General features: G+C 31.6%; 4 protein-coding genes and 1 long non-coding RNA gene across 6 annotated transcripts; all 5 read left to right on the top strand.

The window, feature by feature from the left end:
* Positions 1 to 3,751: 3,751 nt before the first annotated feature.
* LOC134270675 (uncharacterized) lies at positions 3,752 to 6,696 on the top strand. The gene is made up of 4 exons (XM_062752920.1): positions 3,752 to 4,351; positions 4,922 to 4,957; positions 5,469 to 5,498; positions 6,098 to 6,696. The coding sequence occupies exons 1-4, from the start codon at positions 3,787 to 3,789 to the stop codon at positions 6,694 to 6,696; spliced, it is 1,230 nt and encodes a 409-aa protein (XP_062608904.1). The 5' UTR covers positions 3,752 to 3,786.
* Positions 6,697 to 13,828: 7,132 nt separating this feature from the next.
* On the top strand, positions 13,829 to 57,330 carry LOC134270679 (uncharacterized). Its single transcript, XM_062752924.1, has 4 exons — positions 13,829 to 13,938; positions 14,418 to 14,456; positions 55,914 to 55,943; positions 56,946 to 57,330. The coding sequence occupies exons 1-4, from the start codon at positions 13,869 to 13,871 to the stop codon at positions 57,221 to 57,223; spliced, it is 417 nt and encodes a 138-aa protein (XP_062608908.1). The 5' UTR covers positions 13,829 to 13,868; the 3' UTR covers positions 57,224 to 57,330.
* LOC134270680 (uncharacterized) lies at positions 18,798 to 28,217 on the top strand. The gene is made up of 8 exons (XM_062752925.1): positions 18,798 to 18,894; positions 19,017 to 19,086; positions 19,251 to 19,335; positions 19,535 to 19,717; positions 26,761 to 26,832; positions 26,932 to 27,018; positions 27,603 to 27,677; positions 28,105 to 28,217. The coding sequence occupies exons 4-8, from the start codon at positions 19,645 to 19,647 to the stop codon at positions 28,215 to 28,217; spliced, it is 420 nt and encodes a 139-aa protein (XP_062608909.1). The 5' UTR covers positions 18,798 to 18,894; positions 19,017 to 19,086; positions 19,251 to 19,335; positions 19,535 to 19,644.
* On the top strand, positions 29,583 to 35,448 carry LOC134270677 (uncharacterized). 2 transcript variants are annotated; one of them, XM_062752922.1, is made up of 11 exons: positions 29,583 to 29,731; positions 29,826 to 29,895; positions 30,058 to 30,143; positions 30,343 to 30,525; positions 32,114 to 32,185; positions 32,285 to 32,371; positions 32,970 to 33,043; positions 33,472 to 33,588; positions 33,754 to 33,838; positions 34,859 to 34,946; positions 35,035 to 35,448. In XM_062752922.1, the coding sequence occupies exons 1-8, from the start codon at positions 29,689 to 29,691 to the stop codon at positions 33,499 to 33,501; spliced, it is 645 nt and encodes a 214-aa protein (XP_062608906.1). In that variant the 5' UTR covers positions 29,583 to 29,688; the 3' UTR covers positions 33,502 to 33,588; positions 33,754 to 33,838; positions 34,859 to 34,946; positions 35,035 to 35,448. The 2 variants fall into 2 exon arrangements, with proteins under 2 accessions (XP_062608906.1, XP_062608905.1); XM_062752921.1 differs by having other exon boundaries at positions 34,859 to 35,448.
* On the top strand, positions 40,516 to 49,144 carry LOC134270678 (uncharacterized). The gene is made up of 3 exons (XR_009992864.1): positions 40,516 to 40,634; positions 46,166 to 46,255; positions 49,063 to 49,144. It is a non-coding gene; the product is annotated as an uncharacterized LOC134270678 (long non-coding RNA).
* Positions 57,331 to 72,089: the final 14,759 nt, after the last annotated feature.

Below are 72,089 nucleotides of genomic sequence, written 5' to 3' on the forward strand. Positions count from 1 at the left end.
TAATAAGTGAAATTGCCTACTTTACAGTCAACAATAAGTAAATAAACATATATCTTTATCATTTATAATATATGTGAAACTTACTCTGTAGTGGATCGAGCTTAACTATAAGAAAAATTGCTTGCAGTGTGCTGCACTTGCAGCCATGTGTGTTTACATTACTTTAGATTAACTCGTACATAAAATCATACACAGCGTTAGACAGTTCTTACATAAAATGGTTCCACTACAGACCGGTAATGGGTTCAACATACGGGGCCCAAGAAATGAGAGACACCTTGGTCCAATTACACCTCAAAATTTAATAGTTTTACACGTAACAGTAAACTTGTTCCAAAATACTAATACAACAAATATTAATCAAAAATAATAATAATAATCAATTCATAAACTTTTTCTGAACACCAAGTTCTTTTTTTTCACTACTTGATTTATATACTTATTGAAAAACTGTACACTTATCTAGAAACCTCAAGTCATTTCTCAACTGTTATTACTCCCATTACATGGTTATGATGTCATCTAAAGTAGGAACAATATTATTGTCAAGACCAGATCAGAAGACGAACTTGGGACCCAAACTACAGACAGATGATCTACTCCTTGGATGAATCTAATCATCAGACCAACATTTGACTGTGATACTATCACAAGGGTTGAAAATATAGAAGTATCACAACTTTAATGAGAAAAAAATTGCAAACTAAAGGATACATGATCAGGGACAAAGGGACATTTAATACTACGTCCCTGTTGTGACATATCTTTTTTCTTTTTATTTATTTCTTTTTATTTTACATTAATGGTATCTCATTAATTATAATTATTGTTTTATTTATTTTAATGAAAATTGTACATGTATATTTCATCTTTCAATTTTTTTTAAAATAAAAACAAATATGATTTAAATGGTTTTTAGAATTTTCTAAATCTAACATTATTGTATTGAAAAATTATATATCTGGGGGAAAAAATTCAAAATTAAAAGTTTTTTCTGTTATCCTTGTCATTAATAGTTAATTATATAATTTCAAAACCAACACTTGTGAATAACATAATAATAGCTAAGTGCACTTTCCTGCTTTAATTTAGACTTTATAATTATGTAATTGCAATTGTCAAAAAAAATCTATTTGAATTTTTTAAATGCATGTATATACATTGTATTAGATTTTCTTTTGATAGTGATCTTTATAAGAAACTGTAATTTTGTCATTTAAAAAAACTTTTTGGAATATTAAAAATATTTAATTTTAAAAAATCACAACAAAAATGAGATTCAGACTTCGATAGATCTAATAAAAAAGAATTATGTATCCACGTACAAGTAGATATAAAAATAAAAAATAAAAAATTTGGGTACCTTAAAAAAAGGAAAAGAAAAAAAAGAAATCCACACACTCTTACTGAGTCCCCTGTGAGACTTTTCACAGGGTGTTTTATTTTATCACTTTTAAAACATTTTGAACTGTTCAAAAAATTATATACTGTCAAAAAAATCCTATATTTCTAGCTTGGTATATATTGACAAGTATAATCCTGAAGACATTTATTATTGGCAAATTTTATTTGACAAATAAATAAGGATATTCATGTGAAAGGGGCCACAGTTAGATCCGCTCCTCCATAGTACAAACCAATTAATCTAAAGAATTTGAATAATCATTTTATTTTCTTTTTGAGTTGTTTGCTATTTTAGCCTTTACAGTTACCTAATTTCAGAATCAATAGACCATGAAAGCCAATTAAATTTGCAACATCAACATAATTTTTTTTCGGTCTGAGCACTTTTGGACGCCATCAATGAAGACGGTTAGGGAGAAATTTTTGAAATTGAACTTCCTGTCTTTCAAACTGAAAATCTTTTGTTTGTGAAATGGTTTTACTATTTAGTTAAGTACTACAAAATTCAGCATGTCTGCTTCTTCGCTGATGACAATAAAAAAATACGCATGCTTACTTTAATGTCATCATTCAATGCATTTTTTTGTTATTGTACACTGTAAATATTCGATGAAAGCATGCTAACCGCTTTTCAGTACTTTCAGTACTTTGATTATATTATTCAATAGACTAAGTAAACAACAGATATACCACTTTTCATGACTATTCAGAATTTTAAAAATCATGAAATATGGAGGTAACAATATTAATGAACGCAAAAGTTCAATAAACGTAAGTTTACGGGTAATGGATAAGTATTTATGTTTGTAAATTTGCGTGTATACCTGTCGGTTTAATTTTTTGAGACAGATTCAAAGTGATTTGTTAACTTGGGTGTGTTCATTGTATGAAAAAATGAACGTTTGAGTGTTTATGTTTTGATGTACTGAGTGCATTTTGTATGTTCTTTTGTATTTGCTTAATTTTATGAACCGTATAATTGCATGCATGTAGTTTTAGGGATACTTTGGTAGATATTCTGATTTTTTTCTATTACATGTTTGGATTGATGATCAGGATTTATTTGATCAATAAATTACAATTTCAACATAAATGGTGTTTATGTTGAGGCAAAAAATAATAAAAGTTTGCAGGATAGCAAACAGTCCTTCACGTAATCGATATCCTTATCGGCTTGAGAAAGAAGACTTCTGCAAGAAACATACTATGTAAACAAACGAAATGAACAAGTACACATTGATATCTAGAATTTTCTTAGCTGATATATGTCATGTTTCGTAATCTTATATTACCTGTGGACAATCTTTTACATTGTTATATTCTGTTCATTATTTGAAGAGAGTCGGTTTTCATTAGCGGTAAGTAAATTGAGTATTTTGTTCAACAACATAGACATTGAATAGAAAACTTTCAATTCTGCAAAAATAGGATACCGCAAAAGTAGAGACGTTAACTTAACAGTATTTCTGTGTTTCCTGTGTTTCCTTTACTGCATGTACAGACCATAGTGTCCCCATTTTTTAAAGGTACACTAGGCATTCAACTTTAACATAAGTGTTTTCTTTTATTCTTTCTCATTTCTATCATACAAAGAAACACATTTAAAAAGTTGACATAATTCAACTTTCAACTTTGTTGGTAACGTTCCTCTCAAGAAATTTTTCACTCGTATGGAAACACCACCAATTGCCGTTGGAGAGGTGCAAATTTTAATTTTGACCTATATTCAGAGCTCAAAGCTATATAGCGTTAAAGGATTTTTTTGTCCAAGCAACTCCTGCGACACAGGACATCGGTTTACTTGGTCTCTTGTCTCAATTATTTTATGCCCACTAGTGAGGTTCGAACCCGCGACGTGAGGATCAACTCTCCGCAACACATGAGCAGACGCTCTAACGCTGCAAATCGCAGTCGAAGAGAATTCAAGGGGAAAAAATTAAATTTCATTCTATTATTTATTTGTTTATTTAATTTATTTTGATTTATGTTTGGTATAATTTAAGCAGAAACCTCAAAATTTGAGATGTAAACGGATCTTTGTAATACTGTCTGGAAAAAAATAAATGTTTGTGTACCTTTGTTTTTCAAGGTCTCATCGATACACTGTACATGTTAAACATCCTAGTAGAAACATGTTACTGTTCTATAAAGTCAATTATTCAACCAGCATATTGACATGCAATACAAGATCTAGAATGCTTCGGACTACCAAAGTATATCCCTTCAGCATGGAGATTTTTTTTTCAAATATATGAAATTGATATATACATAAATGATTTAGCTAATCGATTACGCTGTTTAAATCATGTGCTTTTTTAGATTTTTTTTCCTACAGAATTACTGGCAATACCTTGATATATTCGTGGATGCATATCGCCCATTATGGATAAGCAGCCAAATTGTAACTTCGGGGTTGGAAGAGGTTTCGATTCTGCGGGGAGAGGGGCCTTTAACTCTGGGGAAAAGAAATTTTTTAACTTCGGAGGAGGAGGAAATTTTGACCCTGCGGAAAGATCAGGCTTTACTTTCGGGCAAAGTGGAGGTTTTGACTCAGCAGGAAGATCAGGCTTAACTTTCGGGCAAAGTGGAGGTTTTAACTCTGGGGAAAAGGGAGGTTTCAATTTCGGGGTAAAAGATGGATCTGACCCTGGGGAAAAAGTTGCGTTTAACTTTGGTAATAGAGAAGGTTCTTACTCAGGGGAGAATGAAAGTTTTGGCTTACATGTAGTTAGAAAAGAAGCTTCTGGCTTCGGGGAAAAAGGAAAATGGGGCTTTAGCTTTGGGGAAAAAGGAAGTTCTAGCTCTAAGGGGAAAGGCGTTTTTGGATTCGGTGCCAGAGGAAGTTCATATTCGGTGGAATCAAGAAGTTTTAACTTTGGGTTGACAGGGGGATCTGACACCGGAGAAAGACGAGTTTTTGATTTCGGGGCAAGAGAGGAGGAGGAAGGTAAAGTAGTTCATAATTAATTAGTAATTTTAAAATAACTTTATTTGTCATTAAATACTAGAATATATCTAGATATACTGTAATGTTAATTTAAATGATTAGAAGCTATTAATGTTTAGAAGACTCGGAAATGAAAGAAACGAAATTATCTTTTACAAATTTTATCTTTGTAATGTAAATATGAATGTAAAATTTCTGAAAATATTTTAAGCATGCAATTATTATATCTGCATGCGAGATTATTATGTTAACATAAAAATATTTTTGTCAACATGCATGAGAGATAACTTTGTTGACAAGCAAGATATTTATATATACATTCAGGATAAATATGCTGATGGGCGACATAAAAGTCAAATGTTATCAATGCCACTACTATGTTATCATTACGAAATATGTTTCATCTTGAATGTATAGTGTCAGATACCTGCAAACTAAGTAATTTTACACATATTAAAAATCAAAATCCCTAAAAAGATCAGTAACTTTCATGATAATTCATAATTTTCTTGCATGAAGACATAATAATCCTGCATGCTTTTTAAAATGAAAATAATATTTTTTTTACAGAGAGTGACGCAGATGATGATTCTGAAAGTGACCTTGGTAAATATTTCCAAAATTTCCTATTGTCTTTAACTTTTAACTGTCAAGTGTAAGGTAAATGCAATAATTTGTTTATTAGCTCTGTTGACTTTTTTGCTTGTTTGTTCTGATGCTTGCATGTGTGTTTGTGTTTTCTTCTTTTTGATTTAATCCTTGCAGCTGAGTTGAAGGAAAATATAGTAAGACGTTTTGTTCTTGTACAAAACGAAAGTGACTTCATTTTCATCGAGATGGATATCGAATGTATTGCTTCATAGATATGCTGTTTGTAAAGTGATGCTCCGCTTTGCAGTGCTCTTTTTTGAAATGTTCTTCTTTCCGTCTTATGATAAACAACAAGCTTTCTTCATTTATACTTATTAAACTCGAATCGTAAAAAAACTTTCAAAATAGTTTTACCGTTTGTAGGAGAAAGAGAGAGAGAAAGAGAGAGAGAAGGGGTAGAGAGGAGAAATAGAGAGATAAGATACAGGTAATACGAATAATGTTGTTTTCTGATGTTTCTTTTTAGATAACATAAGTGATGACGAACCCGAAGCAGGTAATTCATTACACAGTCGATTGTTTGAAATATGAAGCTCTTACGCAACATTTGTACATGTAATACTATATCAAACCTGCATCTATGAATATTTAAGTACCTGTGTCGAGTATATACGGTAAATAAAACCTACTATGAATATTTGAGTCATATTGCTTTTAATTTATCAATCAATACAAAGGGAATCTAGTTACTAGTTACAACAAACAAAAAAGATAAAACAACACCGGTATGTAAAAGAACTCATACGCATGTTGCAAAAAAGTTTTTTTCTTACTATTGAGTAATTACTAGCTCTTTGGTTACCTGAGTTCTAAAATTCACTAAATTATACTGAAAGCTATGCCCTTATTTAAGAATTGTTCCTTTATCAATGCTAATAAAACTTTTTCAGTTCCATTGTTTTACTAATTGGTTATAAAAATAAATCAATGCTTGATCTAAATGACATTGTCTTAAACGTGCTTAACTAGACACAGATTTGATGTCGAAATTTTCTACAATTTTCTGTGTGTGTAAGGATCTTTAAAAGAGAATAATGCTTTGCTACTGACACACATATAGTTCCCTTCAATATTGTTTTAGAACCACTTTTTCAGATGCAGAAGACGTCTTTAATCATATGTATAACACTGTCCTAAACCATCAATACAACTGGTCTTACGCCGGCACCACGCTGTTAGTTTACTGGGTCAGTGGCCAAGATCCAAAGGTCATAACCAGCGTCAACAGACATTCAGAGCAAACCTTGATTAAAAGACTCTCCGGGATGTACAAGAAAGAATTAATGAGAGTAAGAATTTACCTCAACAACTCACCCTGTGAATACTGCGCACGCAAGCTGATCGATTTCCTAACGAGAAAAAGACAAGTGCAGTTAACGATCTACACTGCTAGTCTTTATAAGATAAAACGCCGCTCATGCATAACGAAGGGGGAGCCACATGTCCACGGATTGAAAAAGAGGCAAAGCGATAAAAACACCAAAGGGTTGAAGAAACTCATGGATCACAGGCGATGTAAAGTAAAGGCTTTTAATGAGAAGACTTGGAAAGATTTGTTGGATGCTCTTGACATTAAATGGAAGAAGTTTGAAGAGGTTTACCAAACCAGAGAGGATGACGATGATAGAAGTAGAAAAGAAGAAGATCTTTATATCAAAGAGGACCTGAAGCACATCGACGAAGAAGAGGACTAGAAAATGTGCATGTGTATCTCAGTGATATACAATAATGAGGATTACTTTTTATAATAATGAATTCCTGCTTCCATCGTACATGCTAGCATTTCTAATTTTTATACAATGTTCAGATTGATTCATCATTCATTAATTTTATGCTTTTTCAAAGAAAAGTAATTGAATGATATATTTATATTTTATTTTGATTTTTAACTTGCTTCAAAAGACCATAAAGAGAGGAAAAGAAACCAAATTAAGACCTACTTTGGTGCTAATGCCTACAGCGAGATGCAAGCGTTTTATTTTAAGGCTCGAACAAACTTAAGGACAGAAAAAATATATGGCATATAAATTTTAGCCTAAAAGAAATAAAGAAAGAATATAAAAAACATATACATGTCATTTTTAATTTAGTTAACTTTAGACTTTAAGTACTCTCTTGTTTTGAATTTTTTCAGTAAAATTGGGACATCAGCAATTCCCGGCGAAGGATTGCAAATTTAGACATACTCGGGACTGACACATGACCTCGGTTTAAACTTGCGGATTAATATTAACCTCCACGACCCTATAATAAACCGTCTTACGCTATACTACTGCTCCACGTAGGCGTCTTGTGGACGAAAAAAAATGGTTTAAAATACTATATTTATATGGGTTTTTTATATTTTATTTGTTTGTTTTTTATTTTTCGGGGAGCATTTTCAGCACTTCCACTGAGCAGTCAGATCCTTGTCTGCCAGCATCTGTTGGGCCAATCTTCACGTCAATAGTGGACTTGATTCCACGACGTCAAGATCAACTCCTTACTACGCGACTAATAGAGCAGACTCTCCAATTACTGCGCCAAAAAGGCGACTGCTATATATATATATATATATATATATATATATATATATATATATATATATATATATATATATATATATATATATATATATAAATATATTATAACAGTAACTTGATCCGAAGGTTCGTATCACGTCGAGTTGACAGGCGCGGATCATCAGATGTAACGAGACGCGAAGCGTCGATTTGATCTGATGATCCGCCCCTGTCAACGAGACTTGATACGGCTCTTCCGATCAAGTTACTGTTACATGTATAATGATAAATTTATTATATACCCCCTCATAACTAGCAATATTTAGCAAAAGAAAACTTCAAAAATCGATTGCATGACATTTATCCACAAAACAAAGCATAATAACAAGGGACTTTTTAACGCGCAAGAGAAATAACGTCATATTTCTGCGTACTACGTCATCAGTTTCAGAGAGTGGTGATATGGATTCAGAAAACAACATGTTGGTGATCCGGAAAATCAGATCACGACGTCACGTGATAGCGTAAATTCAACAGTAAAATTGGGTGATACACATTAGGTGTATAATAAATCTAAATATCGAGTTCAAGGAAACAGCAAGTGTTTTATTCTTTTCACGCATAAGATTTTGCACAAATTTTGCTTCATATGAATGCAAAAATAGGTCTGCAAATAACGGGGCGCAATTGGTACCCATCTGTTTCCAAAACGTTGTTGGAGGACCTGGGGCTCGTAACATAAAGCTTGCTAAGTTTTTGACTTAAGTAGGGTCGTAAGTACGGTTTAGGCACAATCTTAGGACCTGTCTAAGCACTGCTTAAGTATGTCTTAAACCGTACGTAACATAAAGCTAACTAAGGTAGGTCCTAGCTAAGTCAGACTTATGTTAAAAATATTTCACATGCGTCAACGTATAGTTTTTGATTTTATATAGATATATTGCTAAATGTGATTCAGTTAGGGTTTTAATTAATTACATTTTCAAATTAACGTCCTTACCTATCGGTTTAAGTTATGTTAGAATAGATTTCGTATTAAAATTAAAATGATTTAATTAACTATTCGGAATGTTTGAAAACAAATACATGTACTGCACGGTCAGAAAGTGGCGAATTGTGGTTCATTGTAAATGTTCACGACAATTGTTTTATCACCTGGGGTGTTTTCAGTTTACCTCTTGTAACTCTTTTGTTTTGATAAATGTTCAATTACCCTGTTATTATCGCAGACAAGAAAAGATAATCGACCGCCTATTCACTTGAAATTGAAACTCTAAAAAATTCGATACATTTTGAATCCCCACTATGTATAATGCCATGTATGTCACATGTCAGAAGCAAGATGCAGAAGTTTAATGATATTTACCCCATTCCTATGATATCGGTGGTTCTACGGTACCGGGGTATTTCTATTTTCGTCTCTCGCGTGCAAAAAACGACACCTAGTGGCTGGCTATTTTTGGACATGAGTTATGATACCCTGCTGTCAAGCTCCGTATAATTTATTTGTTAAATGTTACGACGTTTGATAATTAAGTAATCAGCTATTTTCCACAAGAACCAAGAATCTCAAGCATCTTTTTGATGTCGATTTTAGAGTATTGTGTTTACAATCAGAATGTTTTTAGCAAAATAATTTTGAAAATGACCAATGTCAAGTTACTTAAAATTGACAAGTTCCAATTTTATTGAAAAAGCAGCTTTCAATGATGTCGAAAAGCTTGGACTTTAATGTATCGTGTAAGCTGCTCATTTTGGTAAAAATCTTGTGATTTCAAATTGTCTAAATGTTTCTTGTCCACTTTTGATAGGAAACAACTCCTAAAAGGATTACATAATTATATTAAAATATAGCATGAAACTGTAGATTTAACATTTTTATATTTTTGACTACAAGTAAAGAATTCAACATTAAACTTCTAGCTTCTACATATTTTCAACACACAAAGAAAAAAATAATGACTATCCTCCTTTATCTACAAGAGCAATTTGGATTCGTCATAATGTTGCATCTATATAGGTCATAGTTTAAAATACAATCGTGTCTTAATTTTGTGTGTAAAATGTTAAAATACTCATTTCCAAATGATAGATATCTGGGAGGCAAGTCATTATTTGTTTTTGCTATTCAGTTTTCTTTTGAAAATTCCTATTTTAATAGGTTATATCCCTGAATTTGTTACTCAGTGAAGAAAACTCGAATTGAATCAATGTTTTAAAGTTTATTACAAGTAAACAGATACATACAGTGTACATAACCACAATCTTCCACTCTGACGTCCATGCACGCATAACTCATGCCGCATACACACTGACGCATGACCCACACCGAAAACATAACTCTTGCACACAAACTCTAACACACATTCAGTTACATCCTTTAACATAATATCACTACACTCAGGTCATTCCATTTTCGAATAGTATTTGGAACAGATGACTTATTCAACAAGCATTCTAAGAGTAATGCATAAGCAATACATGTCCTCTACAAGTTCCACTTTTTCATCTGGATGTCATTTTATAATATGTAAAAGTTATGACCAAAGTAAAACTGCTTGATTTTGAGGTTGTGAATGCTAATAATAATACACAATTATGGACTGTTTAGAAGGGAGACATCACCAATTATCAGGACTGAGTAGGGTTGTCACCTGAGGGCGCTTGCGCCCGAGGGTGACAACCCTACTCAGACCTGATAACTGGTGATGTCGCCCTTCTAAACAGTCCATAATAGTTTTATTATCCTTAAGAATATTTAATTATCAATTAGATAGAGTAGAAAATAGTAATCAAACCTCTTGTTTTCTTCTACTCTGCTCCGATTCCATCCTTTCAAAATTAATATGTCAACAGACAACTTTGACGTCATCGTTAGAATTTATTGTTTACCGATCCCGCATATTTAGCCATTGTATTTATAAATAGGAGTTATCTCGCTTAAACCACTGTAGTCTTTATCAAAGGGCGACAACACAGTTGTAACCGTGCATGCTCGCTTATGCTATTTCATTGTCATCTGAAGGGAGATAACAGTTGTCACCCTGCGCGTGAGGGAGACATCACGAGTTGTCTCCCTGCACGTGACCTGCTCTAAACCAATCAGATTGACTGTATAATTCTGAAGGATAATAATGCTAATTAACCTAAAGAAATAATCTACATAAAAAGACGAAAATTCAACTCACTTTTTCAACGTCTTTTTTTCGCTTTCTCTCGTATTTACCATGTTGAACATCGGAATTTAGCGCAGAACGAATCCGATCTTATACCATTATATAAAATTTTAAAAAGCCATAATTCTGTCAAAAATCATTGAAGCAAAATGAAATTCAAACTTAATCTGTAACTCATCAAGATACACTTTCATACCAAATGTCAGCTCAATATCTGAAAGTGTTTGGGAAAAGTGGGGAAAACCAAGAAGGAAAGACTGAAAGACAGACGGGTACACCTATATGGACGTTTTCTACCTATAGTTTCACCGGTTGGGGACTAATAATTCAAATCTACATTTTGACAAGAAATAATTACTCGAGTTACGAGTATTACAATTTAAGATAGTGTTTCTAACTACTGGAGCAATATTTTTTTAGATAACCAGGAGCAAGGTTACTGCGGATTTTAAACATTGTTCAAAATTTAGCTTTATCTTTTTTATTATGAAAGGTTCCCACCCTGTTTCTACATATTGAAATATGTATCAGTTATCACCTTTCCTCACTTCACTTAGTACGGTTGCATCATTTAGCGGCAAATTTCCAGCTCATAAAATGCAACGCAATTTTACACACATTTGTTTAATGATTTTAAAATTAGATTATAGGAAATGACTCTAATTCTTATACAACTAATTCTTGTCTAACCTAGTTTGGGGCAGTTTACTCTTTTTTATAATCCGCTTCGGGGAATATTAAGCTGAAACCTACTAAACCAGATTATATACTCGAATATTTTGGCAAGAATTAGATTCCTTCCTAATGTAAGTAGTGTATAACTTATTTCTTTTTTAATTATATTTGCTCTTGCGTAGAGAAGGATGTGGATATAACAAACAGTATTCAATCTCAAAGTCCATAAAACAATACAAAATAGGCGCAGAGCAAACACTGACCTCGAAACATCAGAGATGGGATCAAGTGCCATGGAGGAGTGAGCATCCCATGCTGAACGGTCACACCCGCCGTGTGCTCCTTGTCATGATCAGAAAATAATGGGCAAAAATCCGTAGTCAATTCGGTGTATAAAAAATATACTACCAATTTGTATTAAAAAAAATTCAGTCAACATTTGCATCAATGATAAATTGTATTTGCTGACAAAGTCATTGTATCGACCATAGAACTTACAAAATGATGACTTTAAACAAGACTGCTGATATTCTTGTTTCATCAACTTGTTTGTCAATAATATACCTTGTTTTAGAATTTTTTTCATAGAGCATGCTCCTGCGTATCGAATCAAATGAGATATATATACTCCGTGTGCAGGTGATGAAGGTATATTGCTGCATAAATAGGGGAGGATAACGATAGAAAAGTTATTAAAATTCATCACGTTTATCATAAAGCTTGGTTGTAAGATTACCATAAGCGTCTTTTTCAAGTAAAATAACATAGTATGAAGCAGATGTGTCAGACTATGTGGCATCTTTTTTCTCAAGCTCACCAGGATATATCGTATTGACGTAGAAATGGAAATTGTTAATTAGCAATACATCGTCGATATATCTACATGTCGAGTTGAAGGCCACAGCAAGTGTTTTCTTCTTTTTACGCATAAGATTTTGCACAAATTCTGCTTCATATGAATATGAAAATAGGTCTGCTAATAACGGAGTGCAATTAGTACCCTCTGGAATTCCGATAGATTGTTGGAGGACCTGGTCTCCAAAAACAACATAGATATTGGCAATTAGAAATTCAAGTATCTCTTTGATGTCTACTTTAGAGTACTTGTGTATGCAATCAGAATGTGTTTTAACCAGATAAATTTGCAAATGACCAATGACCAGATATATAAATTTACGAGTTCCATTTTTATATATATAAAAAAAGCTGTCAATAGTCAAAAAAAAAGTGCGGACTTAATTATCGTGGGGAATCATTGTGTATAAAGTTTAAAAAAGTGGTAAGTATTTAAGCTGTTGATTTTGGTAAAATCTTGTGATTTCAAATTGTCCAAAAGTTCTTTTGAATTTTTGAGTATCCACATCTGATTCACATCACTTCTTGAATAAATTGTTGCACAGTACTCTTGAAGTTTTCCTTCAATACTGTCAATATCTTAGTGAGGAGTAACGAACGAAAGAGGCTTGGTTGAACACTTACTGGAACCCGCAATGTATCTTTGTTTGTAAGGATTTTTATGAAGTTTCGAAAACCCATAAATCTGATGTAGTTCAAATCCAGATGACCAAGTCACAAGAGGTTCCTTCACCCCTGTTACTGGGACTTGCAAATACATGTACGTTATTCTGATGTTGATCTATCATTTGCTCTAAACATAATCGATATCCATATCAGTTAGGTAAATAACGTAAGAAAACCTGCTACGTTCATAAAAGATCTGTACCTGCATAATTTAAAATTTAGAGTTTCTTTAGCTGATAAGTGGTTATTTATAGAGTGTAGTATAATCTTATTGTAATGCTACCTGTGGACTATGATTGTGTAAAGTAAGTTTTTCATATATCTTATGCATATTCTCTGTAAATTTTCAGATTTATAGAAAGATATTTAATTATGTAATATTTAGATATGAACAATTTACGTGGATATTGTATGCAAAGGAGATAACAATTTTACAACAAATTGTATCTGTTAAAATTCTGGGGGGTTTTTTGGTTCAATATAAAGAACATATGCTCTTATTATAAAAATTGGACATTGGTGTAGCTACTAAAAACTGATTGTACATGTATTAATTTGGGAATTCTCTAACTGGTTCTTTTTTGTACGCTATAAAACATATATTTTTTGTCCACCTGTATTTCTTCCTACATTGTTGGATCCTTGCCAACCGAAGAGATTAAAAGTATTCAATCACGTAATATATAAAACGGTACACCCTTTGTAGACTGATATCATAGTTGGATTACTGTCGCAGTGTGCATGTTAAAAAATCAATAGTTTATTACTGACTTTCGCAAATGTGGCTTATAAAATATAAATAGATAATGTCTTTTTCTAAGAACTGTTTTTCTGACTGTAACACTTATCGTGCTGTTGATATCTCTGTTCACATTTATAAAATTGTGCAGAGATTAATAATTATGTTCAGTTTAATATTTAACATTCATCTAATCTACAGAACATAGGAAAGTATTTTGATATTTTCCTGGATGTGAACGTGTATCTGTCTTTATGTATAAAAGAAAAAGATTTGACGCCGAGCTGCAAGGGAATTTTAACTTAAGGAGAAGAGATGATGCAGGTAATGCAGTTGTATGTTTTTATTTTAGATTAAGTAAATGGTCGATGATTTGATGTCCATTATTTAATTCTTCAATGTTATAAAAACTTAACGGAATTGTTATACTAATCAAAAGTCCAAAATATTGAAGTTAATATTCCTTAGATCTAATCCAATTATTGCAAGTCACAATTTGTTATAATTAAAATATCTTAAGAACAAGCATCGATTTTAAACAGTGGTGTTATAATGGAATTTATCGGTGTTTTAAAATTTTCAGTAATTTTCTTAATGATAAAAAAACCAAGAACGATTCTCAAAACAATATGTGGAAACATGCATCGTGAAAGGGTGATTTCAAGAATAAAAAAAAATCCAAAACAAATTTTTTTAAAAACATGTATTTATAAGAGATATCAAAGAAAAATTTACATGAAGCTATATATACAGCAAAATTAAGCTTCCATAACTTCAGAAGTTAATTTTCGTTTCTTTTACAGAGAGTGACTCCGATGACGATTCTGATGAAACTGACCTTGGTAAATATAAAAAAAAAATATTTAGCTGTCTTTTTTTATACCTTAGGAAAAACACAATATTACGGTTCATGCATGTATATATATATATATATATATATATATATATATATATATATATATATATATATATATATATATATATATATATATATATAGTAATGTTTTTGTTTATATATGTAAATATGCTACAGTTGTTAATAAAATTGGAATATCATTTTTGTTTATTTGATAAGCCCTAACCATGGTACCTGATTAGCACCCTTGTCTTGGAAGTCTAATTAGTGTCCTTATAAATATGGCGCTTATCAGATGCGAAATGTATCAAGTGTCTTGACACCTAACAATGGTGCAGAGGCCCTAATACTTGGAGCCGATTGCCCTAATAGGTGCCCTAATGATGGAGCCGATTGCCCTAACAGGGTGCCCTAATGATGGAGCCTAACGCCCTAACAGGTGCCCTAACGATGGAGCCTAACGCCCTAACTAGGTGCCCTAAATCACGTTAGGTGTCAGACAGGGTATATAAGGAGAGAGAGCTAGTGAGTTGATATACATTGCTTGTACTGGATTGTAAACTACGTTTGGATATTATTAATACACTTGTTGAAACAAACTTTGTCGTTGTTCTGATGTTAGATCTATAAAGATCTAAAGTTCCTATCTTCTACATGGGATCCACAATATTTTGTGACGTGGGTAACAGCAAACACCCCATAGAGAGAAAAACGTTACAATTGGTGGCAGCGGTGGGATCCAAAGAAGTTAATCTACGTGAAACACCGGAACGGAACAGCACTGAGTTTGAAATGGATACACCCATTGTAAGGAGGAGAATTACGCCTACAAAGGTAGGGCAGTTCTTTGACAGTCCTGCTCCTCTGAATGACTCTGGAATAGAGGTCAATTCTGGGTGTACAACAGATTTGCAGCCCACAAGTCGAGTAATGCCAGACAGTCCTAACTTTCAGGAGTTCGGGCAAAACTCGCAGGGTCTTTCTGTTTTCAACGAGTACAATCCAAGACCAAGCTTAAAGAGAATCCTATTTATTTGGGTAATCTTTGCTTTGATAGGATTTTCTCTGTTAATGATGTCCTGGACCTATTTTCCAGAAAGCAAGATCGTACAGAAATCGCATGAAAATGCAGTTATTTCTCTGGTATCTGTAACAAGTATGGTATTGCTTGTTATGGTAATCGGCGTAGCATGGAAGTACGGAGAATCAGGTCTGACAAATGCCAGTAAGGAAACGGGAATTTCTTTGACACCTACTGATACACCCTATATTGGTGGTAGTGCGCCTAACGCCCCTACAGGTACCTATCTGGAACCTAAGGTTTTTGGGCAATCTGGACGAGCTACTCCTTATTTGGGCAATCAGTCACCTCAGGGACTTGGGTGCAATTTTGAAATTCCTATGGCTGACGGGACACCTACAAACAGTCCTATGACATCAAATGCTAGTCAACGAACTAACGAGTACCCAGTAAGGAGGACCTTCTCAGGGGCCAGTGATGATGTTTGGGATGAGTTTCTACAATATTTTGAAAACATCTCAGAATTAAACTCATGGGGACCCGAGAAATCTCGGAGAGTTCTACTTAGCACCTTGCGAGGACAGGCCGAGAGCTATGCCTATGGAATGCCCCTTACTGTACAGAAAGACTATGAGCAACTTAAAGATAAGACAAACAAAAGATTCGGCCATTCTGCAATGAAAGAAAAATATATTGCGGATGTAAAATTAAGGAGAAGACTACCTGGTGAGTCCCTGCGAGACTTTGGACAGGCCATCGAAGATCTGTACCGAAGGGCCTATCCAGGAAATCCAGATTTAGTGGAAGAAAAAGCTATACAGTCCTTCTTAGATAAGTGTGGACAATCTGAAGATTTTCGACTTGCAGTGAAGAAGACCAGACCCAGGACACTTCAAGAAGCAGTTCTTGCTGCAATGCAAGAAGAGTGCTTGCGGATTAGGGAAAAAGAACTGCTAAAAGAGACAAAACCAGGCTATAGGCCTGTGTATGAGATTGAAGATGGGGAATGGAATAATGAAATAGCAGCTGCGGATACTACCAAACCTCCAAGCGCGGGTGACGGATTCAACAGTATCGATATAAATATGAGAACCCCAAGTACATGTAGTACAGGACCAGGGAGGAGGGGACGCCCTTACAACCCATGGGACCAGAGAGAAGGAGGAAGATTTCAACCAAGAGACAGTTCTCGAGACCATAATTGTGTTGAAAAGAGAACTGTAAGGAATTATATTAACTAAGATGACTGATGCCGCAGGTCAGGTGTCAGTCAACTTTATACGGCCTAAAACCTAAGGAAGAAAATCCTAAATGAGGAAAAAGGGAAGAGAAAATGTTGAACGTAAGCCAGGGAAAACCAAATGTGATGCTACCAGTGTGATAAACTTTTGATTTAGTCTAGAGACAATTTTTATTTGATATAATTTTGTTGTTTTACTTTTGTCTTTTTATTGATTGTTTGGCTTTTGTGTAATTTTATTTTATAATACATATGATTTATGTTCATGTTTTAAATATTAATGACAATGGAAGTCATGTTTCAAAAGGAGGGACCATTGTAATGTTTTTGTTTATATATGTAAATATGCTACAGTTGTTATTAAAATAGGAATATCATTTTTGTTTATTTGATAAGCCCTAACCATGGTACCTGATTAGCACCCTTGTCTTGGAAGTCTAATTAGTGTCCTTATAAATATGGCGCTTATCAGATGCGAAATGTATCAAGTGTCTTGACACCTAACAATGGTGCAGAGGCCCTAATACATGGAGCCGATTGCCCTAATAGGTGCCCTAATGATGGAGCCGATTGCCCTAACAGGGTGCCCTATTGATGGAGCCTAACGATGCCCTAACGATGGAGCCTAACGCCCTAACTAGGTGCCCTAAATCACGTTAGGTGTCAGACAGGGTATATAAGGAGAGAGAGATAGTGAGCAGATATACTTTGCTTGTACTGGATTGTAAACTACGTTTGGATATTATTAATACACTTGTTGAAACAAACTTTGTCGTTGTTCTGATGTTAGATCTATAAAGATCTAAAGTTCCTATCTTCTACATGGGATCCACAATATTTTGTGACGTGGGTAACAGCAAACACCGCATAGAGAGAAAAACGTTACATATATATATATATATATATATATATATATATATATATATATATATATATATATATATATATATATATATATATATATATATATATATATATATATTGAAAGTAACGAAGTTTAAAACTTTTAATCGTAAAATTTGATTTTAAGGTCGAAAAGGCCAAAAACCCGGTATTTTAATTTTTCGAGACCGCTCACGATAATTTGCCATTAGCATAACTTTTATGATTTGTATACCATTTCTTCACATAATAATCTAATAAAATTTTTTGACAAAATGGCTTAAATTTATATTTCCAATAACAAATAACTTAATTTTTAATATTCAGTAATTTTCTTGATTTCTGTATAAATGCAAACTATGAGTTCTTTCCATTCACAAAAAGCTTTTTACTACATTCACATGCATCTTTAAGTAAAGGAAATTCTATGGACAAATTTTCAAATTTCTACTTACTTTTAATTAACAACCTGACAATATCATAATGCAGAGGGAACCTTCCCAATTTAGACAATGCTGCAAAACTTGTGCTTTCATTATGAACGCCGAGGATATATTTACAGAATTTAATATTTACTGAAGTCGCCTTCAGCGACACTGAATTTTAGCGTGTTTCTCTGGGAACGAGTAAAGTAAACGTTCCCACGTACATAGAAATATATAGTATCTTTCGATATTTCGTCCTTTGTACACAAGGATCAAGATAACTATTACGTTTTTCATCGTCATCAAAGATCAAAATAACCATTACTGTTCAAGTTAATTAATTTCCCTAAAGAGATGGATTAAGATGTTTTTGTTTGTTGCGTTCTGATCCCGAACCCTCAATTTTTTAGCGCTAAGCGCGCATGCACAAGCGCTTATTCGGTGTACTTGTACATGTTATTTTCAAATACGTATAATTTATCATTTAATCTCAGTAAATACTTCCTCATGATGTCATAACAAATGCGATTTTTTAACAAACATATAAATTTTGATGATGTAATTTATCAGAATTTGACTGTACAGCTGTTTTCCCTGAAAACTTACAATGCAGTACGGACGTTTGACAATCCTATATCTGTATCTGTATCTCAATGTAAGTAAGTAGGTACATTTTCCTTAACCTTAAATTCCTGTTGATATGGAAACAAACACGTTTATACTTTTATAAATTGATGTGAAAACAAGGAAGATACCATGCTCACTCGGGAGAAATATTAAATGTGGACACGTTTTTCTTTGTAGAGGGATATCATGAAGTGTTTTAAACACAAGTTCTTGTTTGGATTACTTTTAAGTATGTAACAATGGAAAATTAAGGTTTGAAAAAGAAAAAAAAAAAAAAACAAAACAAAAAACAAAAAGCAAAAAAAATACTGAATATTTTCAGAATGTTTTAAAACCATTCTTAAATTGTAGATGTAGTGATACATTTGGAATCGGTTGATGTATCCCTAGACGCTGAAGACGAGAATTTAGGTCAGAGATTGTAAGTACGTTTTCCATTGTTTAAAAAATTGAAATTCTAAATGTAGTAAATTGTTTGAAATTAAGCTAACCCTACATAATAAAATCATCTATAAACTTAATGTATATATATTTGAATATATATTATTACTTTAAAGGAGAATATTCTAAATAGTTTTCTTACAGTCTGAGGAATTTAGAAAACACCTTAGGAAAACTGCGACAAAGATAGAGAACACCACATGTCGTCCATTGCCCCTCACTATAACAGGTTTACAACTCCACAAAAATAGTAAAGCAAATTAGATGCAGTATGATCCAGATCTAAATGTACATTTTCGAAATAAATCGAAAGAGATTGATGATAGATTGATATGAGACAATAAAAAGAATTTTTAAATAGTTCATTGGGATGCATTTTGTAAATGCCTAAGAACTGTGCCTTCATTTTAACTATTTACGACATTTAGATTGCAAAACATTGGACCTATATGGAAGTAGCCTCCAAGAAAACTGCCAAAAAGAAGATGCGCCCTGCTATTCTTGGAATATTGCATTCATTGCAGGAGGGAAGAAATTCATGGTCTTTATAGGATATAATGATGACAAGAAGAGAGATATCAAAGTCACTTGCAATGAATCAGAATCAATAGGTTTGATACATTTGAACAATACAATTTCACGTTAAAGTAGGACTCCGCTTGCCCGCGTGCCAGAAGGGTTTATGAAATCGTTAAAATAAACCCCTCCCCCCGTATAAGCAGAATTTTTTAGCGGGGATTTAATTTTGGCATTATTAGCGAGAGTTCTGAGATCGCTCAAATTAAATATCGCTAAAAAAAACTATGTTTAATTTGTATTAACTTCATTAGTGAGCATTTTAAAGTCGCTAAAATTGCTTCTCGCCTAAAATTAAATACCATGTTTTAAGGACAAATCGCTAAAATTGCATCTCGCGAAAATTTCCACTTATACCTTATAACAATTGAAATTGATCCGTCATTTTTTTTTCTTTTAACATTAAAGATAAGAACAATAAGTTAAAGCAATGCACACCGTCATATAATATCATTTATGTACAATTGACAATGCAAAATAAATCATTTTGATAAAATAATTAATCTGTGGATCTTCTCATTTCCTTAACATTTCCGTATACTGTCGTGACCCCAACTCACAGTAATTGCACTATCGCAGAATTTCTAGAAAAAGCCTTCACCCTCCATTTTCATATAAACAAGAGACTTAGGTATGTTGCTTTAACTATTCATTATCAGTATAAAAAATCCACAACAGAATTAGAAATAGTTATAAATACGATTAATATGTAAAAAGTGATTACATAATATGTGGCGTAATTGATTACATAATATATAACACCTTCTTGTGGTCTGAAACCGCCATGTACTTGATTAAATCTATACTTTAAATTTAATCTAATAAAGTTCAGACCCCATTCATTTATCTCATTATATGTTTCATTGATGTTAGAGCCACACCCCAACAATTTGTACAAGTGGCTTACTTAGCGGTGTTTAAGCATTATCAATATGGAATTCATAAGAGATAGTGGAGATATATTATATAGTGTATGGCACGCCAAATTCAAAACAATGAGCTAATCATGGTTTCACAATCAATAAACAATGTTTATCAGTTGTAAACTATAGTTTACGGACTGCAAATTACACTACTGGCTTTTAAAACCCCTGTCCGTATGAAAATCCACTGTCTTTCTCTGTATCCTACAGCATTTTCACAGTAATCTACGGTATATCTACAGTATGCTACGGTATGCTAGCTCTGTATATACAGTAAATCTCTGTATGCCACTGTATGTATCCCCAGCATGCCACAGTTACATACAGTAGGCCCCGATACGCCTACAGTATGCCACTGTATGGCTACTGTTTCCTACAGACAACTACGGTAAACCACAGTATATGCCCCAGTACGCCCCTGTATATGTTCAATGAAGCAAAAAGAAGAAGTTTACACACTTCCAGAGCACTGTACGGTTACCTAAGATGTGGGATTATCAATAAAGTACACAGAGTTACTTACCTAAGAAATTTTTGAACATTAATTTAAACACATGGTAGTATTTTTTTTTTAATTTTTTGGGAAACTTAATGTGTTCTTTTATTACTCTCAAATAACTATGAAAAATTAATAAACCAATGCTTCAAAGAAAATTTATCTATCAATTTCTTAAATTAATAATTTTTGGTTTGATTTGTTAGTTAATTAATTTATTTATTTATCTTGCAAACTTATTTAATCCATAAAATTGGAGTGACTTTGTAACTTTTGTGAAAAAAAAAAAACAAAAAACAAAAAACAAAAAAAACGTAGCCGGGGTAAATCTTGGGGTTTGTTTTTTAACTTATTGATGTTCTTAAAAACTTTAATCTAATCAATTGCATGAATCAATCTTTGCGTAAAAACTTTTTTTCAATTTCTAAATTGAATATACAAACAAAATTATTAATTGTATACCCGAAAGTTGGATTTATTTGGCTAATTTTATGTAAACAATTTTACGCTAAAATGTGTTTCAAAGTCTTTTTGAAGCATATTTAAATTATTTTTAATTATTTTACTACCGTGTTGGTAATCAAAATAATCGTCTAATTATGCACAATCTTAACCCGTCAATAGCTTTTTGAAACTTTTATTTTGCTTTGTATGAAAAAAATCGGTTCTCATACAAAGAGATAATGTTATTTAACGCAGCTGCAGAGTGGACACGGTCGCTCTCTGTCACAAAATAAACAAGGTATAGTGATCAGTGAAAAAGACAATAGGTGTCATTACTGTGTACCCCATGTCACTGGTAAACAATCAATGGCTTTGAAGTTCTTTCATAATCGTGTTACGGTTTTAAAAACATTTTTTTTTAATCAAATCAAAGTAAAAAAAAAATATGAGATTGCAATTGACAAATTAAAATTGTGCATCATCTGACGATTATTTTGATATCCATCATGGACGTAAAATAACTGAAATTCGCTTTAATATGCTAAAAAAATACTTTATAACATAGTTTAGGATAAAAATATTTATACATAAACCATAAAAATTTTCTTTTTGAGGGATATAAATAATTAATTATTTTGTTGTATTGTCAATTTTAAAAATATAATTAAAAAGTTTGAAATTTTTATTTTTATGGTGATAAATTAATTATTTATTTTATTTATTTACCATTTATTTATTTCTCTAACACCTATTTAATCCATAAATTACTTGGAATGGCTTTTTTGCACCTTTTAGAAAAAAAAAAATTACACAAAAACACACACCTTCACAACAAGAGTAATGCTGCATTTTAAAAAATTTTAGATTTTAAAATAAATTCAATAATTGATTTTTAAATGGTTAGAAATTAAATAAATAAAACTGATTTTAAGCACGTATTTTATCATTGTAAAATGAACAATATATTTATCTATTTATTTTTTAAATTGACGATACAAGCAAATTTATTAATTATAATCCCGAAAGTTGGATTTATTTGGCTTATTTAATGTAAACAAGTTTCCGCTAAAATGTCCCTCAAAGTCTTTTTGAAGCATATTGATACTACTTTTAATTATTTCACTTCCGTGTTGGATATCAAAATAATCGTCTCATAATGCACAATCTTAATCCGTCAATAGCTTTTTTGATACTTTTATTTTGTTTTGATTGAAAAAAAAAACCGGTTCTCTCACAAAGAGAAAATGTTATTTCAAACAGCCTCAGATAGGACACGGTCGCTCTCTGTCACAAAATAAACAAGGTATAGTGGTCAGTGAAAAAGACAATAGGTGTCATTACTGTGTACCCCATGTCCCTTGTAAACAATCAATGGCTTTGAAGTTCTTTCATAATTGTGTTAGGGTTTTGAATACCGATTTTTTTTAAATCAAAACAAAGTAAAAATATGAAATTGCAATTGACAAATTAAAATTGTGCATCATCTGACGATTATTTTGATATCCATCATGGACGTAAAATAACTGAAATTCGCTTTAGTATGCTAAAAAAATACTTTGTAACATAGTTTAGGATAAAAATATTTATACATAAACCATAAAAATTTTCTTTTTGAGGGATATAAATAATTAATTATTTTGTTGTATTGTCAATTTAAAAAATATAATTAAAAAGTTTGAAATTTTTATTTTTTTGGTGATAAATTAATTATTTATTTTATTTATTTACCATTTATTTATTTCTCTAACACCTATTTAATCCATAAATTACTTGGAATGGCTTTTTTGCACCTTTTAGAAAAAAAAATTACACAAAAACACACACCTTCACAACAAGAGTAATGCTGCATTTTAGAAAATTTTAGATTTTAAAATAAATTCAATAATTGATTTTTAAATGGTTAGAAATTAAATAAATAAAACTGATTTTAAGCACGTATTTTATCATTGTAAAATGAACAATATATTTATCTATTTATTTTTTAAATTGACGATACAAGCAAATTTATTAATTATAATCCCGAAAGTTGGATTTATTTGGCTTATTTAATGTAAACAAGTTTCCGCTAAAATGTCTCTCAAAGTCTTTTTTGAAGCATTTTTATACTACTTTGAATTATTTCACTTCCGTGTTGGATATCAAAATAATCGTCTCATAATGCACAATCTTAATCCGTCAATAGCTTTTTGATACTTTTATTTTGTTTTGATTGAAAAAAAACCGGTTCTCTCACAAAGAGAAAATGTTATTTCAAACAGCCTCAGATAGGACACGGTCGCTCTCTGTCACAAAATAAACAAGGTATAGTGGTCAGTGAAAAAGACAATAGGTGTCATTCCTGTGTACCCCATGTCCCTTGTAAACAATCAATGGCTTTGAAGTTCTTTCATAATTGTGTTAGGGTTTTGAATACCGATTTTTTTTAAATCAAAACAAAGTAAAAATATGAAATTGCAATTGACAAATTAAAATTGTGCATCATCTGACGATTATTTTGATATCCATCATGGACGTAAAATAACTGAAATTCGCTTTAATATGCTAAGAAAATACTTTGTAACACAGTTTAGGATAAAAATATTTATACATAAACCATAAAAATTTTCTTTTTGAGGGATATAAATAATTAATTATTTTGTTGTATTGTCAATTTAAAAAATATAATTAAAAAGTTTGAAATTTTTATTTTTTTGGTGATAAATTAATTATTTATTTTATTTATTTACCATTTATTTATTTCTCTAACACCTATTTAATCCATAAATTACTTGGAATGGCTTTTTTGCACCTTTTAGAAAAAAAATTACACAAAAACACACACCTTCACAACAAGAGTAATGCTGCATTTTAGAAAATTAGAGATTTTAAAATAAATTCAATAATTGATTTTTAAATGGTTAGAAATTAAATAAATAAAACTGATTTTAAGCACGTATTTTATCATTGTAAAATGAACAATATATTTATCTATTTATTTTTTAAACTGACGATACAAGCAAATTTATTAATTATAATCCCGAAAGTTGGATTTATTTGGCTTATTTAATGTAAACAAGTTTCCGCTAAAATGTCTCTCAAAGTCTTTTTGAAGCATTTTTATACTACTTTGAATTATTTCACTTCCGTGTTGGATATCAAAATAATCGTCTCATAATGCACAATCTTAATCCGTCAATAGCTTTTTTGATACTTTTATTTCGTTTTGTTTTGTTTGACAAAAAACGGTTTTGTCACAAAGAGAAAATGTTATTTCAAACAGCCGCAGATAGGACACGGTCGCTCTCTGTCACAAAATAAACAAGGTATAGTGGTCAGTGAAAAAGACAATAGGTGTCATTACTTTGTACCCCATGTCCCTTGTAAACAATCAATGGCTTTGAAGTTCTTTCATAATCGTGTTACGGTTTTAAAAACCGTTTTTTTTTTCAATTAAAACAAAGTAAAAATATGAAATTGCAATTGACAAATTAAAATTTTGCATAATCTGACGATTATTTTGATATCCATCATGAACGTAAAATTATTGGAATTTGTTTTCATATGCTTAAAAAATACTTTGTAGCATATTTTAGGAGAAATAATTTTCATATAAAAATAAAACTAAAAAAATCAATTGGGGTGTGTGTATATTTAATCACTTTGTTGTCTTGTCAATTACAAAATAAATAAATTATTTTTTATTTATTTTGTTTATCTATGTATTTGTAGATGAATTGATAAACAAATAAATAAATAAGATAAATAATTAGTTCATTTATTAATTTTGTATTTCTAAAGTCATTCATTTTATTTAATTTTCACCTAACCCTTCACCTTATTTATTTTGTGCCGAGTTTACTATGCAGCTCTGTATTTGTCAAGAAATAGATTGATTTGTTTTTAAAATGATTAATTTCATGCCGTTAATTAATCTTATTTATTTTTTCAAAGAAACTATATCAATTTTAAAAACTACAATTTTCCAAAATTCAGCATTACCCCGGCCGTGTTTTTTTTTAAAGTTCAAAGTTACTCCAAGTATTTTATGGATTAAATAGGTGTTTGCAAAATAAATAAATTAATAAATTAAATAATAAATCAAACCAAAGAATAATTAAATAATTAATTTTAAAAATTGATAGATAGATATTCTTTCAAACAACAATTTATTAATTTTTCATAGTTATATCAGAGTTATAAAAGAACACAATTAGTCTCTTAACACTTTAAAAAAAAATACTACCATGTGTTTAGATAAATGTTCAAAAATTTCTTAGGTAAGTAGCTCTGTGTACTAAATTGACAATCCCACATCTTAGGTAACCGTACAGTGCTCTGGGAGTGTGTAAACTTCTTCTTTTTGCTTCAATGAACATAATTATACAGGGGCGTACTGGGGCATATACTGTGGTTTACCGTAGTTGTCTGTAGGGAACAGTAGCCATACAGTGGCATACTGTAGGCGTATCGGGGCCTACTGTATGTAACTGTGGCATGCTGGGGATACATACAGTGGCATACAGAGATTTACTGTATATACAGAGCTAGCATACCGTAGCATACTGTAGATATACCGTAGATTACTGTGAAAAGGCTGTAGGATACAGAGAAAGACAGTGGATTTTCATACGGACAGGGGTTTTAAAAGCCAGTAGTGTTATAGTTAACATCGTTAATCTATATTTTACATCTGTAAACCATAGTTAACGCATCAATCTATGTTTAACAACCGTAAACTATACTTAACACCGAAAACTATCATTTGCGATTGCAAAACATAGATTATCTGATAAATACAGTTTGACGATTTGTAAACTATGGTTTACAACTCTTAACTATAGTTAACGATCATAAACTATAGTTTACAGACGTGAATCTATGTTTATCAACAAAATCTATTGTTAAGGTTTTATTACAGACAGATAAACTTAGATTAGCATTCGTAAACTATAGTTAACAACCGTTATATATAGTTTTACAGATGAAAACTATAGTTAACGAATTGTAAACTATAGTTCACAGTTTGTAAACTATAGTTTACAGTCGATAAACCTAATTTATCAATTGTTAAACTAGGTTTAGCTCATTTTTGTGAATTTGGCGTGCCATAATAGTGTGTCTGTAAATTTTAGCATTTTATCTCTAAAGAGCTCTTTTAAATATTTTCTTCAGTTAATCTTAAATGCCGTTGCATTTGTTTAAAATTACTTGTATGGCATTTTTGAATATGTTGTAGAAAAAATGAGGACAAATGGTACTACAGAAATGGATAACGAACAGGAGCATATGACGACGGTATCAATTTCTGGTATATGCCTTAGTCATCTCAGTAGCATAATTTATATTCGTATTCAGTATTATTAGAATAAGTTAGAAAAAACATGTCCTTTTACGGTAAATATTTCAGAAGGGGTATATAATCCATCAACAAGGAGAAAACAGCCCCCACCAACTGACAATTCTATTCTGGAAACTGACGATGGCAAGGATTCAGGTACAATAACAGCAAAAATGGGGCATTGAAATTTGACGATTTCACAAAATCACAAATCACAAAAATTTACCAATATCAACAATATAAAAACTAACTTTATATACAACCATTCCCAAAGACAAAGAGTCCAGAGGTAAATATCATTTACAGCTGCTTTTTCCAATGAAAACGGAACTCTTAAATTTACTAACCTTGTCATTAGTCTTTTGCAAAATTATTTTGTTCAGAAAATATTCTTATTGTACACACAAGCACTCTTAAGCAAGCCCATTTAAACAGTCAAGACTGATTAAAAGTAAAGGATGATAACTTTCAATATTCAATCAGTCAACTTGACTGAAAAAAGTAATGTCTTTCTTCATTCTTAAAATACATCTTTATAAATTGTACCAGAACTTATAAAATTTTCATTAAGAAAGAAAACGAAGTTTAATGTTTGGTATAACGTGGTTTTCCCTTTTTTATGTTTCTTTATATTTCAAATCCAATGAGAATGTCAATCATTACAATGTTTTAGAGCGATGCTAAAAATTATACTTTTTTAAATGATAAAACATTTTTAAGTTGTGAAGTTTTATTTACAGCATCGGTGATTGAAAATACTTCAGACGAAGAAATGGAGACTGGTGGTGATAAAATGGAAGAAGGTTTCGTGCAATGTAAGCATGTTCATATTCTAAATCGAAGTAAAATATTTTGAACATCTCTCAGTGATAGAATGGAAAATATTTTAGGTAATCATGAGCGATCAGAAAGGAATCCGGGTAATTTCTCCCCATCACACAAGAATGGAAATGTAAATAATTATATAAGACCAGATTCAAAATGGGGTGAAATGACCCAGGAAGGAGATAGAAATGACCTACCGTGAAATGACCTACCGTGAAATGGTAGGAGAGAGAAATAACCTGGGAGAGAAAAAAAATTAGAGAAAAATGACCTGACACCATAAGAAAGGGATAAACTTAGTTTTCAACTCTTTTTAGAAGTTATTTGCGCCACATATATTTGACCTGACGGAGAATCCTTTCAATATAAAAATATGATTTAAATGAAATTATAGTTAAACAATATCGTTTTCTTCAGGCTGGAAGGAATATACACGAAAAATATTAAAACGATGTAGGAAAAAGTTGGATCGCAATGATAATTGTGCACAAAGCATCTACAAAAGAAGACTATTTTATCAAACTCTTTAAACCCAAACTTAATTGCAAATGATACTGTATATTTTATATTTTGAAATTTCATTTGTATAATGTGTGAAAGTTAGTGCAAGATTTGTACATTAACAATTACACCAACTTAACGCTACCTACATCTATTATGACGTCACAATGAACTTGATGCTTTTGACGTTACCAGGTAACCTACCTGACATTTGTATAACTGCCTGAAGAGCCGAACATGGCGAAAGTGCTTGCAGTATATGTTTTGTGATATTTTTGGATTTTTACTTTTAAATATGCCAAAAACTGTACCGATTCTTCATTTTGTTTTGAAATTATATATATATATATATATATATATATATATATATATATATATATATATATATATATATATATATATATATAGAAAGTAACGAAGTTTAAAACTTTTAATCGTAGAATTTGATTTTAAGGTTAAAAAGGCCAAAAACCCGGTATTTTAATTTTTCGGGACCGCTCGCGATAATTTGCCATTAGCATAACTATTATGACTTGTATACCATTTCTTCACATAATAATCTAATAAAATTTTTTGACAAAATGACTTAAATTTATATTTCCCATAACAAATAACAAAGAATTTTTAATTTTCAGTAATTTTCTTGATTTCTGTATAAATGCAAACTATGAGTTCTTTCCATTCACAAAAAGCTTTTTACTACATTCACATGCATCTTTAAGTAAAGGAAATTCTATGGACAAATTTTCAAATCTCTACTTACTTTTAATTAACAACCTGACGATATCATGATGCAGAGGGAACCTTCCCAATTCAGACAATGCTGCAAAACTTGTGCTTTCATTATGAACGCCGAGGATATATTTACAGAATTTAATATTTACTGAAGTCGCCTTCAGCGACACTGAATTTTAGCGTGTTTCTCTGGGAACGAGTAAAGTAAACGTTCCCACGTACATAGAAATATATAGTATCTTTCGATATTTCGTCCTTTGTACACAAGGATCAAGATAACTATTACGTTTTTCATCGTCATCAAAGATCAAAATACCCTTACTGTTCAAGTTAATTAATTTCCCTAAGGAGATGGATTAAGATGTTTTTGTTTGTTGCGTTCTGATCCTGCAGCGGTTATTCGGTATACTTGTACATGTTATTTTCAAATACGTATAATTTATCATTTAATCTCAGTTAATACTTCCTCATGATGTCATAACCAATGCGATTTTTTAAGAAACATATAAATTTTGATGATGTAATTTATCAGAATTTAACTGTACAGCTGTTTTCCCAGAAACTTGCAATGCACTGTACGGACGTCTGACAATCCTGTATCTGTATCTCAATGTAAGTAAGTAGGTACATTTTCCTTAACCTTCCTGTTAATATCGAAACAAACACGTTTATACTTTTATAAATTGACGTGAAAACAAGGAAGATACCATTCTCACTCGGGAGAAATATTAAATGTGGACACGTTTTTCTTTGTAGAGGGATATCATGAAGTGTTTTAAACACAAGTTCTTGTTTGGATTACTTTTAAGTATGTAACAATGGAAAATTAGAAAACAAAAAAAAAGAAAACAAAAAAAAAACTGAATATTTTCAGAATGTTTTAAACCATTCTTAAATTGTAGATGTAGTGATACATTTGGAATCGGTTGATGTATCCCTAGACGCTGAAGACGAGAATTTAGGTCAGAGATTGTAAGTACGTTTTCCATTGTTTAAAAAATTGAAATTCTAAATGTAGTAAATTGTTTGAAATTAAGCTAACCCTACATAATAAAATCATCTATAAACCTGATGTATATATTTAAATATATATTATTACTTTAAAGGAGAATATTCTAAATGGTTTTCTTACAGTCTGAGGAATTTAGAAAACACCTTAGGAAAACTGCCGACAAAGATAGAGAACACCACATGTCGTCCATTGCCCCCCACTATAACAGGTTTACAACTCCACAAAAATAGTAAAGAAAATTAGATGGCGTATGATCCAGATCTAAATGTACATTTTCGAAATAAATCGAAAGAGATTGATGATAAATTGATATGAGACAATAAAAAGAATTTTTAAATAGTTCATTGGGATGCATTTTGTAAATGCCTAAGAACTGTGCCTTGATTTTAACTATTTACGACATTTAGATTGCAAAACATTGGACCTATATGGAAGTAACCTCCAAGAAAACTGCCAAAAAGAAGATGCGCCCTGCTATTCTTGGAATATTGCATTCATTGCAGGAGGGAAGAAATTCATGGTCTTTATAGGATATAATGATGACAAGAAGAAAGATATCAAAGTCACTTGCAATGAATCAGAATCAATAGGTTTGATACATTTGAACAATACAATTTCACGTTAAAGTAGGACTCCGCTTGCCCTCGTGCCAGAGGGGTTTATGAAATCGTTAAAATAAACCCCTCCCCCCGTATAACCAGAATTTTTTAGCGGGGATTTAATTTTGGCATTATTAGCGAGAGTTCTGAGATCGCTCAAATTAAATATCGCTAAAAATAAACTATGTTTAATTTGTATTAACTTCATTAGTGAGCATTTTAAAGTCGCTAAAATTGCTTCTCGCCTAAAATTAAATACCATGTTTTAAGGACAAATCACTAAAATTGCATCTCGCGAAAATTTCCACTTATACCTTATAACAATTGAAATTGATCCGTCATTTTTTTTCTTTTAACATTAAAGATAAGAACAATAAGTTAAAGCAATGCACACCGTCATATAATATCATTTATGTACAATTGACAATGCAAAATAAATCATTTTGATAAAATAATTAATCTGTGGATCTTCTCATTTCCTTAACATTTCCGTATACTGTCGTGACCCCAACTCACAGTAATTGCACTATCGCAGAATTTCTAGAAAAAGCCTTCACCCTCCATTTTCATATAAACAAGAGACTTAGGTATGTTGCTTTAACTATTCATTATCAGTATAAAAAATCCACAACAGAATTAGAAATAGTTATAAATACGATTAATATGTAAAAAGTGATTACATAATATGTGGCGTAATTGATTACATAATATATAACACCTTGTGGTCTGAAACCGCCATGTACTTGATTAAATTTATACTTTAAATTTAATCTAATCAAGTTCAGACCCCATTCATTTATCTCATTATATGTTTCACTGATGTAAGAGCCACTCCCCAACAATTTGTACAAGTGGCTTACTTAGCGGTGTTTAAGCATTATCAATATGGAATTCATAAGAGATAGTGGAGATATATTATATAGTGTATGGCACGCCAAATTCACAAAAATGAGCTAATCATAGTTTCACAATCAATAAACAAGGTTTATCGGTTGTAAACTATAGTTTACGGACTGTAAATTATAGTTAAGAACGTTAATCTATATTTTACATCTGTAAACCATAGTTAACGCATTAATCTATGTTTAACAACCGTAAACTATACTTAACACCGAAAACTATCATTTGCGATTGCAAAACATAGATTATCTGATAAATACAGTTTGACGATTTGTAAACTATGGTTAATAATCGTAAACTATAGTTTACAGACGTGAATCTATGTTTATCAACAAAATCTATTGTTAAGGTTTTATTACAGACAGATAAACTTAGATTAGCATTCATAAACTATAGTTAACAACCGTTGTATATAGTTTTACAGATGAAAACTATAGTTAACGAATCGTTAACTATAGTTCACGGTTTGTAAACTATAGTTTACAGTCGATAAACCTAATTTATCAATTGTGAAACTAGGTTTAGCTCATTTTTGTGAATTTGGCGTGCCATAATAGTGTGTCTGTAAATTTTAGCATTTTATCTCTAAAGAGCTCTTTTAAATATTTTCTTCAATTAATCTTAAATGCCGTTGCATTTGTTTAAAATTACTTGTATGGCATTTTTGAATATGTTGTAGAACAAATGAGGACAAATGGTACTACAGAAATGGATAACGAACAGGAGCATATGACGACGGTATCAATTTCTGGTATATGCCTTAGTCATCTCAGTAGCATAATTTATATTCGTATTCAGTATTATTAGAATAAGTTAGAAAAAACATGTCCTTTTACGGTAAATATTTCAGAAGGGGTATATAATCCATCAACAAGGAGAAAACAGCCCCCACCAACTGACAATTCTATTCTGGAAACTGACGATGGCAAGGATTCAGGTACAATAACAGCAAAAATGGGGCATTGAAATTTGACGATTTCACAAAATCACAAATCACAAAAATTTACCAATATCAACAATATAAAAACTAACTTTATATACAACCATTCCCAAAGACAAAGAGTCCAGAGGTAAATATCATCTACAGCTGCTTTTTCCAATAAAAACGGAACTCTTAAATTTACTAACCTTGTCATTAGTCTTTTGCAAAATTATTTTGTTCAGAAAATATTCTTATTGTACACACAAGCACTCTTAAGCAAGCCCATTTAAACAGTCAAGACTGATTAAAAGTAAAGGATGATAACTTTCAATATTCAATCAGTCAACTTGACTGAAAAAAGCAATGTCTTTCTTCATTCTTAAAATACATCTTTATAAATTGTACCAGAACTTATAAAATTTTCATTAAGAAAGAAAACGAAGTTTAATGTTTGGTATAACGTGGTTTTCCCTTTTTTATGTTTCTTTATATTTCAAATCCAATGAGAATGTCAATCATTACAATGTTTTAGAGCGATGCTAAAAACTATACTTTTTTAAACAATAGAATTCCAATGATAAAACATTTTTAAGTTGTGAAGTTTTATTTACAGCATCGGTGATTGAAAATACTTCAGACGAAGAAATGGAGACTGGTGTGATAAAATGGAAGAAGGTTTCGTGCAATGTAAGCATGTTCATATTCTAAATCGAAGTAAAATATTTTGAACATCTCTCAGTGATAGAATGGAAAATATTTTAGATAATTATGAGCGATAAGAAAGGAATCCGGGTAATTTCTCCCCATAACACAAGAATGGAAATGTAAATAATTATATAAGACCAGATTCAAAATGGGTTGAAATGACCCAGGAAGGAGATAGAAATGACCTACCGTGAAATGACCTACCGTGAAATGGTAAGAGAGAGAAATAACCTGGGAGAGAAAAAAAATTAGAGAAAAATGACCTGACACCATAAGAAAGGGATAAACTTAGTTTTCAACTCTTTTTAGAAGTTATTTGCGCCACATATATTTGACCTGACGGAGAATCCTTTCAATATAAAAAATATAATTTAAATGAAATTATAGTTAAACAATATCGTTTTCTTCAGGCTGGAAGGAATATACACGAAAAATATTAAAACGATGTAGGAAAAGGTTGGATCGCAATGATAATTGTACACAAAACATCTACACATCTGAGGACTCTACTAAGTCTCCTGGAGAAGGTATGTTTTGAAAATATTTTTTAAAATTTTTTAAAACTTCCTTAGTTTGCTTTTCAGATATAACTTATTTTTTTTGTTTTGTAACAAAATTTGTGTGTAGTAAGCGTTTTAAAAGAATCTTGTATCAAATGTCCATTTTTACGTATATACTCCCTCAATTTTAAGGCATTCTGGTGATCACACATCTTCTAGCGGCTGCAATAGGCTGTGGAATTTTATATCTGGTTCTGAAAAAGATAGGAAGATTAAGGTAAGATACTTGTTTAAATCTTTTATTTCACGATAATTTGTTTATTGTTAATAAATTAGGGAATAACTATCTTATAATTGGTTTTTGCGACCGTTAATCCTGATTTAACGGCCCCAACTGTGTTTTACAGGCGATGATATTCCCATTCTAATACAATTTATTCGTTTGGCATGAAGTTGATACATGTATGTGTGTCTTATGTTAAATTTTAATAATTATAAAAACGCCATTGAATGTTGTGATTTTGCGTGGCTCTATTTTGACTTCACAACTATAATCTCTCAATCTTGTTAATGACCCTTTTACTGTCACAACATTTATTTATCAAAATGAGTTGCAAAAGAAATCCAAACTAAAAGTCAAAAAAAAAACAGATGACTTCATTATAAGTACTACAATAACACTATCTCAATTTAATTTAACAGCTCTATTGAATCTATCACTCGGTATTATTTCGAGATTTGAAGTCCACATTTCTTAAATCCTCTGTTCCATACATTGGCCTAATGTTAGCCAGTTTAATCAGTGTAATTAAGTGGAAGACTGACTTTTTTCATAACAGTTGTAAGACCATTATTTACAAATTGATTTGTCTACGTCGTGTTTCCTTTTCCGTCACGCTGCAGATATTACATGAACCGGTCGTCATGGGATGCTTACTCCTCTATGGCAACTCATTCCATCCATGGTGTTTTAGAGGTCTTCTTTGGTTCTGTTCTCCTTATTTCTGTCGTTTAAATGGACTTTTGAACTTGAACAGCCGTTGAATGCTGTTCGTTTTGTAATTTTTTCATTTCAAAGGAATGATGAATGAGATATAGTAAATAACCTGATTTTGTATAAAAGGGCTAAAGTGATCGGACATGTATGTACGTTGATGCTTTGAGAACGTCGTAGTATAGGTAGAATCAGGTAATAAAAGAGAGTTGAATAAAAATTCTATCTTTTAATTTATTTTTACAACAAAAATGCGAAAAATAAATCAGAGGGCAATAAGGGCTATACTAATTCCTCTTACAGTCAACAGAAAAACACGTTTCGAATCAGTATCCCACCAATAATTCACGAACACATTGAGGGGCCGTATCATGAAGTGTGAAGCAAAATGGTGAGATCTCTCAATCATAAATCTCACTTATCGATTGAACAAATCTACCCCCTCAATACTTAAATGATGATTTTGGATTCTCTTGTAGTCTGGAATTCATTTTGATCATCAAACAAAATCAAATTCTTTCACGAAATCTATCCCTTCATCTGGTCGGAAGCTTTCCAAACTCCCGGAGATTTCACAAGAGCCTGAGAGAGATGAATATTATAACCTGATCCCTCAGACCGGAAAAGATGGTTCACAGACAGATAAAAATGTGAAATATACAGGATTAAACCCAGAAGATCGTGAGAAAGAGTTAAAAACTGAGGACAGCACAAATTCTGACAAGTTAGATTACAACCTAAAGACGTCTTTTCCTTCTGCAGACAAAACTGATGACTATTTCGTTCTTGATAAATCTACTGATATGGATCTCAAATGATGTTTTTATGAGCAAATCATCTGTGATGTTTTATAACCTAAAATAAATAAAATATTTACAATAAATATATGATATGAATGCGTCAAGCAATGCTGTCGATAAGAAATATTAACGGAGCTAAGTTTTAACATTCTATGATTTTATTTAAATTATATTTATTTTGCACTCGCCAGATAAATATATCAAACGAGGATACTTATCGCTGGTATATATATATTTTATATATTCTAAACACAGAAAGGATTACCGATTCTATACTGGCTGTCATAGGACACAGTAGAAAAAAAGTATGAATATGCAGAGTCTATCAGGGGCACAGGCTCTGCACCTCGGGTTTTCCTTCAGCACATTCACAATTTAATATACTGTCAGGAGATAACCAGTTTTGTTATTAAACCAACTATCGTTACTAAAATGAAAGATTATAAGGTTTCAATCCAAAACTATTTAAATAGTAAGTAAATAAATTTAATTTAATTAAGCCAAAAAATGTTGTATTTTACACCTTAACAATTGTTTAAAGACATACTTATTTCATCATATAAGATTCATAATGAATAACAAATACTAAAGAGCATTGATCGAAATATTTAAGAATTCAAATTTCAACAGGCTTAAGCATCACATGTGTTTGTGAATTAAGAACTCGCACACTTATTCCAGAATGATTTTCAAACCATGGCACATTTATATTATATTATGTTATTAACAAAAAGTATCCTGCTCGTAATAACATGGAGTACAACTCCTCCCGGCAATCGCAGGCATCCTTAATTTCGTAGAAAATACTATACTTGTCTGTAACATTTATTTTTTTATTTCCATTTTTAATTAATATATTAGCTATAAATAATATGCCTGTCTACATTTATTTTTGTATTTAAATCAAGACGGGGGATTTTGTCTCACGATCGATTCCACCTGGTAATTCTACCAGCTGTCTACGTAACTGGTTTCATTTATTGTTTCCCGAAAAAAGCAAAAGGGATTTTTTTCCCACATACTATTGGAGATTCTTATTTTTGCTTCAAATGGAAGTGGAGAAAAGCAGATGCTTTGCTAAGTGTATGGGTTTCTATGTATTTTTAATTATAAGATTACCAAAAATCAGTTAAAATTATTTTACTTATATTATCGTTAACGAAATCAAAGTTTATAACATCCATTATAAGTACATGAGATGTCCTTAGTAATTGATGAGTTTTGTGGGTAAAACTCCGAAAAGAAAAAAAAAAACCCTCATCTAATAATAAAACATTCATTTACAACAGTCTAAAAAAAGAAAGTATCAAATATTAATTATGCCGAGTGGCCAATTACAACCCTTAAAAACCAATTACATATACACAAGGACACTTCCACCAATCACAAAAATTAAAATTAAAATCACTACATCTTATAACTGATTGTGAGTTGAGCCTGATCTCTTTTGTCTTTATGAATGATGAAAATGGTAGGTTGTTGGAACTGGATTAAAAGCCTAATTATTCGAGAATTATTTTTTTTCTATTTGTGTTTTGCTTTTAGACAATGACCTTTGTTCCATGTGTATGACACTGCACTTACATTCATTTATCTCCGTAATGATTTGTTTTTTTTTTCAAAAAAGATCATTCTTCTCTACTAAAAGGAAAATATATTAATCATTTTTGCTTACAGTACTTAATAAACGATTATAACTGATCAATTCCATCGATCCTTTACTATGGTTTGACCTAGTAATAGGTACTTAAAAACAAGTACCTATTTCCAAGTAACTCTTGAATTTTGTGAAATCATCATGAAATATTGACGGTTCCCCAAAAGATAATTTGCAACATATGACTTATAAAAAGCATATCTATGTAATTTGAAAATAATACCTTTTAACAATCTTCAAATTAAAAAATTACAAAAAGATAAAGGATAATGTAATGTAGGGTAATTGTTAATTATAGCTTGCTAGTGTTTAAAGTTCAAACTGCGCACAATACAATTTCTAATTTGTCGGATTATTGAAACTTAAAAAAAGATGTTGAAGATGTTTGGCAATGTATTTTTATTATTATTTTTTGTAACTTAATGAATGCATTAAATCAAAGAAAAAAAACCCCAGAAATGTATTTTCCTGATGATATGGAACTTTTTTTTTCAAATGTAACTATATTTACACTTCCTTCCTCATTTTAACGATGAAATGATCTTTTGATTCTGTTCTTTTGGGAAACATACTTTGTTAAAAAACAGGAATAAAACAAAATAGGAAGTGTGACGTGCAAAAAAGTGTTGCGTTGTAGGAAAACAGGTCGTCATGATATGTGCGAATCATAATTGTTTGGAAATATTATTTTGTAAGTTATTGGTGTTGGCATAAACAAAATCGTATGTAAAAATGAATATTTGCTTTCTCTATTTTTATGAATTCTTTTTCTTGATAGATATGATGACTCTATGGAATGCAGGGGCAATCAGAAATGATACTGAGTATGATAAATGGCTAATAAATAAGTTTAATTTTTTTAACTTTTATAAACACTTGATTTCCTGGATATGATACTGGTAACTTCTTATTTTAAGGAAAAGAAATATTTATGTATGCTATTGAGACACCTCGCCAAAAAAATTGAAATTTCTTTTTATAATGAAAGACCAGAGAATTAATACATACAACGATTAGAAAGATTGCAGAAATATGGAACAGTTCATGTATTGCAGATTTTCTAAACACCAACATATCTGATAATGGTAAGTTAAGATCTCCGGAACTATTCAGTCTCTTGTTCATAAAAATAAACCATTTTAAATTTAGTTTTACCTATTTTACTGGATATACCCAATTTTCGCTTTTCCTTTAATGTAACAATACAATTCCACTTTTTTAAAATTAATTAATAATTTTTGATGAAGCAATATGTACATATAAAACTCTATAACCTCCGTATGGTAGATCAAGTGGAAGGTTGCTAAAATAAATGTCTTCCATTATCGGTTCAAAACCTATCAATAAATTTTTCACATGTATGTCAAAAAGGTTGAAAATAAACAGGCCTAAGGAACGTGTACACAGGGAATATGCCTGTGAGTTATGAAAGGTCTAGCAGAACCTAGTTGGCAAAGGTTAAAGATTTTTAACATGTAGGTCAAACCCCGAGGTCTAGGTGAAAAATGTATCGAAAACAAGGTCTTGACACTAGAAAAACACATAATATTTAAATTCCGAGCTTCAAACATTTAAAATTTATGACAAAGGTTTCAGTGGTTGGAATAGTTGAAACTCCATGATTTTTTGTATTTAAAGACATGTCTTGTCTCAAGATATTTACATATAAAATGCATTTTCAGTATATGGAAGCCATAGATTCCAATAAACAAAAGACTTTGACGGTAAACAGACAAACAGAGAAACGCCAAGTGAAACAGAAAAAAATACAGAAAAACAGACAGAAAAGACAGAAAAAATACGATACCCCCCCCTTTCAATTTTTTTTTTCTACAATGGGGAATTCAACTGTACAGTTTCAGTTTATAACTTCTTTCAACTGTTTTTAATTGACTTTCATTATTTTTTTCCACAGCACCATTTTTAACTACTGCAGTGGTTAGGGCCTCTGCTCTAGAGTCGTTAAGTCAGGAGTTGATCCTTACCTCACGGGTTCGAATCCCACTGTGGGACGTGTAGACTTGTCCATCGGATGAGACCGTATAAACCGAAGTCCTGTGTCGCAGTATGTGCTGAAATGAAAAAGATCCCTCCCTGCTCAATGGCCCTGAGTGCCGAGTAAAGGACAAACTTTGCAGATCTCCACCGGCAAGTGGAGGCGTCTTCATAGGTGTATGAGTGAAAAATTCTCGAGAGGGAGGTTAAACTACAATCAATCAGTCAATCAACTTTAAATTGCTTTAACTTGCACTTGGGATTTTGCAGAAAAGGGTGTAAAAGTACTGTAGATCACTAATTTTTCGCGACACCTTATTTTCGCGAGATAGTCATTGACTCTTGATTAGCGAGACAAAATTTTAGCGAATTGTGGTTATTGCTCTATGTAATCTTAAGGAATAATATTATACGCGAGAATCAAATTTTCGCGAGCACACTGTCTCGCGTAATTACGCGTAAATAAAGTTCTCGCGAATAAAAAGTGATTTACAGTACCTGAATGTCTTCAGCAAAAAAAATAACCTTGATCAAATATTAAACATGTTATTTATTTTTTTAGATTTTTCCTATATTTGCACATTTTAAACAAATGTTCTAGACATTATACCAAATATTGAGAAAAGATGAAAAGATAAAATATAGGAGAATATGAGGGCAATGAAGAATAAATGACAATGTCAGTTTAAGAAATGAAAAAAAATGAAGATAAAGAGCAGAGTCTCAAAAATCTAAAAACAAAACATTACCAATCTTTGAAGAGGCATAACAGTTGGGGCACTGGGAATACCAGAGGTTGGATTAGGTGCCTATGAGGAGTAAGCATTCCCTGTCAAATGGACACTTATTGCCGTGAGTCATGTGCGACTCTCAAACGAGGTGAAAAATCTAACCTACCCTGCACTGTGCAGGCGAGACATTTGACTTAAAAAGGATATTTTAGGGATTTTATAGCAATGGTTATCAATTAATTCAACGACTTAAAAAAGTAATAAAATAAATCATTAGATTCTAAAGATAAAAGTGATGATTATGTCAACGATGATGATGGTGCTACTGGCACTGTTTATGATAACGATGATGGAACTACTGCTGCTGATGATTATGACGATGATGGAAATGATGATGTTTCTGTCGTATGCAGATATGCACTCAATGAAAAGACATTTACATGTAGCCCAAAAGAGGTTGAAAAATGCAAGTTATATCAAAATTATAATGCTTATATCAAATTTGTTCTAGAATTATTCATTTTTTTAAAACAATAAGCATATTATTTACCTTAAATGCCAGACCAGCCATGAAGATGATATATTTTAACGTGATATAATTTGATCTTTCATGCCAATAGTTAGCAGAATTAAAAAAAAAAAATAATTAGTTTAAAAGAAAATTAAAGGTTAATATATATCTCAAACCTGTTTTTGAAGAAAGTATATACACAGTTGTGTTCTTGAGTTACGCTGATGGATTGAAATGAACACATAAGATTCTGAAATTACAGGCTTAATAAGAACAAAAAGACGCATGAAACGTATGAGACGAAGATGTGACGAAAAAATGAATCAACAAAACAATGGATTACAAGTTACTTCTTCTGGATGTACCGGAACTTCAGTAAAGCCAGGTTATTATTTCTTCTTATTTCATTTTAGTAATTGTATGTTTATCGTTATAACTAAGAATACACATAGCCTATCTTCTTAAACTAATAATTTTACTTCATTTTTTCGATTGAATGTGGTTGTTTCAAACATCCGCGCAAACTAATTGCAATGCTTAAATACTCATGGGATTACAATTGTTTTCGAATCGAAATAGGACAATTTTCTGTTAGGGGAATATATCTAAATATCTGTTCAGGTTAGATCGTGCACAAAAACAAACGTTTATTTTTCAAAACTCTTATACATGTACATCTCTTCGACACTCGTGCTTGCATTTAACAGTCCTGTCATATTGTAAAATTTGAGTTAACCGGGTGGCAGTAAATACAAAATTTACGAGAAATTTTGTATTTACTGCCACCCGGTAAATTCAAAATTTGCAACATGACAGTAAAGTAATTGAATCGTGGTTTTCAATCGAAATAGTTCTTCTTTTCGTTTGATTTCTCCCAGTAGAAATATACCATATATTTTTAACCATGTTGTCCTTCTCGAACTGTGTGTCCTTAATTTTCCTAGGAGATCTACATGAACAACAGACTTGTGGTTGCATTCCTCATTGACTCTATTGACTAGGGTTCTCGTATATTTCATCAAAAGAACTTTTATCTTAATCAATCGTACAGGTCATTTCTACCATGAGATGCCATCCCCCCCCCCCCTACAAAATTATTTTGTTTTGTAGTCCCTCATGATAAAACTGTTTTCCTCTTTAGTTTTTCTTTGGTTTGAATTAACAGTTGACTTTTTTTGTTTGTGCTGGTTTAAATCCAGAGACAAAGACATAAAAGTACATTATGATGATACTAAACGAAATACTAAGTACTTTATGATAAAGACTTTTTGACTATCAAAACGTTTGTTTCTTGCTCAGTTGCACAGAGTCATTTCTGCCCGAAGATTGATATTTTTCCTATTAAACATTAGACATGTAAATATGTAAATCATGTTAATCGTTAGAGAAAATTAGATAAATGCTGATCATAGAGATGAAACAAAAATATAAGGTACAGTAATCATGTTCAAAAGTCCACTTTAAAATACCGTTCAGAATAAAAAACAAACACTTTCATAAAACTTAAAAAAAAGAGGTAGATTAAGGTGTCGAGAATTGTTAAGCATCCACTGATGACCAGTGACGACCGCCGTGTACTTCTTACGTTTTGGGAAAAAACTGAAAATATATTACATAATAACCAATTACGTTTGATAATATAATGAGTATTAATTATTATTGAAAAGGCATTCAGGATTCGATTAAATGGCAGACTGGATTTGTTGAAAGGGTCATTGTATCAAATTTCACGAAATAATGACTTTATCTGAGACGGTACGTATCCTTGATTCGGCAATATGTTTTTCAATAGCTTGTGTCGTTTTTGCTCCAGATCTAGAGTCGCGAAGTACGAAGTTGATTCTTTGCGTCACAGGTTCAAATCCTACTGAGTTCGTGGACCTGTGAGACCAGTCCTTCGGAAGAAATCGTATAAAATGGGGTCCCATGTCTCAGAATGTCTTAACACGAAAAAAGATCCTTCACTGCTCAATGGCCTTAAGTCTCGAACATAGGACAAAATTTGCAGCTCTCCATTGGCAAGTGGTGGCGTCTCCCTATGAGTGAAAAATTCTCGAGAGGGACGTTATGCAACATACAACCAATCAATCTTTTATTTCTATTTCACTGAGTTATATATGTATAGTCGACATATGAGTGGAAGTAACTATTGCAAATTGATAGTTTGCTGTCCATGTCGTATAATGTTGAGCTGAAGGTCAAAGCAAGTGTTTTCTTGTTTTTATTTACAATGATTTAAATAAAATCGACTGCACATAAATTTTAAAATATGTTAATCGTTAAAATAAAAACTGGCTACAAGTGGGTCCAATAGAAATTCTGACATATTTTTTAAGACTTGGTCTCCTAAAAATTCGTACATATATTTTGTCTAGCGAAATCTTAAGCACATTTGAGTATCGATTTACTTTAGTGTACAATTGGAGTATTTGTATCGATTCATGAGTAACTTTTGACAATATGATAAACGTCTTTTATGGAAGATTTTTTTTTTCATTTTCCATTTGATAATCTGGCTATTGCCCACAAATAAAAGGAGTGTTTTGAAGACATATTTTTATATAAAGTGCGTAGTCTTTGTTCGTCATTTTGCTTTTAAGAATGGATAATTATGGAAATCTGAGACCTCCGTTCCTATATGAAATGAACCAGTGTTATTTTAACAAAATCTACCCCTAAAATATGGTTAGCATTTTGTGAGGGTGACTTAAAGATAGGCCACGGTACTTTTACATATCAACGTAATTCACTAAACCTACTTTATAAAACATTTTGGCGAAAACCCGACTAAAATCGGTGCCGCCGTTTCAAAGATAATCAATGTTGAACGTCTGAATTTGCACCTGTGAAAACGATCGATAATCCTTGACAATGTCACTTCCGGTTTAAATGCAATAAAGTTAAATGACGTCACAAGTGTGTCTCGCTTCCCTCAAGTGAGAGGTGAATAAATGAAAGAAAACGCTGTTTCGAATAATTCTGATAGTCCATTAGAGAAAGAATCGCTAGAAATTTCTTGTGGATCGTCACGTTTTGATGAGGATTCATTGCTATGCAATAATACAAAAAAATTGTAGTAGAACCCTTTCGTTTTGAGCCCTACGCTATCTAGATCTAACGAAGAAGAATCGACCACAAACGATGTGGTACCCGAGAAAGTATACTATTTACGTTTATACTATTGATTGGTATGTGAGTAAAACGATAGAAAATATTCACAAGTAGCATTTTAAATCATTATTTTAAAAAATATATTAAATAAAAACACAATGTGACACATTACCTATTTAACACCCCCCCCCTCCTAAAACTTGAACTATAAAGGCATAAACAGTTGACAACATGAATAATGTTAGTCCCTAATGATTGCATTTTGAGGTCATTTTTTTCATTTGATGTGGTTTAATAAGTTTAATAAATATTTTTTTCATTGTCATTTTATTTTTCTGATTTGCAATATTTTTTTTAACAAATAACCCCACCCCCTCCAGTAAAACTGGATGCATGACTTTTTAAAATCAATTTAGAATTAAGTCGCGTTACTTCGGTGCTTGCAGTGGTATAAATTTTAAAAGATAAAATTTGTATGTTTTACAATTTTGTAGAAAGAAAAAAAAATGTTTTTATTCTCATATTAAAATAATTAGGAATTAAATTTGTTCAGCTCTAAAAAAAAATCAGGTTACGTATATATCTAGGATTGATGCAACACAATCAATTCGAAGTCAGATGTTAAAGTCGACTTTCAGGGTAAACTGAATTTGTTAAAATATAAATGACATGTATAATTTGTTTTTTATGTGCCACCTTATTCACGTGTTTGTACATTGTTTCATTATATAGGCCTATATATTATTCATTATTGTACAAGTCAAAGGTCCCGGATGGCATTCTACCGATACCTTACAGATGTCCAATTTAAACACTACTGTAATATAGAAGTTGATACACAGTTACACATACATGTAAATTAAATAATCAATTAAATTCATATTCATTGTCAAGGAGAACAAGACAATTTAAGTAAAGATGGTGTGAAATGGGTCTCACTCCTGAAAATCCAAACAATTTACAATGTACAATATACACGCTGTTCACGGTAGCTTGTGACTGTAATCAAAAGTTTGAATTATTTGTGCATGATAGATCATAATGCATAATGTGCACAATCGGCAATCCTGGGCTTACTCCGCTACACTCCATTCAAACATGTATACGAACCATCACAGGAGCTCCGAGTGATGTGTGTACGCCATACCCCCCCCCCCCCCCCCCCCCCCACAAATAATATTAATAAAGTCACAAATTAATGATGATTTTAGGATTTTATGAAAAAAAACGTAGTTAAAATTTTAAAAATCCTATTTAATTTTTCATTCTTATAGTCAGGTTATGACAGGGTGGGTAAATCTTAAAATAAAAATGTTGAAATTTCTTTCATTCCTGACTGAAAAAAAAATCATATGCAGTAAGACCGGTATAGAAAGGAACTTCATTTGTGTGAAATGGCTTTTTAAAGATTATTTTACATAGATAAAAAAGGAAGTCAACAGACAATATTATTAAGAGTTCACAAGCGTAAATATACATGTAAGCAGTGATTAAAAACAATCGAAGTGTAAATTGAGATACACTGTAGGTCTACGTCAACACTAAAAAACGGGGTGCACAGCTTCCAAATATCAAATTATCATGATCCTCTGCAAATGCCATCTATGACTGTTAAAGAACACGGAACTAATGAGGTTTGAAAAAAAATCTGCACATGCACCCTGCACTTTACTGAACTTCAAAACAATAATAAGGCACTTCATTAATACAATGAAATTGATCAGATATATGAGCGATGTTTTTTTTAGAAGGGGGAATGTGCTGCTTGTACCAGCGTTTTCAAAGTTATGGTCGAACTAAAACATAAATTTTTAGTAAATTAAATGTGTAAAAACAAAAATGGAGAAGCAAAATCGAAACGAAAAATATAATAATTAATTTAAAAAATATAAGAGAGGATAAAGAAAAAAAATTGGAATTAATTTTTGAAAGACTTCCCTTTCCGTAGTGATTAAAAACTTGCGCATCTAAAAAAAAATTGGGGGTGTTGGGTAAGGGGGGGGGGGGGGGGGGGGTAATCAACCCATTTAATTTTAATTACAATATTTATACATGAAGTACGGAACTATATTGTTTTTGCCAGAAATGAAATTAGACCTAGTATTCAGAAAATAAAACTAACGTACTGTCTGCATGCGTTAAAAACGTTTGATTTAAAAATTTTACATGACCTAATGCTAGTTCGCTCTTCATTTTAGACTATACAATATTCTGCATGTCACACTTGTGACGTCACACACGTCACTTCCGGTAAACAGCTAATTTCAGTGCGAGCTCACAGGTGTAAACTTAGCTATTTTTAGTAATATCTCTAATCGGCAAGAGAGATGGTAGCTGTGATGTATATCATTTTATTCGTATTTATAATGACTATCGAACTATGTTAAAATGTAAAACCTTCAAAGCCTTTCTTTAAGGATAAAATATTTGTTTTAATCAACCTTACCTCGGAACAATGTGAAAAGTGTCCCGACGGAAAATCTAGGAATACTTTTGGTAATGTGCAGTTGTAAACTTTGTGCGAGAAAACCTTTGAAATTGCTGCCTGTTTATTTTACATAGCCGTTCTCGAGCAAATTTCCAGACAACACATTATATCCCACTGCTTTGTTTTTGGCTCTGTTTTTTGCCTTTCTGTATAAGCATGTATATTATAAAACATAATTTCTATAAGGAATTAACAATGACTTAATTTAATTCATATATCGATCTAAATGAATAACAAGAGTTCTGTTCATGAAGAATAAAATCTTATACTTCTTGACGTAAAGCTATACACGTCTTATATAGTATTTATTCTTGCAGGTGTTTTAGTGTTGACCCATTTAATTGCAGCTGCGATTGGGACTTGAGTCTTTTAATGTGCATTGTTCATGAAAAAATTAAACGCACAAAGTGAGTTTCAAATCGCAATAGTTGACTTATAAATTTTCAGTTTAGTGTTAATTTTATGTTGTAACTTTATTAGAAAAACAAACTACTCTTAGTTGTGTTTTATTGTTTTTTTGGGGTTGTCTAACATTTGAATATATCTTTTTTAAGGCAGCTTATTACAGAAGGTAAAGAAAACAAATATTGATCAATCTAATGAAAACAACCAATAATTTAAATCTGTGAATATCGAATTAACAAGGTTCTCCGAAATATTCTACGTTTGAATCAGATGTCTAGGAGGAATAGGCAACCGCTTGATCTATCGCACTTATTGATGACCTTATGCATTGATCGAATAGCCAGAATTTTTCATGCTCAAATAAATGCAAAAAAAAAAAGATAATAATAACTAGGAGACTTATTGTTCAAAGAACAATAAGAGGTCTTTCCACCTTCTTTGAATTTTAATTTTGTTTTAATATTAAATTCCATGAATAAAAAACCAAAATTGTCTTAAAGGATATCAAAAAATAAAAATTAAAAAAAAAATGAAATGACCTTGACCTTTGACCTTGAAAAAATATTCAAGGTCAAAGGTTAAGGGTCATAATGCAATTAACCCCATGCTTCTCTGTCTTATAGTTTTAAAGTTACAAGGTTTAATAGTAAGTACAAAGAAGTTAAAGGGCAATAACTCATATGAGGGGTCATCAGATCCTTTTGCAACTATGCAGTGAAGTTAGGCCTAAAGACCCTGAAGACATTAGAGAAGGTTTGGTGTCTCTACATTCTATGGATTCGGAAGAGTAGCGATAACAATGTTTTTTGTACAAGGGGCAATAACTTTTAAAAGGTTTAATCTTAGGGGACTAGAATGGAATCTTTGAAATAGTTAAAAAAGGACATATTAAAGATGCATAGACATTAAGTATATGTTAAAAGACAAAAGAGATACAAAAAGAGCTTAATTTCTCAATTTTGGAATGACCTTGACCTTTGACCTTTTCAAGAATTATAATGTCAAAGGTCAATAAATCTTATGCAGTTGGTCCCATGTCTCTACGACTTCTTGTTTTTAAAATTTTTAATTATTTGTAAAATTCAAAAAGTTTCAGGGGCAATAACTCATTGAAGGGGTCAGCGAATGCTTTCGCAATGAATAGATTGAAGAGTCCCCTTAATTAGTCGAAGACATTGGTGAAGGTTTCATACCTCTGCGGTTTACGGTTTCTGAGGAGTAGCGATAACAAGCTTTTCTTGCGAAAGGGGTCGTAACTCCGAAAGGGGTCAAGGTTCATTTACGCAGGGTGAACTGCAATAATCTTTTACGGAGTACATTCTGATGGACTATAAATCTTTTCGATAAATCTTCAAACAAAAAAAACATGCGGCGGAAAAATAATAAAAAAAAAAAAGAATAATAAACAGAAGAATATCAATAGGTCTTTCCACAGAAAGGTGGAAAGACCTAATAAAACAAAAACAAAACAAATAACAACTGGTATGAAATAACTTTTTGCAGCCAAAATATGATCCAGTTTTAGGTTATACTTGGTAAAGAGGTCATTCTAACAGGGACATAATTTTAAATTTCTAATCTTCTGATCTGAGGTTGTTTAAAAACCCTGTAACATCAACTTATCTGTCACAAGCCCGGCATTTTTTTAATTGCATGCACTCAAAGCAGTATTAATTATCAGTAGTATTTACTGTAAACCAACTTTTATTCGCGTGCGAGAAATTTTCGCGAAGTTCGTGACAGCCTCGTCATCGCGAATAATTCTCGCCGCGAACAGGTACTTAACGTTTCTCTGTCTATTTAAAACAGAGGTCCGCCTTTATAAAACTTTGAGAATTCTCATAAAAATTCTCAACTCAAGTCTTGAGAATTACTCACCTGAGAATTTCACAATAAAGCAGAGTTTAAGGAATTTTATTTTTCTCAACTTTTTTATGACGGCAACTGAGTCTGAGAATTTTGGATTTGAGAAAATTCTCAGACTTGAGAGAATTCTCAGACTTAAGTATGTTTTATAACGTTGGACCCTGATCGAAAAAGGCTTGATCGCGAAAATTAGTCGTCGCTAACTAGTTTACTCCTGGTTAATCGCGAAATAAAGTCGTCGCGAATAAAAATTGGTTTACAGTATTTTATATGATTTACCAAATAAATTTACGGTTGAAAAGATAAGGTCATCATGTTTTGACATAATCGTTCATAGTCCGAAAAAAACCCACCCAGATAATCAGTAGAAATGACAGACTCTGCTGTGGCTTAAGTTTTAAATATATCTAGTCTACATTTAAACGGAAATAATTATTTTCAATTGACAAAACTTGGTTGATAGATCTCTATTACGACTTACACAATTTTGTCTTCGGGCGTAGTTTTTAAATATATTCTCAGGCTGCTTTATAGAAATATGAATAGAAATCATAATAAAAACCACGTCAGTTAGTGCCTATACAAAATCGTTCTTTGAAGAATACTCATTACACATACTGACAATGAGAAATTCTAGCATCTTCTTAATTCAGTGTAAACTGTCGGTATAGAGTACTAATATGTATAAGCAGAGTGGCTTAAAAAATAATATTCCCAAAAAAAAAAAAAAAAAAAAATTCCAGATCTTTTTTTCTATCAAAAAAGTATATGTCTATGGTAGCAATGCCGATATTTAAATTTATTTTGAGAAACGGTTGTACGAAGTGTAGAAAAGTTATATATTCTGATGAGATTGCCTACTAAATGATTTTAGTTTTTTCTATAAATGTTCCCGAAATAAAAGAATTTTTCATCAAGTGTTTTTATCATACATTGCATATAGGAATGGTAAAATTAGAGAGAAAAGAAACAAAGAAACTAAAAGTGTCTCTCATAACCTACAAAAAGTTTCTACGGAAAACATGTCAGTTCCATGTTTAAAAGAGGACGAGGGCGTTTATTGTGAAGGAGCAGAAAAACCGGTATTTTGCCATATTTTTGCTCTTTATATGATTAATAACATTGCTCACGAAACGTTTATGTGCTACCTTAACATAAAATTTTTACTACTCAGAACTAATGACTCATCAGTTAATCATGTCATAAACGATTCTTTCGAAAAAGAAATTCAGAATCATCAGAACAGCTTCTTTCAAAAGATTAAAAGAAATATTTTTGTGTTATTAGTTGTGTTATTTTTAATTTTATATTATAGATCTCTTAAAGAATAAAAAAAAATCTATACCTCATATAAAAAAAAAAAACAAACAAAAACCATTCTATTCAATTAAATGAGTTTGTCCCACGGCGAGGTTACGATATGGCGTCAATATTTGAAACAGGTAAATGTAATAGATCATATTAAGTAAAATTTTAGTGATTAAGAAGGGGCGGAGGGAGCGAAGCGACCGAGCCCCCTTCTTAATCACTAAAATTTTACTTAATATGATCTAACTTACTTAGAACCTATCGCGCTTTTTCAATGGCTAATAAATCAGTCCGCGGTGTTACTGCATAGACATAGAATCTTAACAATTAAGTGATCAACTTAAGGACAGATGATACAAAAAATGATACCCGGATTGGTATATATTTTTTGGCCTTATTTCATTGCAAATGATGCAAATAATAAATTTCTAGAATATAAAGAAATTATAAACCTTCCGTGATGCTCAAAAGCCTGTCCTTCTTAAACCGTCCTTATTAATCTGTACAAATATATATTTCACTGCAAATTCCATTTTTGTGCAAATCTGAATAAAAAATTAAAAAATACGCGGTGAATGTTATTCATTTTACTAATTTAAACATGCCCCAAGTTGTTATTTTCAAATTTGTTGATAAAAGTTTGTTTGTATCATCTGTCCTTAATAGGAAATTTAGCAGCTACTAATTGAAGGAAAAAGCGGATTAGGTTCTAAATCTAAGAAGGTTATGTAGTGCTATCATGAATATAGTAAGAAATCTAAATTATGAAGACATAAACATAGATTATCTTATATGTAAGCTTTCTTATTCAATGTACAGAAATATTAAAAGTTTAATATTTAGAGCTTAGTGAAAAATTACATTAAAAAATGTAGCAATGTGTAAAGATTTTTTTTTAAATCACCCTCTCAAAATGTGCGAGAATTTTTATTTTCTTTGCCATCAAACGATTTTCTTTTGATATTATGAAATTAAAACAATTACTAACACAACTTAGTCTTCGAAATGCATTTTACTCTTTTGGGATACGTATCTCATTTCTTTATGTTGTGCTGCATTTTTATTTTATTTCATCACACTACTAGTTTGATTTTGTTCGTACAATGAGAGGAATCTTATCTAGTAATGATGAGAAAGTATATCTCTGATTGTTTTAAATATTGTCACAGTTTCTTTTTATCCTTTTTATTTGTATTCATCACGATTAAAATATTACATGATTAATTTTTTTTTAATTCTACTCAGATACAATGTTCAACATCTAGTGATCTGGATATGCAAGAGTCTCACGCACTATAAATTTATTCTAATCTTTTTTTATTTTGTGTTCGAATTCTAAACATATCTTTATGAGTGGAGAATAGGATGAAGATCAACAAACCATCGCTCAATTAATAGAAAAGCTAACAATTATACACCCGAACGATGAAGGGCTGAAAAGTACATAATTACTTTCACTTAAATCATGATCAAGTGAACATACACAATCATGTATTTATCTTTTTTTTTTACAAAGGCCATAATTAGCTATTTAGCAACTCATACACCTTTGTTAGTTTTATGAAAACATAAATAAAATGCATTTATTTCTATGTTCAGAAACCCAATTCCTCTCAGTTTGCATACTTTTAGTACTCGGTGGCTGACGATTATGTCTTAGAGGGCCGAAAAAATATAAGACTCCCAGACATTCCACAACAAGCAATGAAAGATGACAACCAGTACCTAACACATATAAGTAGATCCCTGCCACATGAGTATCTATACACATCAGGAAAGGCAATAAGGGATAATTCAATCGTAAAGGGCCGACAAAATACGAGACTCCCAGACATTCCAAAAACAACTTTGAAAGATGACAACCAATACCTGACTTTTTAAATAAGTAGATCTCTTCCACACGATTATCTCAGCTTGTCGGGGAAGGCGCTGAAGGATGAAAACGAAATCTGATCAGAGGATGGTAATGTCCAAACTTCCAATGTATTAAACCATGACGACTGCTTGAACGATGCGTATGATACAGAGGCATTCGATCACAATTTTATTCTCGATAAAAGGACTGATATAGATCTCAAGTAAAAAAAAATAACATAAACTGTTGTTCATTCTGGAAAGACTGACAATCTAAACTGATTGATTCCTGAAGAAACTCAGATACTGATGAGAATTCATCATTACAATCATAAAATTAAATTTGGTTAAGAAAAATGTTGAAAAAAGACGTTGTTCAAATATGTGGAAGTTATTGCAATATATTTCACTTATCGATTTGAATTCGATACTTTTATTATTATTATTATTATTATTATTATTATTATTATTATTATTTTGATGTACACATTGAAAAAAAAAAAACTGCAAGAATTAGAAATTTACTGAAGCGAAGGAAAAAGAAGATCTTCACAGGATTAATAAATATAGAGCAACTTTGAACCTGGACCATTCTGGATATTTGTGAGAATTGAGCTTATACTAATGATGCTTGCTATATAACATATATCATCCTTTTTTTAATTTACTTAAGTTATGCTCTTTATATAAATATTATCAAATTTAGTACTATCACAAAATAAATGGAAACAAGTTTGTTTACAATAGAACGTTTATATTTTGTACCTCTTGCTATCTATTTCATACATACATGTATATTGACTGTCGTTGCATAGTGTGTGATATTTAAAATTCCTAAATTATTATACGAAATATATGGAGATAACGAGCAGTGTTTACGCTCAAAAATTCATAAAGCAATGCAAAATAGGAGCGAAGCAGTCATGGACATTTCAAACATTAGAGGTGGAATAAGGTGCAATTGAGGAATGAGCATCCCCTGCCGACCGGTCATACCCGCCGCCGTGTGCTCCCTGTCATGATTGGGATATAACGGAAAAATCCGTCGTCAATTCAATATATAAATAATGGACTAAGAATAACTATGAAAAGCGTTAGTCAGCATTTGACTCAATGATAGATTGTATAAGGTCGGTGTAACGACCATAAAACTCAAGAAATGATGACTTTAAAAAAGACTGCTGATATTCTTGTTTCATAAACTTTTATTTGTCAATAATTTACCTCGTTTTAGAAATTGTTCATACGTAAAACATGCTCTCAGATCTATAAGCTGTCATATAATACGTGTATATCATGTGATAAACTTAAACCAATCATTGTTTAAGCTAACGTTCATGGAGTTATCAGAAAAAGAAGAAATTTTTATATTTCTTTATATAATACTTTTATGTAAATAACTTGAACCTGATTTCCCGAGAACATGTGTTACAAAAGACTACTAGCTTCTAAATGAAGAAACCATGTCCTCCAGCGTAGCAGCAGTCAACATTGCTTGACGATGGGCGATGTTCACAAAAATATTGACTGCGCAGAATTTATGAGATACGTGTATTCTGTTATATGTGAATGTTTAGATCATTCGGTTTAAAATGATAAATATTGCATGTTAATCTCAACTACATGCAGTTTTAATATATACTAAAAGAAAAAAAGAAACGCATAGTTATCTTTTGAAGTAAATAAAACTATAAATTCGAATGTATTTTCCAGCATTGTTATCATTTAGATTCATCTTTAATCAACAAGTTACCCAACAACTTTGTGATTATGACTGATAATTTATCATTTATTAAAAATCATATGTTCATACTCCTCAAAGGTAAAAGTAAAAATTCTCAAAATCTTATTTGCGCATAAGACTAAGAAACAGTTAATAATCTTTGTTTGTACCGTTCACGGTAAGCTAGTGGTAGAGCGTTCGCTTTGTGATCGGGAGGCCCTGATTTAATTCGATTCAGCTCAATTGCCCTCAGTGCCGAATATAGGTCTAAGTTTGAAGCCCTTCACCGTCAAACGGTGACGTCTCCATATGAGTGAAACATTATACAATCAATCAACAATCTTTGTTTGTAAAAAAGGTTAATAATCACTGGCTATATTTTCCCGGCGAAAACATGCAAAAAGTATTATGCATAAATGTACTTGAGTGAGATAAATACGAACTTAAAGCTGCCGACCTCGCTGAAAAATATAGAGCGAAGATGTTCTGTCAGTTTTAGCTACGAGTATGGTTGCATACTGTATTATAAAATCGGTTTTAGTGGGAATACCTCGAGGGTTAACGAGATGGCATGATAAAAAGCCCTAGTTTGATGAAACGTTGATATGCGCCAACATCCCCGTTATTGTTGGTTAGAAACCTTTCAAGTTACTCTGACAAATAACAAACGTGTTTTGTTGGAAAACGTAAAAAGGAACCTGCATAGCAACATGTTGCTTTTTTATTCATTAATTGATGACTTAACACAATGAAACTTCCGTCAGCCATACCATGATTGCAAAAAATATTGACTGCAAATATGCCAAACGAAAACGATGCCTATACCGCCATTGCATTAATTAGTGCTAAGAAATGTGAACATAAAGCTGCCATAATCAATATATATATAGTGTTTTTATTTCACCACTTTCCCTAGGTGACGTAATACATCGTTTGAGTATTTTTTAGCACCACTAACCAAAATACACCTCTGCTAATTATCCACCACAAAGTCATTTTTTTTTCTCAGTATATTATTTTGCTATGAATCCAAGATTTCTGTACCCTATGTACAGCAAATAACTTATTTTTTATTATACACCCCCGCTTGAAAAGTGGGACGGTATATAGTAATTGGAATTTCCGTCCGTCTGTACGTCCGTACGTCCGTCTGTTACGCTTTATCTCTTATCCGCAACTCCTCTTTATACTACTGAGTGAATTTTCATGAAACTTTCACAGAATCATTATTACATATTGCCATTGTGCACCTCCTATTTTACTTTTTTATTCGACACTGTAATGCTCAGGGTTAGCAATAATTAATAGCTAACCTAATAAGCTCTTGAGTAGCGCAGCAGAACTTTAAGTTTGTAAAATATGAAAATTGTGCACAATACCGTATATGTAGAATTTTTAGCGAGGATTTAATTTTGGCATTATTAGCGAGGGTCCCGAGATCGCTAAAATTGAATATCGCTAAAAATTAATTGCATTATATTTGTAATAGCTTTTTTAGTAAGCATTTTGAAATCGCTAAAATTACCTCTCGCTAAAAATAAATAACCAATTTTTAGGGTGAAATCGCTAAATTTGCGTCTCGCTAAAATTTCCACTTATACGGTATATCAAAGTCAATTCCCACAGACCTGTGCAGAATCCATGAACTCAATATATAATCAAGGTTAATTAACGTTTCAAAAAAATAATTCATTTATTCAAAAACATATAATTATATATACCTGGTAATCAACAATAGATCAAATATTCTCTCACACATTACACTCATTCATAATTAAATTAATTTTTTAAAATTATGTATCATCAGAAATTTTACAAAACCTTTCAAAATAAAAGGACTGGATAAAAGGTTATAGCTCTTTGAATAATCCGGTAATGAAACATTTTATTTAATGTAAACAGGATTAATAAATACCATTTGTGAACTGAGTTAAATTACCCAATTACTATGGTTACCTATCAAAAATAAATAAATACGTTTATTAATTCTAACAAGAGGCCCATGGGCCACAGCGCTCATCTGAGAACATCGGCTAGGAAAAAGCACATATCAGATCAGAACTTAAAGTTTACTGAGGTAAGGGGGAAAGGCTTGAATTTTAACCCCCCATGGGGTCATGATTAGAACAAACTAAAATCTACACTACCTGAGAATGATTCCATATAAACATAACTAATCATGGCTCTGAAGTACTTGAAAAGAAGATTTTAAAAGGTTTTCCTATATATTCCTATGTAAAACTTTTTTGGCTCCACCCCAACCCCAGGGGTCATGATTTGAACAAACTTGAATCTACACTACCTGAGGTTGATTCCACATGAGTTTCATCATTCCTGGTCCAGAGGTTCTTGAGAAGAAGATTTTTAAAGATTTTTCCTATATATTCCTATATAAAACTTTGGTCGGCCTTTTTGGTCCCACCCTTGCCCCCCCGGGGGGTGGGGTGGGGGTGGTCATGATTTGAACAAACTTGAATCTACACAATCTGAGGATGCTTCCACGTGAGTTTCATCTTTCCTGGCCCAGTGGTTCTTGAGAAGAAGATTTTTAAAGATTTTTCATATATATATATATATATATATATATATATATATATATATATATATATATATATATATATATATATATATATATATATATATATATATATATATATATGATTCGTTTTATTGGTAAGTTTTTGCTTTCGGACTCAACAATGAGCACTCAAAATATTCATTAAAACTTTCTGAGAAAGTTTAAGCTATATTCTTAAAATAATGAAGAGAGAGAGTTGTGTGTGTGGGTGTCCGTTTGAGTATGTGTGTGTGAGAGAGAGTGTCGGTGTCGGTTATTGATACTCGATTTTAATTTCAATTTGAATATGTTCCTAATGTTTTCTTTTTCTGTTCTTCTCTTTTTGTTGCAGAGAACATTAGCGATGATGAACCAGAAGCAGGTAATTAGCTAACAAACAGGAATAGAATCCTTGTAATGTAACCATTTGTATGAAATTTAATCAAGCCTGCATAATTTATATGAATATTTAAAGTGTCTGTTTCCTCTTTTTATAAAGGACCTATAGGTGTGAATTTAGAATTTAGAGTCTGTTTGACTATCATTCAGAGATCAATTCTGAACTGGTTAGAACAATGACACGCTATAAATGAAATGTAGTGTTCTGTGTTGGCTTGAGATCATTAAAAAGTGACCCCAAAAATGGAATATTTTTATGATTTAATTATTTTGCGTAATGTTTATGTTTGTTTCATTAATCTACACCTTTTACCTTTTCCCTAAACAAATTGCTTGTAAAGCATAAGTAATATCTATATGTAAGGATAGTTTTATATATAATGAAAACTGATTCATCTCAAAATAATATAAAATCAATACAAATCTGTGATCAGGACATAAAACACGTAGAAATTTCAGTGCTGGATCATTTCCAAAGGTGGATATTCTATCCCATGAAAAATAAACATAGTATATCGGCAAACTACAGCAGCCTGAAATAATGAACAAGATTACATGTAATAAATAACCCGTTTTCTAATTCAAACAAAACAAAGACCTTTTTTGGACAATGTTACCAAGATGACAGTCAATTATAATTCTTACTGATATTGCGTATTTGCTTAAAAATTGAAAAACAATTATTAAATTGTAGGCCATTCAAATTAATGTGCCATCAACTTATTTGTCAATAGACAGAATGGGAAATACAACAACATATGAAGGTGATGGTTGAATATAACGCTTATATAGATAAGGAAAGGGCAGCCTGGGATCAGCTTTTCTAAAATAAATATACTCGTAAATTTGTCAATATAAACTTTTGTACATGTAAGTAAAACATCTAAATATAATTTCAAATTAGGATTACCTCGAGTTTTCATGTAAACTGCATATAAAAAAAAAGTCATGAGAATATGTTTATAAACTTTTTAACTGCATATAGATCCTGTGGATGTCTTCCATCATATGTACAACACTGTTTTACACCATGAATACAATTGGTCTTACGCAGGAATAACTCTATTAGTTTACTGGGTCAGTGGTCAAGATCCAAAGGTCATAAAGAGCGTCAACAGACATTCAGAGCAAACCTTGATTAAAAGACTCTCCGGGATGTACAAGAAAGAACTAATGAGAGTAAGAATTTACCTCAACAACTCACCGTGTGAATACTGCGCACACAAGCTGCTTGATTTCCTAACGAGAAAAAGACAACTGTAGTTGACGATTTACATTGCTAGTCTTTATAGGATAAAACGCCGCTCGTGCATAACAAAGGGGGAGCCACATGTCCACGGATTGAAAAAGAGGCAAAGCGATAAAAACACCAAAGGGTTGAAGAAACTGATGGATCGCAGGCGATGCAAAGTAAAGGCTTTTAACGAGAAGACGTGGAAAGATTTGTTGGATGCTCTTGACATTAAATGGAAGAAGTTTGAAGCGGTTTACCAAACAAGAGAGGATGATGATGATAGAAGTAGAAAAGAAGAAGATCTTCATATCAAAGAGGATCTGAAGCACATCGACGAAGAAGAAGAAAATGTATCCAAGTGAAATACAATAACAAGGAATACTATAATAATAATAATGAATTCATGCTTCCATCGAACCTGTTAGCATTTGTAAATTTTATACAATATTCAGATTGATTCCTCTTATATTTAACTGGCTTCGAAAAACGTCACCATATACAGAGGGAAAGAAACAAAATTAGGACCTACTGTGGTGCAAATGCCTACAGCGAGACACAAGGGTTTGATTTTAAGGCTCGAACAGGCTTACGAATAAAAAAAAATATGGCATATAGATTTTAGCCCAAAAGAATCAAAGAAAGAATATATAAAACAAATACATGTCATTTTTTAATTTAGGTTACCTTTAGATGTTATATACTGTTTTGAGTGTTTGCTTGTTTTGAATTTTTTCAGTCAAGTTGGGACACCAATAATTCCCGGCGAAGGACGGCACATTTAGACATAATCGGAACTGTGACAAATGACCTCGGTTTAAACTCGTGGATTAACTCTAACTTCCACGACCATAAAATAAACGGCCTAAAGCTGCACTACTGCTCTACGTTTGCGTCTTATGGACGAAATAAATGGTTAAAATACTTTACATTGATATGTTTTTTTTTATCTTATTCTAACGTCCTTCTCAAAAAGTGTTCACTCATATAGAGACGGCCACCACTTGTCAGGGGAGCAAGTTTTTCTCCTTTACTAAGCACTTGGTCATTGAGCAGTGAGGGATCATTTTTCATGCTAGCGCCTACTACGGTTTCATCCGCAGGGTCAGTCTCCACGTCCGCAGTGACTTAATTCCACGACGTAAAGATCAATTCTGTACTACGCGACTCTTAAATCAGACTCTCCAACCACTGTGCCACAAGAGCGACTACTATTTTTATTTTTAAAACAACATGTGTTTGTGAAACACTATGCGCCTGGCGGCAACAAAGTTCTAAAAACCAATTTTTAGCAAATAGGTCATATTCAAGGTCACAAGGGCATTGACCTTGGTGTCAGTTGAAAGGGCTTAATTAGTGGAGTAAGCATACCAAATCTGAATTCTCTATCTCTCACGGTTTAAAAGTTATGGCAAAGGTTAAAGTTGACAAGAGACAGACAAACAGATAAACACAAAAACTATTTCACGGTAGAGACTGTTTAGAAAAAATAGCATATTAATTCGTCTTATTTTTATATGGAAAAAATAAACAAAGGTATAATAAATATGGATATATCTATGCAAAATTCATTCTAATCTGAATTATGGTGTTGTAGATAAAGGATATTTTGCATACTTTTTGATCACCCCTCGTACAAGGTTAAATTGCTCTTGGGTGAATAATATCTAAAATGCAAATTAAACAAAGATTTTAAAATTGTTTTCTCTCATGCGATCATGAATTTTTTCATTATTATTTGTTTCCCTCGGATATATTTATATAATACACCTTCCTTTTTTCATGATGTTTTGTACTTATTTTTTCCGAAGTAGTATATAATAGCGAGCACAGCTCGAAAAATATATACAAACGGTTTAATGTAATCACCTTGCCACAAATTCATTGTTTCCGTCTGGAGTAAACAGTAACTTTATTTGACTTCATACTTTTGTTACTTATGACTTGTCAATGATTTATTTGTATATTTTTTTCTCCCTTTTTAATGAATAGGCAGTACAAGTGTAATTTGTGAAAAGGTTGTTGAAAGTATATAATTTACTAGGCTCGCCCCAAAGGTCACACTGTAGAACATGATGATGGACATGTAGTACGTACATAAGTCAGTATCATATGACTGTCAAATTTATTCAAAATATATGATATACTTCTATACCCTATCGAGGGACCTAAAGTCACGTTTTAACTTTAAATCTCAAACAGGCTTTTTTTTCTTTAAAGTGCAAACTCATCAAATATATCAGATAAGACGACATAGTTACCTAGCAAGTAAACAATAAATATAGAACATTGCTGTTATTTTTTAAGGGTATTTGAAGTATGCTACGTGTTTGTAAGGCATTACAATGTCATTTGATTTTATTTCGTGCACCAGGCGACAGATGAAATTCTTTAAAACTTGCAATAGATTGAAATATATGTAAGGTAATTTAAATTCAGGTCCAGGTTTAATAATATACAACAAAAAAAGCACTTTTGCTGTATATCTACAAAAACAAATTTGAGGGAATTGTCAGATTAAGTTCTGTTGCTTTAGATTTTCAACGCTTATAAAAAAACTAATCTTACAACGCATAAAAATGAAGTTTACAAAGAGACGATCACGGTTTTAAATTTCTGTTTTTAAAGTTTATATGAATAGTATAAATTTCGCTCTGAGTCAATGGGACTTAATCAAATATTTAACTTAAATTCTAAATGTTGAAAACGAGCTGTATATAAATATCATATCATATTTAACATCAAGTTTAAGAAGCGAAAGTAAAATAAAATACTTGTTTATTTATTAGATGGACACTTATTGTGCAATTGGACTTAAGACAATGAAATAAAATAATCTTGATGAAATAGATAAACCACAATGCTGATACAATGGTAGGTAAATTTGTTATGTCATGAATTTGATCAGAATAATAGAATCATTCATTACTAAGAGTGTTGGATAGTGAAATTCCACCGAGGGGACAATATTCACGGTCTAGGACGAGGTTTTGCATAGTCTTAGACCGTGAATCTTGGCCCCGAGGTGGAATTTCACTATTCCCGCACGAGTATGTAATGAATGATTATTTTTCTCGCATTATTTTATCCAAAATAACGGCCTGTCAATGATGTCGCCGTGATAGGGCTAAAAATATTTTTTTTAATTTCCCATCTAATTAAAAATCTAAATACACCATCGGAGAGAGCGTGCCTGAAAATGGTTTACACTATGTGTAAACACTAATAAAATAAATTAAAGTCCGTGTACATTAATTAGATAGATAAAAACTGTGAATGAAAAACTTTTCTATCCTAGAGTGTAAAAGAAGAACCATTCCAAAATTTAAAAATAGTGCCATTTAAAAATTGAAAATACGACAATATTTTGAATGAAAATAAGTTTATATTAATTAGAATTACAACATTTAAGGTATGTGTAATTTTTTTTATAACATTGTTACAATTTCTTTGTATAAAGACGGAATGTTTACGTTATCGTTCGCGGCGTAGTAATACACAGTGTAAGACAGAAAAATCTCACACTGCTTTCTCACACCGAGCAAGTCAATCTAACACTGGTGATTATGCAAGAAAACATTAATCACAACCTATGTACCATGTAATTATAAAATTTGAAACGAAACATATATACAGTTACTATTTCATGTATTAAAAACGAGCAGTTAAATACGAGATTTGAATGAAATAGTTTGAAAAACCTTGTTGTTGGTGTTAAATGAGCCCAATGTCTTTTAAGGATTAATATACATCGATCTTCGTAAGTCGATTGGCCCTGTTAAGTTGATTGAACAACAAACAGAGGTACGGTGATAAACATTCATGTGTTTGTCATTAATTTTTCTTTTTTCTCCCAAACTTCAACGTTACTATAATGCAAAGGTGAACATTTTCTACTAGAAAAAAAAATACCCAAAAAAGTGAAAAAAAATAAATGAATAAATAGATAGATAAAAAAAAAGAAAAAAAAAGAACGCGAAGCAATAAAAACACAGACATTTACACATACACACCATAATGAATAAATTATTTTTGAAATGCATCTTAGATCCCTTAATGATTCCTTAGAGGTCCTTCAAAAAGTTAAATTAAGGAACGTTTTTGATGTGTGAATCACTCAGACGTGTCAAGCAGGCATATTTCATTAAGCGTGCACCAATAATTCACACAAAACTTAAAAACATTCCTTATATTTATATTTTACATGTTTGGAAATTATTAAAACATACTTAATATTTGAATTTCTCGCTGTCCAATAACGTTGCATTTTTACTAACATCGCTGCAACCTCATTGAAATGTCACGTTAATGCACATTTCTCCGAGTATATTTCAACCCAAGAGTATACAAGAAAATGATTTTCAAATCAATTTCACAGTTGGCCTTGTAGAAAAACACAGCAAACGTAAATATTATGTTATTAACACCTACAGGACGCTATATTGTAGTAAAAGCGAGCGTCGCTTCTCACGACGCTTCTCACTGCGAGCTCTTATAGCAACGCCTGTGCGAAGAGAAAAATCGGACTACTGCACACTCATTCGATAGAATTTTTTGACGCAGCAATTTGGACCCACAATGCATCACTAGTTGAAGCTATGTTAAAGCTACGTTCTCGCAAGAATAGCAGCGAAAGTTCAACTAAATGTAAACATGCCCTGATTTAATTGAAAATAGTTAAATATTGAAGATAAATAGCAAACGAAACGTTCTTCATTAACTTTCAGCACTGTTCAGGCTTCTTTTTGGAAATTTAACTTACATACGACGTCATGTGACGTCAGAGTCTAGACGCATCAAAAGTCACGTGCAGTTTTACGAGCCGGATCTAAATTAAAACAAAATAAACATCTGCGCTTGCCATAACGGCGCATCGTAAACATATAAATATGATATGATCAGTAAGCAATTTCAGGTCACATAATGGAGACGGCATTGGAAATCTTGGGGATTTTAGCGTCTAATGAATAGTCCGATTTCGAAATATTGTAAAAAAAAATTCTTGTGGAAAATTGTGTGAAGACTGTTCCGCCCTATTTAAATATAAATAATTTCATGCGTTACAATGTTGTCTACCTTATCTGTATGCCGATGTAAAATACACTTTAACAAATACAAAAAAAGAAAAAAACAAAAGTAAACACGATACGTTTAAAAATAGTTTCTTTTATCTGTAATTCGCCTATTTGTTTTCTAATTTACATTCATCCAGCACGAGTCTTGTTAACAATTTATTGCATTTCACTTTACAAATATAAGATGCGCCGACGTCTCCTGCAATTATATATTATGTCTGTTTTTGTCACGTAAGGAACAAAGATGTACGATAAAATTTACACGGGACAATACATTGCAAAGTTAAATAAACACAAAAGATTATTCAATGAATAATTATAATTCAACAAAAACGAAGGAAACCTAATATACATAAATATGAATTTAAATAATAATAATCATTTTCTGCACGCCACAGCGACCAGTTAAAAGCCAGCAAGTAAAACACATATAACGGGTTTATAAACTCCAGTGCTAATATTGGAGAAAGGAGATTAGGAAATCATATTTACGAGCCGTCTTCAGCTTTAACGAAGAGCTATATAAATTAGAAGGTAAATTTAATTTGTACACATCCCGTGGGGATCCGGGTTAGAATAGGTCCTCAGTACCCCTTGCTTGTCGTAAAAGGCGACTAAATGAAGCGGTCCTTCGGATGAGACCGTATAAACCGAGGCCCCGTGTCACAGCAGGTGTGGCACGATAAAGATCCCTCCCTGCTCAAAGGCCCTGAGTGCCGAGCATAGGCCCAAATTTGCAGCCCTTCACCGGCAATGGTGACGTCTCCATATCAGTGAAATATTCTGGAGAGGGACGTTAAACAGTATATAATCAATCAATCAATAATTTGTACACCCTTTAAAGTAATGTTCGAATAGAAATACATGCACATGTATCTAATTTGCTGATTAAATGTTAATTTCAGCTGATAAATTACACTTGTACATATTTATCAAATACATTTATTTCAAATAATCGAAATAGATATTATTTCATTTATCATTATTCTAATATATCTAAAATATCATATGAAATAGTTAAAAATATTCGCTATGCGGATTTAATATTGTACAAAAAATGGATGTAGTTGAGTTTACATTGAAAATATTCACCCCAGGAAAACCAGTGTCAACCGTGGCGCAGCTGAGGTTGACAATGGTTTTCGAAGAGTGAAAATGCTCAATGTTACTCTCAACAACAAGCAATATTTATTATATGATGTTTTTTACGAATGCATATTACAATGAAACGTACGAGCATAAATCCTGCACAGTCGCTATTTCTTTAAATATCACCCGTCGTCAAGCAATGTTTACTGTTGCTACGCTAGAGGGCGTGGCTTTATTATTCCGCGGGTAATAGTGTTTTTTTAACAAATGCATCTCGACTAATCAGATTCAACTAATTTACATGAAAGTATATTAAATACAGTGTATATACTGTATGTAGTTGCATGTAATATTGAAAATTTCACCTCAAGAAAACAATTGTCAACCGAATAAAGCCGACTAGCCCTTGGCGTATTTTCTTTACCTGACTACCAAATAGATCATTAGATTGAATTAATAAATAAAACAAATCCCCGTAAGTTCAATGAATTTTTATCAACAACATGAAGGTTTATATTATTGAATTGCAATAAAATTGAAATGCAGATCTAAAGTCAAAAGAAAGAATGAAGTATTTTCTGAATTTAATGGCGGTAAACATGTCTCTTTTCTGCGAAATACCAAACATAAATGCCATATACTTACTATCAACATTGCCGAATGATACATTTTTGGACCTCGACGGAATTTTGAAACCAATAATTTCAAAAGACCTAAGCATGTTTAGATTATATCTTTGACAACGACGACTTAAATTACCAAACCTTGTCATTTAATGATACGGTGGGGGCCTCGGGATGTGCAATTCACAGTATACTCTAATGAGTGTAATATATCTCTTTTTACTGTCTTTTGGATATGTGTTTTCAAAAGGCATTTTTCAAACGACTTAAAATCTATTTCTAAATTGGTGAAATAGTCTAATGGGCGAAAAAAGAACCAATTATAATACTGAGTTGAGTTATCAGTTTTGACACGCAATGAAATATAAAACTAAGAAATGCGTCATTCACAAAATAATTTCTAAATTTCATATTATCGGGTGTAAAACCTGGTAACTAACTCGATCTTTTCTCCATTTTAAGATTGATGAATTTAAACTTGTAAGAAATAGTCTAATATAAAGAGGCTTTATAAGCTTTGAAAATTTAGAGTTTAATATTTAAAAGAACCTGATAAAATAAAAAGAAATATAATGCTGATACCATAGTTTGTAAATTTGTTATGTCATGAATTTGATCAAAAAACATTTATCAAACACTAGATAAAATGTAATTATAAAATTCGAAATGTAACATACATGTACTGTTACATGTATTAAATTCAAACAGTTAAATTTTAAAAATAGAGGGAGATAGTTATAAAAACACTGGTCCTTAGTGTAAACTGAGACCAAAATATTTTAAGTATGAGTATATTTCCATAAACGGCTGGTCGTGTTAGGTTAATCTATCAGAAAACTTAGTTACAGGTAAATGGAAGATGTATGGTGATCAACGTTTATGTGTTTGTCATTAATTTCTCATTTCACTAAACCCTAAATAATCCACATAACAATTGCAAAGATGAGTATTTTCTTTACAAAAAAATAAGGATAAAAACACACCTATATACTCAAAGATTTTTGAAAAATCGTGGATCCACGAATAATCACTTGAACTCTTGTAGAAAACTAAAAGAAACAAAAATAACTTGGGACCAGTAAAAGATTTTAAGTAGACCAAATTTGGTCTACTAAAAAATTTTACTCGTCCCAGGGATTCTAATGCAGTCTCTATTTAAGTAGAGACTACATTGGCATTCCTTGGGAGTTCAACGTCTAATTGAGAAACCTGTTTAGAAATCTTGTAAATAAAATGTGTAAAAGGAGTGCTGACTGTTCCGACCACATGAAAGGTAAATTATTTCATGTTATTCAATGTTGTGTACTTTATCGGTATGTCGATGTAAAATACACTTTAACAAACACAAAAAATCAAATCAGAACACGATACGTTAAAATTTACCATATCTTTTTATTTTCTCATATTTCTTTTCTTTCTAATTTGCATTTCTCCTACAAAAGCATCGGTTACGGTAGCCTAGTGGTTGAGCGTTCGCTTCGTGATCGGAAGGCCCGAGTTCGATTCTCGTGCGCGGCGCCGCGTCATACCTAGGACGTAAACAAAGGTAGTGACTGTTCCTTCGCCAAGCGCTCGGCACTAGAAGTGAAAGTCAGGGGTCTTTCGGATATGACCTTAAAAACGTAGGTTCCGTGTCACGGTAGGCGCTGGCACGATTAAGAACCCTCACTGCTCAATGGCCCTGAGTGCCGAGTATAGGTCTAAATTTGAAGCCCTTCACCGGCATACACACATGTACGGTGACGTCTCCATATGAGTGAAAAATTCTCAAGAGGGACAATATATACAAACAATTAATCAATCCTGCAAAATTTATGTTCGAATTTTTTTCGTATTTAACTTTACATAGATAAGGTGGGCTGAAGTCTCCTGCTATGTCATTGATATGTCTAAAAGCAACTAAATCTTATGTCTGCTTCTGTCACTTCAGGAACAAGGTTAACGTTGTACTAAAAATTTGCACAGGGCAAGATATTACAAAGTTTAACGTGCACAAAAGGTTTTTTCTACGTAATATTATGTATAAAAAAAAACCTTATGTCTATTTGTATATGCCTAAACATTTTCTGTAGGCCACGACAAGCTAAAAGCAACTATGTGTAACGAGTGCTAATGTTTATAAACTCCAGTGCTGATTTCGGAGAAAGGAGATTTTGAAATCCTATTTACGAGCCGTGTTAAGTTTTAATGAAGAGCTTTATTAATTATAATATATTATATTATATTATATTATATTATATTATATTATATTATATTATATTATATTATATTATATTATATTATTATATTATATTATATTATATTATATATATTATATTATATTATATTATATTATATTATATTAGAAGGTAATTTTAATTTTTACACTGTTTAAAGTAAGCTGATCGAGCATTTTAATCTGACAAAAGACAATTACATGCACATGTATTTAATTTAATTTGATGATTAAAAGTTAATTTTAGCTGATAAATTACATTTTTATCAAATACATTTATTTCAAATAATCGAAAAATATAATTATTTAATTTATAATTATTTTAATATAGCGATAATATTATATATAATCGTATACACTTATTTAATGACTACGAGGGAAACAGTCAAACTGTTGTCCCAAGGTAGTGGGGATGACATGGGGAATTTTTGCCCGAGGCCGAAGGCCGAGAGCAAAAGTCTACCAGGTCTTCCCCACCATGGGGGGACAAGAGTTTGACTTTTTACTGAGTAGTCATTGAATCAGTGTTTATTACCTAACCTAGTAAATAATTAAAAACATACAAACAATTAATAAAGAGTTTTAACAACTGTTTATTCATATCTACAAGTATAAAATAGCTGAACACAAAATATAAAGACTACATTTACATTTAATAATTTCAAATAATTATTGAATTGTTGATTGTTTGTGTGTTTTATTCCAATTTAATGAATTATATAGCAGGTAAATAGTGATATCGTAATCGTCAAATTTCTGCAAGTTCAATGAATATATCAACAACATGAAGGTTTATTATATTGTGGAACAAAATCAATGAAAATGGAAATGCAGATCTAAAGTCAAAAGAAAGAGTAAAGTCTTTTCTGAATTTCATTGCAGGAACCATGTCTTTCTTCTGCTACGTTCCTAACATAAAGGCCATATACTTACTACAAACATTGCCAAATGATACATTTTAAGACTATATTTGACGACTAAAATTACCAAACCTCGTCAATTAATGATACTGAAGGCCCTGAAATATGTCATTCAGAAAATACTCGAAAGAATATGCATTACTGTTTTGGGATATTAATTGTTAAATGCTACTCTTCGCATCCTTTTTAAAACAAACTCTAAAATGTTATAGTGGCGTAAAGGTATGTAGTTGAGTGTAACAAAAATTTTCCTTTAAAGAAAGCAATTGTTAACCAAATAAAGCCGAATATATAGCCCTTGATGTACTTTTTTTTTGGCTGATTACAAAATTGATCATTGGTTTGAATTAATAAATAGGAAAATTCCTGCAACTTCAATAAATTGTTATCAACAACATGAAGCTTTATAATATTGTGGGACAAAATCAATGGAAAATGCAGATCTAAAGTCAAAAGAAAGAATGAAGTATTTGCTGAATTTTATAGCGAGAACCATGTCGCTTTTCTACTACATTCTTAATATCTCGACTAATCAGATTCAACTAATTTACATGAAAGTATAATATTACATAAATACTGTATGTAGTTGCATGTAATATTGAAAAATATCACCTCAAGAAAACAATTTTCAACCGAATAAAGCCGACTAGCCCTTGGCGTATTTTTTTTAACCTGACTACCAAATTGAACATTGGATTGAATAAATAAATAAAAAAAAATCCCTGTAATTTCAATGAATTTTTATCAACAACATGAAGGTAAATAATATTGTGGTACAAAATCAATGAAAATGGAAATGCAGAGCTAAAGTCAAAAGAAAGAATGAAGTCTTTTCTGAATTTAATGGCGGGAATTATGTCTCTTTTCTGCGAAATACCAAACATAAATGCTTATACTTACTATCAACATTGCCAAATGATGCATTTTTGGACCTTGGCAGAAATTTTGAAACTAATAATTTCATACGACCTAAGCATGTTTAGATTTTATCTTTGACACTGACGACTTAAATTACCAAACCTTGTCATTCAATGATACTGGAGGCCTCAGGATATGCCATTCACAGTATACTCTTATGAGTGTAATATATATCTCTTTTTACTGTCTTTTAGACATGTGTTTTCAAATCTCAGTTCTCACAAGATTTAAAATCTATTTCTAAATTGGTGTAATGGTCTAATGGACGAGAAAAGAAACAATTTTGATATAGACTTGAGTTATCAGTTTTGACACGCAATTAAATATCTTTAGAAATTCGTCATACACAAAAGAATTTCTAAATTTCTATTATTGCAAGTAAAACCTGGTTACTCGGCTCTCTCTTTAAATTGGTACTTTTTCCCAATTTAAGATTTAAGATTTAAACTTGAAAGAAATAGCAAAATATAAAAACGGCATTACATTACATTTGCCGTCATACTTCAAAGAGAAGAAACATGTTAATATATTTCAATACGAAGCAGCTAAAAATCTTGTGTGAAAGAGATATCTACAAAAAACTATTATAACGTAGTATCCCGATAAATTAAGGAATGAATATTAACACCGTTAAAGCATAAAATCCACCTTTGTTAGTATGATAGATGTATCATATATGAAACATTTCATATTGATTTGTTGCAGGTTATCACATCTTAATGTGAGGTTTTGACCTTAGGTTCGTAAGGTTGATTGTATGTACCGAGGATTAATACTTAAATAATTGGTTGATTGATCAATTCAAACAGAACAAAACATATAGCCTTTACTTGTGTAAAACGGAAATTGAATGCATCATTGTTAAAGGCATATCATTTTCTTTTTCATTACTAACCTTTACTCTGTTTTTATTCAACGGCAGTAAGGCAACTATTGCACAAAATTCCACATTCAATATACTAAATCTACCAAATTACATAGGGTACGGAACATTCTTATATTCCTTGCTAAAAACGGGACCCATTGAGATACCATCTCAATGAAATCTAGTTGTACATATTTTTTACTTAAATATGTTTTAAATATTATAGGAGGAATTCTTAGGAGGAATGCCATAAAACAGTATGTCGTCGGAAAACGGTGAGCAAATTGATTCAATAATCATTTACTTATGCATTCTATGTATGCCTACTTATATATTTTAAATGTAATCTATTTTTTGATTAAACTTTACATAAACTAATTTCTATCGGCTATTTAAAGAAGAATGTATATATCTCATGGCAGCTCATTAATTATAGAATTTATAACTCTTTCATCCAAAGAAAATGCGTAGCATGTATATGTTATAGCATTTTCTAATGCATGTGAAAGTGAAGAGTGAAAACAAAACAGCCCCCCCCCCGAAAAAAAAGAAAGCATAGACCATAAATCCAATTGCAAATCAATAATTTCCTCAACCTATTTACCATCAACGTATTTTAAATTTGTCCACTCCGTTGTCTTGAGATGATTTAATTCTTTTATTTTCTTCACATTAAAAGGATTATCAGTTTAATTATTTTGCATATATTCCTTTATGGATGATTAACGTTTTTATCACTGTTGCAATGAAATATTAATATACGAAATATGGATCATATGTCAGGGAGGGAAGTACAGTGATATCGCACATAATTTTCAATTTTATACACATATCGACTTGTTGTGAGTGGGATAGCTTTTTTTATCAAACCCGATGGATCATATGTCAGGGAGGGATTTACAGTGATATAGCACAAAATTTTCAATTTTATACACATATCGACTTGTTGTGAGTGGGGTAGCTTTTTTATCAAACCCGCGACAGGGAACTATTCCCCTAGGGCTTGTCCGAGGGGAATAGTTCCTGTCAAAGGTTCGATGGAAGAGGTATTCCACTCGCAAAAAATTGATAAGCGTTTTAGAACACTAATGTAAAATATAATTTCTGAGGTTTTAAATTTTTTAAAGTAGGATAATACTGCAAGAAAAATTTGAAATCCTGATGACGTCACAATGCTACTGAAGTCATATTGACATCATCAGTCAACAGATTTATCGCTGGAAATCAAAATTGGCGGCAAAAATTGCATGAAAATTTTCTGAGGATGGATAGCAATAAACTATACCCATGGGTATAGCTTCCCTATGCGTAGACTATAAATGATAGTTATTTTACCTTATTAACTTTATATAGGACACATTTTAATAGAAGTATAATAAAACGTATTATAGTACCAGAATTTTAAATAGGACATATATCAGTTTGACGAGGCCGAGTCTAATTATTTTTGCCTTAGGGATTTTGATAATTTTTTTAATAATTAATGTTTACTGTTATATTTATTGTTTTAGGATTGAAAAATCGAATGTTTACCACCCCGATTTCTTAGTTGCCCATCTCCAAAGTTGTCAAATTTTACTATTGGACCCTATGGGAATTTGTTGGAAAATCGCCAAATTATCACATTCCCCTATATTTTATGTATTTCTGCCCAAGGTTTTTCTTTTTCATTCAAGTAGATGAAAATTAATGTAAAAAGTCAACAAAATGTGAAATTTTAAAAAAGTTCACTATCTAGGTTGATCTAGGTAGTACATGTAATTACTAAGTTAATTTTTTTCAAGCCCAATACCTCTAAAATTGCCATATTACGTTAGAAATACATATCTTTGCAGATGAATTATTGGCGCATACAATTTTTTCGGTAAAAAAGCAATTTTTTGGATTGCTAGTTTGTTTCTTGGGAGGTTCTGTCATGTTTTTTTAGTATTATATCCATGGACGTCTTGAACATACAAGCGAGTCTTGCTCCATTCTTCAGCGTCATGCATAACTGACAAAATCCAAAAATGGTGACGTTGTTAGAGCCCTTTGAACGTTCTTTTTCCAATCATTGTCGTAAAATCACATTTTCAGATCATAAGGAGTTACAGATAATGTTATTTTTGTATTTATACTCAAAATAATTTTCAAACTTTAAGGTGTATTGTCACACAAATGACTGCGCACTCGAATTAGACTCAGCTTCGTTAAACTGTATTAAAGTACAATATAAAACAACATCGAGACGCACGACTGCATTCCCCTAGTTGCTAATAAAATACCAAATAAAAAGGATAGGTCGAATTCAGAAAAAAAAAACACGCATTAATTTTATTTTAACTAGTTTTTAAACGGTATAGGAAAAACCGAAAAATAATATCAATTTATTGTTTACAAAGAATTATTTTTGTAAGAAAATAATAAGATATGGTATGTTCTCATCATATATGGTGAAAATAGATACATCCTTTATATTGGTCACTTAGAAGTTTACGTTTTAGAATATGACTATGCTGTCTGGATACAAAATACACGGGGTCTGATAGGCCATTTTGCAAACTATTTGGGCAAAAAATGTGAGGAAGAAATTTCTTTCATTAAATACCAGTATATAAAGAGCAATTTTTATCCTTGAACACAATAACAAAGTTTCAGAAAATTTTAATTTGAAAGAAAAAAATTGTCTATCTACTACTGTATAGCGGGTTATTTTAGCGGGGTGCTAAATTTGGCTTATTTTGGCGTTTTGATGGTAGGCCGCTGAAATTTTAATCGCTAAAATAGTCAGTACCTTTCTTAGTGTTCATCTGCAAAGAGCTGAAACTGTGTCCGCTAAAATAAATTACGCCAAAATTATTGGCATACCTTTGAGCAGGCAAAACGCCAAATTTTACACCCGCCAAGAAAACCCGCTATACGGTATGTACAACCTTAAATCCACTACTTCAATAAACATGGCGACATGACGTCATCATTGTAATATTCAATATTTCCAAATCATATATGAACAATAAACGGAATTTACTAAAGGTCTTTGAAGAACAAATTAAAGCCGGATCATCATTTATCTAAAATACTTGCAGAGACGAATCAAACAACAAAAAATATAGTAATTTCCTCTCACCTTACCTTTAAAAAATTATTTATATCTTTCTGTCATTTATTGCGCATCATCCTGAGCCAAATTGTTGTTTATACGTTATAAATAAAA

This window comes from Saccostrea cucullata, unplaced genomic scaffold (assembly GCF_032062105.1).
Source record: "Saccostrea cucullata isolate Sc308-1 unplaced genomic scaffold, CSIRO_AGI_Scuc_v1 ctg2879, whole genome shotgun sequence".
NCBI classification, from domain to species: Eukaryota; Metazoa; Mollusca; class Bivalvia; order Ostreida; family Ostreidae; genus Saccostrea; species Saccostrea cuccullata.

Excerpts from the sequence above, each read along its gene's own strand:
- LOC134270675 (XM_062752920.1), top strand. The coding sequence starts at position 3,787 with ATGGATAAGCAGCCAAATTGTAACTTCGGGGTTGGAAGAGGTTTCGAT. Across the intron at positions 4,958-5,468 it reads TGATTCTGAAAGTGACCTTG|ATAACATAAGTGATGACGAA; the intron begins GTAAATATTTCC and ends GTTTCTTTTTAG. Across the intron at positions 5,499-6,097 it reads TGATGACGAACCCGAAGCAG|ATGCAGAAGACGTCTTTAAT; the intron begins GTAATTCATTAC and ends CCACTTTTTCAG.
- LOC134270679 (XM_062752924.1), top strand. The coding sequence starts at position 13,869 with ATGTATAAAAGAAAAAGATTTGACGCCGAGCTGCAAGGGAATTTTAAC. Across the intron at positions 13,939-14,417 it reads AAGGAGAAGAGATGATGCAG|AGAGTGACTCCGATGACGAT; the intron begins GTAATGCAGTTG and ends TTTCTTTTACAG. Across the intron at positions 55,944-56,945 it reads CGATGATGAACCAGAAGCAG|ATCCTGTGGATGTCTTCCAT; the intron begins GTAATTAGCTAA and ends AACTGCATATAG.
- LOC134270680 (XM_062752925.1), top strand. The coding sequence starts at position 19,645 with ATGGTCTTTATAGGATATAATGATGACAAGAAGAGAGATATCAAAGTC. Across the intron at positions 19,718-26,760 it reads CAATGAATCAGAATCAATAG|AAAAAATGAGGACAAATGGT; the intron begins GTTTGATACATT and ends AATATGTTGTAG. Across the intron at positions 27,678-28,104 it reads GGAAGAAGGTTTCGTGCAAT|GCTGGAAGGAATATACACGA; the intron begins GTAAGCATGTTC and ends CGTTTTCTTCAG.
- LOC134270677 (XM_062752921.1), top strand. The coding sequence starts at position 29,689 with ATGAAGTGTTTTAAACACAAGTTCTTGTTTGGATTACTTTTAA. Across the intron at positions 29,732-29,825 it reads CTTGTTTGGATTACTTTTAA|ATGTAGTGATACATTTGGAA; the intron begins GTATGTAACAAT and ends CTTAAATTGTAG. Across the intron at positions 32,372-32,969 it reads TGACGATGGCAAGGATTCAG|CATCGGTGATTGAAAATACT; the intron begins GTACAATAACAG and ends TTTTATTTACAG.